Source organism: Charadrius vociferus, unplaced genomic scaffold, assembly GCF_000708025.1.
Source record: "Charadrius vociferus isolate BGI_N301 unplaced genomic scaffold, ASM70802v2 scaffold147, whole genome shotgun sequence".
In the NCBI taxonomy this organism is placed as follows: Eukaryota; Metazoa; Chordata; class Aves; order Charadriiformes; family Charadriidae; genus Charadrius; species Charadrius vociferus.
Window position 1 is genome coordinate 6,556,502 of NW_009649570.1, and position 61,904 is coordinate 6,618,405.

Below are 61,904 nucleotides of genomic sequence, written 5' to 3' on the forward strand. Positions count from 1 at the left end.
GGCAGGGCTCGGCGTGGCCGGGTTTCAGCCCGTGCTTAACGGGACGGGAGGGCCAGGGTCGGCGGTGCCCGCCGCCCGGTGGTGTGCCCCCGAGCGCGGCGTGTTGCCGGGGGGAGAGGTAGGAAGCGGGGTTGTGCCCAGGTTTACGCCCGTTCGGGTTCTGCTCCCTGGCTGGCCGCAGCACTTGCGGCGCGTCTCCGCGTCGAAGGGCTTGTTGCTTTTGTTGCTGCTCTGTTGCTTCCTGGCTTTCGGAAGAGGAACAGAGAAAGCCGAGCATGCCATGCGTGGGGAATTGTAGCCACTCCTGTAGCGCTTCGGCAAGTACTGCCAAAGGTTTCCGGATGAGAGGGAGTCAGCCGTGTAAGAGATATACTTAAGAGACTGCGGTACGAGCTTGAGGTGAATTTGGTGTTTGGGGGCTGTTGTGATCTTCTTCCTTTATATGCGCCTGGTGCCAGATGGTACGTGCTTTTTGATCCAAGCAGTGTCCGCAAGCTTGTGATTAGAAAGCTGTAGGCATTGCACATAGATGCTCTCTCGGTAGTTACTTTCAATGTGAACCCTGCAGAAGGATGTGTGAACTTGAGTGTGATGACAAGCTTGCACTACAACAAAGGTAAAAATGGCATACACTTTGTAGCAAACTGCTTTTTAATGTTTTTGTGTAATTAAAACATACTTACTGGGAATGCTGAAATTTAAGCAATATGTGGCATCTGGTTGAGGATAATAGAGGCTTACATATGTAAGTCCTCCTTCTTCTAGGGATAAAAGTTTACTCAAAAATGCATGAGTGAGGCTTTCTATTAATGTTCTCAAATCTGGAAAAATCTGTAACTTCTGAGATACCAAAGCTTACAGCTACGCTTTTTCGTGAAATTGTATGTGGTAATCTACACAGTAAAGTTAACTCATATGTAGAAGTGTATATGCAGAAAACTAGGACCAACGCAATTCCGTTTAACACTTCTACTTCTCCTGATGTTGCTCCCTCTTTCTAAAATAATGACTATAACCAGACTACCATGTTGGGGTTTTTTCTTTTTTTTTCTCCTATCCTGGCTCTTGAGGAGTGATGCTGCCATATTAGATAGTCATAACCAATTGGTACAGTAATTAAACTAATGTCTGTGTGACTCAATTTTTTTTTTTTTTTAACTTAGACAATACCCTTTCAAGATTACCATATGCCTGCTTGTCTGCAGTGTAAGACAGCAGTGCCACAAAGGCATTTAGGTTTTGAACTAGATTTTCTGCTTTCCAGATAAGAGTAGTGTCTTTTTTTTAAGGTTATATTCTGAGGTTTTGGATTGAGGAATGTGTGTGTTCTTCATTTGAGATTCTTGTTAATTAGTAATCTGATCACATCACAAAATCCTATCTTCTTCCTGTGAACTTTATAAAAACTCTTGCCTAAGATGCAATCTGCTGGCCCGGAGAATGAGGAACAGGATGGCTAGCCTTGAGATCCAGGTTCAAAAGCTGTTTATAAAGGCATGCGTCAGACCACTTAGGGTGGAAAAATTGCACCGTCTTCCAATCATTGTATAGAAGCCTGTTGAAACCATTCTAACTTCTTTACTGGGTCTAAGGATCAGCATATAGAAAGAAACAAGTAATTTGATCGCTCTACTGTGTTAAGATAACTTCACTATCTTTTTACAAGATGTGTGAAAACAGAAGAGTAGTGTCCATTTAATTGCTTCCATGTGTTTACATTTCTGAACAGTACTTGTATTGGCCCAAAATGCAAATTAAACCTGTTTAATATTGCTTAACATTTGTATCGTGTAGTCCAGTACTTGATAGAGACTAAGCTAACTTTAATCTCTTCTTCAACTAGATGAGAAAACTTAGTGGTGACTGAGAATATGGAAGTGGAACTTTATTTTTGGTAATGAGGCTACTGTTGTGAAGCCGTACGGGCCACTTCAGGGTATCAGTGAGAATCTACTGGAGAATAACTTGGGTTTTCCTGTTCTTGTTTTTAGTTGATGATGGCTTTTGTTCATTCCTACAGCTGCAGCTGTGTTTTTTTAGATTAAAATGAGCTTTGAGGTTAGACAAATGATAGCTTCTTCTGAACTTTTATATGAGTTCTGTAAGTTGTATACTTTAGACTCAACTTCATGTTTTTCAGATTTTCTTTTCTGGGAAGCAATTGAATAGTTTTGAACATAGTTTTCATCAACCTGCTTAACGCTTTGAGAGCACCAACTTGTGAATTTACAAATGTGACTTAATAGCTGCTTTTGGTTTTTTTGGGGTGTGGGTTTTTTTGTTGTTGTGTTTGGGTTTTGTTTTTTTTTCTAATTTTCTGAACTGAATTGCAACTAAATGTTGGAAATACTTAACTGAGTTTTCAGTTGATGATGGGATAATTACAAACTGAAAATTCCATGGCACAATTTCTAAATTTCTTTGCTTACATTGCTGCTTCCTTCTTAAATATGACCAAGAGCCTAGATCTTCCTACTACCCATTTTTCATCTTTTACTTTCCTTCCCTGCGGTCTCTAGCACTTATTTCACAGTCTTCAGCTTCTACTTGCATGTTAATGTGCTCTGTCCTTCCCATCACTGGTGTGGCTTCATTTTTCTATGCTGTGAGGTCTGTCCTGCAATCTTCAGTTTTGGTTCAGTTTTCACATATGCCTCTTTACCTGTTTGCAAACCACACCTGTTAGAAGAAGCTGTTTTGACTTACTAGTAGACTGTTGCAAAATGAGAAGTGTGTGTGCTCTGCCTCTATTGTTATTTTTAACTTGGTTTAGCTACGGAGTGAAGATCAAATAGGATCTTGTTATTTGTGTTCTTGTGTAAAACACATCTTCTCAGAAGAGTTCAACTGTTCAACTCCAAAAATGTTATAATGCACCAGGCTGTGTAACCAAGAAGGTCAAGACCAGGGCCATAGCAGTTGTTTACTGACCCTTTCAGGTGCCTTGAGGTAGTGAGAGCTTTCTCTACTGGATGTTGAACTTCCTGGTATATTCCAGTTGACTGTATTGGACATTTAAACTCACTCTAAAAATTAAGGAGAAAAATTGGTTAGTTTTATCTGGAACTACATTGGCCTTTAATTGTTTAGAATAGTATATTGAAGAGTAATATTAAACCCTTCTTGTGTGAAAGGAAATGATGAAAATTATTATGACATTATATTGGAAAGTCTTAAAGATTTCAGATGTGAGCCCCTCCTTGGGGTAGGGAGAAGGAATGAAACTCCATTACAGTCTTGAATTTCACTGTAGAATTTATTTATTTTAAGAATTTGGTGAATGACACAATAATAGCTGAAGACCTGTCAACATTAATTACCCAGGTTTTGCAGTAGTTATAAAAGATATTACTGTAGGATAAGAGAGTACAAAAGGCTTTGTGTACCTTACATGCCTGCTTTGCTTACCTAAGCTGTTTAGCAAGTGGTAGCTGTAACGAAAGTGAATTCATTTTTGCAGCATCGTACTTTAGGTTCCTTGTGGCCAACACTTCAGGGGAGTTTATCTGGATTAAAAATGTTTTCTTTCACAAGAATTAAGTAACTTGACCATCTTGGGCTTTCTGAGGTTTGGTTTTGTAAAACAACGTTAATTTATTCATTCTCCTACCAAGGGATCATTTTGAATTACTAGAAGCAAAAGTGTGAGTAGTTCTTTTATGTTTATGTGAAGAGAATAGCCAAGACTGTCTTCCAAAGGGAATAAACACAGTTGTGCTATATGCTTGTTCTTAACACTGCCTGAGTCTGTTGAATGCTTTCAATGAAATATAAAAAGTAGGTGTAGCCCCTGAGATCAGTTGAGTTTGTATGAGTTTTTCGGAAAAGATAACTATGCATGGAAGAGATCCCATGAATGTACTTTCTGAGGAAGAGGCTGACCAAAACAGAACGAAATCTCAGCTGTATGCCTAGATGCCAGAGAAGCTAGTTGAGTCTCACTCTTTTTCACTTTTTTTTTTAATATCCTTCCTGTATAAAAAAGCTTCAATTAGAACTCTGTCAGGGAATTTTGTGAGGTTAATGGTGTCCCATGCTTTTCCAGTGGCGTTCTGCTGCTTGCTAGTTTTGTGTTGGGTTTGTGGGGGTTTTTTGTTGTTTTTGTTTTTTTTCTCATGGTGTTTTTTAGATGTTTCCTTGGGTTTTTTATTTTCCTTTCTTAAAACTTTAATTTCAAATGCATAGAAAGATATCAACAGGACTGTAAGATCAATCTTCAAGTTACAGTTAAGCAGTAATTATTATTAAGAAGTAATTATTATTTTGCAGTTGTAACAACAGTTCTGACTTTTCTTGAAAAATGGAAAGATTAATTTTCAGAGTGTTTGGTCTCTTAGGACTTTCTTATGTGTAAGACCTTTCCTCTTTTTTTTTTTTCCCTCCTTCCTTTCCTTTATATAGAGCAATTTTCTCCCTTGAGGTAACCAATTCAAAGGTATGTGTTCTCACACTGTAATTTCCTTTTTCAGTTGTAATTGTAGTTTTAGGACTTGTATGTTAAGACACCCCCCTCCCCACCCCCAAGTCAGAGCTCTTTCTGACCTTTCAGTTAGTTATTGGTAAGCATCTATATTTGTTCCATTTTGTTCTTCAGTGAGATTATTAGCCTGCCTCAGCTTAAATCACCCTTGGAGGCGCCTGACTTCAGAATTGCAATAGATGTGTGTGTGATGCCAGTTTACCTGTGGCAACTTCTGTTGGTCAGTTGTATGGCAATGACTTGTAAAGACATGGTGACTTGCTTGTTATTTTTCCCATGTTATGGACTTTGTTGATTTGTCTTGTGTATGTTCTGTTTATGTTTTGTTCTAATATTTTGCTTTGCTGGAAGCCAGATTGCAGAGAGACTTTATTTCTAAATAGATATAGAGTAGTGGAAGATGGTTAGGAGGGTTGATATTTATTACAAATATTGTTTTAAAGAGATAATCAGGCCAATTAAAACAGATCTAATATTTAAGAAGCGACTATTTGATGAAACAGCTCCATTGTTTTTCATCAGCCACAGCTGTTGTAACTGTTATCTCTATGGAGGCAGATCTCTTGTTATGTAGGTCACATCAAGGAAAAATAGCAGCTGAACACTTGCTTCAAGTATTGTAGAGGGAAATGCAATGAAAACATTGTATATGTTCCCATTGAAATGTTTTGAGACAGCAAGAGGAGCTATGTAGTAGACTTTGGCAATCTGTATGAAGACGTGTTGTGACGATGGAAAAGTAAGTAAAACCGTATCCAAACATCCTTCCCCCATCTAAATAAAAGTAATTTGAAAACAGAATTCCTTGAAGGAATTTTTAAATCTGAGGAAAAGAGAGTGCTTACGGTCTTTGTGCCTTGAGATGTGCAGCTTCCCTTGAATTTAGTAGTAGTAAACAGGCTCTTCAGTATTCATTCTCTCTGTTTGCCCAGCACAATATTTTTTCCACTTTTTTTTTTTTGTGCAGGGGGAGAGAGGGTAATAGTTTCTGCTGCTTCAGTTTTGAAGCTGTCTGCTGCAGTGGCTGTGTAGATACTGGGACTGACTACATACACTTCCTGATTTCTATTTTTTTTCCCCATCCTTTCTTATTCCCCTTGGTAAAAAGAGAGAAGCTTCTTGAAGAGAAGGATGATAATTCAGAAGAAAAATATATAGGGAGAGTATGTCAGCTATTTCTGAATCAAATAACATGTTTGATGTAACTTTAGAAGCAAATGTAATTTTTAAGGAATGACACGTTGCATTAGCATCCCACATTCTCCCATTGTACAGACGAAAGGGATCGTTTTGAAATCTTCTGATACAAACATACACTTCAGTGTGCTGTATGGTGGTTGTAGTAGTCAGAATTTCTTTGATACAGAGGTCTTAAGTGCATGGTAACTCCAACATTGAGCTTTGCTGCTGCTCCCTGAGAGCAGATCTGCTGTGAGCTCAGTAGTAAGAATTTATCATTGTTGGTACTAGTAGAAATAATAAACCAGATAAGGATTCTGGACTGCTTTATGTGAGTGTTTCTGATTATAGTGCTAATAATTATTTCCTTATAGTTGAATTGAAGTATTTTCCACTCTTACAAGCAAAATTTGCATGAGGATATTTAGTATAGAATGTCACTAGACTTGCATTTGAAAGACTAGTGTTCTGTGAGACTAAGATGTTGTACGCACTACTGAAATCTATACCTAAAAGGTTTTAGTAATATTTATGTACCTTTAGTAGATTTAAACGGCTTAGAAATTGAATTATGGACTTCTGATTGCAGTGTTTCTATTGTCTGACTACTAGTCAGAAAATAATCAGGCACAACCTCTTTTGCCCTTAAATGAGTTTATACAGAATACAAATTGCTGTCATTTATTCTTTTAGTGCAGAATTCATCTTAAGGCACAGTCAGGAAGGACACATGACTGAGTTTTCCCAGTGCCCTTGTAAAGCTTCCATCTGATCTCTGTATCTTGTTTGCTGTGTTCTAGCCATTTGTTTTAGGCCTTATTTTACCATTGAGGTAAGATTAATACACAGTTATTTGGGGTATAATTCTGTGGGGGGTAGATAAATTGATAGTAAGCTTACATCATTGTGATCTTTGGATTTGCATTTTACATCTAAAATAGCTAGTAACAAATAATGCGTGAGCATATATTTATATCAGAACCCTGGGTCTTTCCTGCTTCTCGGTCTCTTTAATTTAATAAACCTCAGTTACTATTTCGAGGAACCTTTCTTCACAATGTTTATGCTTACAAGCTTGCAGCATGGTCTTTTACTGCCACTTTACTTTAAGATACTGTTGACAGATGGGATAGATGCAAGTTTTTGTTTTTAACCATATTCTTCCTTCTCATGTTACTTCCTGTGCTTGTTGTATTTAACCTTTTTCATCAAAGGTTCCTGTTAGTATCAAATTGTTCTGAAAAGTGGTATCAATGTGAACACTAAAAATGAGGTGTTGCAGAAGGTGTAGTGTCAGGCAAATATGAATGTAGTTACCAAGTACATGTAAAGGGCAGAGATGTCTTGATTATCCTGTAAAATGTAAATCATTACCTTATCAAAGTTGACTTCTGGATCTAAGGGTTAGGCATAACTCTTTATGAATCTGCCATATGTTGTATATTGGGTGGTTAATAAAACATGTCAGTTTATAGTGTCCCTTGAATTCAAGTAGATGAAGGGTAAAGGGCTAGTGGGATGATCTCTACACTAGGCATTAAATTGAAAAAGTCCAGCACAGGTTTTCTTTGTTAGGCTTTATGTATGAGGAAACCTAGCTATTTTCATTTCTTCCAAGCCTTCATATTTTAGAATCCAACGACTGTTGCACCTTTGAGGGAATAAATGGTGGTGTGTGAGTACTGATGCAACATTTGTGACATAAGGATGTTTTTAAGGAAACCATAAAAACACATGTGAGTGCTTATTAAAACTGAATAGAGCCTGGAAAAGCAAATTTAATTCCTATATTAAAAGTATTTTGTTGTATACTTAATAACCTAGTAGTTCTGATTTGATATGATTTGTTGTAGGCAATTAAAATAATTAAGCTCTGTCCTGCTTTCTTTCTAATCAAGTGTTGTTATTCTAGCTGACAAATCAAGACCACCATCATCAAGCCCTTCCAGTATTATTCGCCGGACTTCCTCATTGGATACGCTTGCTGCTCCATACCTTGCTGGACAGTGGCCTCGTGATAATCATGGGCAAGCTGCTCCATGTATGAGAGACAAAGCCACACAGGTAGGACAGATTTTTGTCTTTGGAGTATTAAAATGTGAAGATAGGATTTAAATGTAAGAAGCTTTTCCCTTGAAAACATTCACTTCAGCTTTCTTGCTTGCAAGTTTCTATTCACTTGCTAATTGCAGGAATCCTACCTTTGCTGTTACATATGTGGATTATTTGCGTTCTTCTCTCAGAAAAAGCTGTGAACTATAATACCTATTAAGAGTTCCACTTTCTTCTTGCCTCAGAAAAACACTAGTGTATTGCACATCTATTTTCTCATTGTTCTTACAGTGTGCAGTACACTAGATTGCACTGGTTTTAAGTACTATTTAGTTTAAATTTATTCAAGAGAACTTGCTGACTTCTTATGTCTGTCTTAAAACTGAATAAAAAAGCTTCTGTAGTACCTGCATAAAAGTTATTGTAGCCTTTTCTATGATAGGCTGTTCATCCTCCAATTGTAAAAGGCCTTTAATGTTTGCCTGGGATCTATGCATCAAGTATAGATTTATATGCATTGAAGAGCTGCCTCATTGAACAGTGAATGATATTCAAATTTAACTCAACTAGAAAGTATTTAAAAAGTGCATGATTTGCCAATAATGTAGTTGGAAGAGAAACTGACGGCATATGGGACATAGTTGAGTTTGAGCCTGCCTTAGGTTTGGTAGCAATAACAAAAATGTGACCACTAATGTTTCAGTGTGCTGTGTACTCAAATGTGTAGGGTGTTGAGGAGGTGATGTCTGCAGCATAAATTGTTACTGCATGGCCTTCTCAAGATCCACAATGTTTTGCAGAAAGGACAACAACTCAAAGAGCAGGTCACTAGAAAAGTAAGGTGTTTTGTAGGGGAATATCTCCCTATGGATAAAGTGGAAATAGAAACCAGTGAAGAAAGGAGAGCTAACAAAGAAGTTTACTATGCAGGAAAATGAGTTGGAAAAATGGTTAGAAGATGGGGAAGAAGAGATAAGCAAATCGGAGTAAGAGGAGGAGGAGGATGGAAGGCTTATGATATACCAGGAATTGCTGTTCATGCTTACCTGTTAAAAGGCATCATTAAAGGGCAGAACTAAACCAGTGTGGGTGACAGCTATTTATTTTCATATTTGATTTCTTAGGATAATACTTTTTTTTCCAAAATAATTGTATTTCTATACTACTGCCAAAGTAATAGCTATATTCAGCTGATCTCTTTCAGCTTAGTTTTGGTTTAATCTGAGTCATGGTTGGGCTTCTATAATCTCTGCATTTTCCAGCTAGATTAAATATTATCCTTTTTTGGCTTACATTTTTCTTTTGTCTTTTTCTTCCAATTCTGACACATTTAGCTGTTCTCTATGGTAGCTGAGCTTTCATGTATGATGGGAAACATTTGCAAAGATTAATAGGAAGAATATAAAGGGCAGAATGAGTATATTTAGTGGTGATGGATGTTAGTATACTGCTGAGGGAAATACAATGATCTGTTTGCACTTCCTAATTTAAAATTTATTAAACAGTAAAAAATTTTGGGATACAGACATACATCTGTATGTCCAAAGCTTGTGTTGATATGACACTGATGAGGCAATGTTGTGTTTAATCTTTCTAGTGTGCTTAAGAAGCAACCATTAGAGCTCAGGACAAGTTTAAAATGTGATTTACAGTAGTTAGTTTCCCAAGTTAGTACAGGCTCTCCATTTGTATTGTTTAGCATTTCTGAAGGTGTGGTGTTTGGATGAAGTTTCACTTACAAAATATTCTGGCTCCAGTGTGTAATCTCAGATTTCACAAAGCCTGGCATGAAATGGATGTGTTTGGACTTCAAAAGTTTAGTGAACAGGAATTGAATCTATTGAGATACAAAAGATGTTCAAGTTGAGTAAGCGGGCTATCTTGATTCTGCGGGTTTATGGTGTAGGGAGGAGAGTCATTCAGGAAGCAGATAGGGAAGAGACAGCAATTAGTGACACACTTCAGCTTGCAGGCCTTTGTAGAGATGTCCGTAGGTCATAGCTGAGAACTGTGTGAGAGATCCCAGGTCATGCAGAGACTGTGTATCAGACTCCTGCTTTGATTGTTTTGTTGAAACCTGTCTATAAAACGAGACTGAATTATGTACATGCAGAATGTTTGTTGGCTGATGAATAAGTGTTATTATTGAGGGTCTGGCTGGAATTCATTCATGCAGATACTGTTTTAAGTGCTGCTAAAACAGGTGTTTGTAATCTTGTGTCTTTCTTCCTTTGAATCAAACCTGTTTGGCTTTGCCTGGGGTTGTTTGAAATACAGCTATGTCAAAATACAAGTTAAAATGAGACAACTGCTTTGTATATTTTTAATTCTGAAAGAGTATTTCTTCTAAATGACAAAGTTTTTGCCTCTAAGACTTTTTTTTCCTTAAGTGTTCTCTATCTGTGATAAATTTAGCCTTAAACTCATTTCTCTTTGTAATTCTAGAACAGGCAGAAGGATGTTGTGAATGGTAACAACTAATAAGCAAGTGGTAGTACTTTAGGAATGTAGAGGAATAGAAATTCCTCTTTGTCTATTGGTTATTTGGTCTATGTTTCTTGAAAATAATTATAAACAAAATAAGTAGGAGACTTGCTAAAATAGTATTACATTTCTGTCTTGCTTTAAAGGTTTCCTATAATTTAATGTCTTATACCTACTCTTGCTCTAAAAAGATTTCTAACTATTTGTTTTGAGGATGAGCATCAAAGCAACCTTTAATCTTTTAAAATGAATCTGATATTAATTTATGAAATAAGTCCTGAATCTTAAGTCAAAGTCTTGAATATAAATTAAATGCAAAGACTGATTAGAGTGTTAATTAGATTCCTGTAGGCAAGTGAAATGGTTGTGCTGAGTTGCGAAGTTAGAGTTAGTGGCTGAAATTTACTGTTCCAGAAGCTAGAGGATAGGATGAGACTCCAGATTGACATTTGAGAATTGACTAGACAAAGGTTGGTACTCAGGAATGGGGGTTATCAATTATTCTATTTTATCATGAAGATAAGCGAGTGCTTTTCTGGGAAAATGGATGCTAATGGATTCTAATTTTTCTATGAAATAGGAATTTCAGAACAACCCTACTAACTTTATTATTCAGATTTGTCCCATTTAGTTTTTGATTTGGAATGATGAAGATGAAAAGCTACTGATAGTGGAAGTTTCATTTATATGAAACTTAGAGGTTGCAACTCCCATCAGCTTCAGTTACAGATGTATGTTCAGAGTTACACCTCCATTTTCCCTGCAAAATGGGGATTAATAACCACAACATTGATGGCCTTGTGAGTTTGTGTTCTGAGTACAGAGAGGTTAGGTACATAAGTTCAGCTTGTGGTGTGCAAACTGTTATTCTCAAATATAAGAGCAACTGTTGCACACTGTAGATGTGAAGGCTTTGAGGCAATCAAAGTTGCTGTCTGTAGGAGAAAGTGAGGTATCAATGACTCCTAAGGCTGAGTTAGCTAGATCACTGCTGTGTGCTAAGAACTGCACTATGGCAATAGTGAATTTAAAGGAATTTGCTGTCTCTTTTGGTGTGTAAGCTGCTTCCAGAAATCCTTCCTCCTGCTTCATTAGGTATATGTCTTGTGACTGCACGGAAATTCCTGATAGATGTTATTATCCCTTTTCTTAGAGCATTTAGAGTTCACTGCTTTTGAAGGCCATTCTGGATGTGGTTAGGTGGGAATACAAATTGTGCATAAAGCATGCAGTATTATCACAGGCTTGTCTGTGCATTTTGTTACCTTAAATAAATACAGTTTGTCTTAATAATACTTTGAATTTCTCAGAACTCTTTCACTGCAGTACATTTGGAGGTTTCTTTATTAAATGTTAATGACTTTGTTGGTTTAGTGAAACTAGTTTAGTATTGTCTGTGTTGCATTTTGCTTGGCCTGAGACAGCTATGAATCTGAAGCTCTTTGAGGTGTTAATAAATTAATTCTCTGCTTTGCAATAGCTCTAGTGGTGCGTATATGCCTTGCCTTCACTCTTCTTGTTTTTCTGAGCAAGAACATGATTTTGAAGCTGTACTGGTGCAGTCTTTCACAATGTTTACACCAAACTACCCTTGCTAATGCGTCAGAAATAGCAAGGTCAGCATCTGTGCAAGAAATAAAATATACCATCTCCCCCATATTCAGCACTGTCGTACTGGTTCTTCAGAAGCTTTATAGCAGCTTGTGGTACATCTGGCTGTTAATACTGCCTTATGGTCAATAATTTGGGAAGGAAACTAGCACGTTCCTATATTAGAGTAGGTCTTAAAGTTGTTGTTTGTTTGTGGGGTTTTTTTCCTTTTTTGTTTAGTTTGTTTTTGTCTTTAATTACATAGTTTCACTTTGCTTTTTCGTACTTTACTTGTCAGGAAGGCTTCTAGTCAGTGACTGCTTTTCAGTTGCAGTTCTGAATCTAGCAAATCTAACACTTTTCTCTCTTTTAATTTGTCTCAAAATACTCTGCCAGAAAGTAGGAATTATCTATCTTTAATTAGTCCTGTAATCTTCTTGCTGCAGACAGAAAGTGCCTGGGCTGAAGAATATTTAGAAAAGAAGAGAAGCTCACACAAACGTTCAGCATCATGGGGCAGCAACGATCAACTCAAGGAGGTCAGAAATGCTATTATTTGAGATACCTTATGATGACACTTTTTGCTGGTATGCAGTGTTACTGTGAGTGTTCAGCAAGGCATGAATATTTTACTGCTTTGTTTTATTGTACAGATCATGGGCTTGGGAAAAATAAGAAATAGCTATTCATTTGGTATTGATTTCATATAATAATGCAGGACTATTAAAATTTTTAATCTGAGTGTGTGGCAAAGAAAGTGTCAAATGCAGGTGACATTCTTCATCAAAGGAGGAAAACCAGCAGTGACCAAACTACTTTTAAACTTTATGTAATTCAAGTTCTTTCATTAAACCTCCAGAGATATCTTGTGGGCTTCAGCTGAACTGGTAGCTAACATGGTAGGTTTGCAAGAACTGGAGTCTTAATTTAGTGCGGGCAATAGTTATGAATGTTGCGGTAGTAAAGAACTTTAAGTGATGGAGTAAACTGATGAAACTATATATGTACCTGAATATATCTGGTGGAATCTAATGTGAATTCTTCCTTTATTAGATTGCAAAATTGCGTCAACAATTGCAGAGAAGCAAACACAGCAGTAGACATCATCGCGATAAAGAAAGACAGTCTCCATTTCATGGTAACCATGCAGCCATTAACCACAGTCAGGTAAGGCTGTGCTCTTTTTGGACATATTGGTTAGCTAATACTGTTTTAAACTCCTTTCAAGGTTGGAATTTGTCTTAAAGGGAACTTTAAAAATAAAAAAAACCCTGCTAAATATTTTGTAGCTATAGATGAATTCTATGAAATAGATCCGTTTCCTTCGACTTCCTCAAGTGTATGGGGTCCTGGATCTTTTTGTTACTTGGCTAGGTTAGCTTTGAACTCCCACTTTCAAAGAATTTCAGATAGTTAGATCCTTCCTTAAAGCAAGAGTCTTAAAGTGCATTCTACAGGCTCTACAGAAGGATGGCAGATAAATTTAATCTAAACCCGTAGATTATCTTTTTCGTTAAGCATTGCTGTAACAATTAGGAATTTGCATGTAGAATGTAGCATGGAGCAAACTGGTGGTAAAATGATATACGCTCAAATAAAATTGTTGGTTTTGCTGATCGCGTTTTGTGTCTTGACAATAGCATTTGACTAATCCTATGATGAACTGATTTAGAGACCTGACCTGACAAAAGGCTACTCAATGGGATTTTTATGTACTCTATTAAAAGTGTTTATACTCTTGATGGCTTCATTCAGCCTTTGTAAGACTTTTTTTTCTTTTTTTTTTTTTTTTTTCCCCCTCACTTATCATGCCTTGAGACATTAAGTAGTAATCACTTCAAAAATTGTGGTGGTTGGGCCACCACACTTTCTGTGTGCAGTTGCAGTTTTATCTCAAGACTGTTAATGAGGTCAGGTTCACAGAGAGGTAATATTTTTAGCTCAATTGAGAGCAGGTGGAAAAGAATTACAGGCTTTTAGACACACAGATCCTTTTTCAGGTCTGTTTTGCTTGAGTGACTTCCAGAAAATCAATAGGAAACTTTGGCCATTTTTTCAGAAGAAAGCTTCCCTCCCCCTCCCTGTTATCTCATGAATGTATATTTATGACAACACACAATTTCTTTAACAGTTACGAAAAGAACAAATCCCTCACGATTGCCTTGCGAGTCAATGTAGTTGAAAGAAACCATGGAACTGTCAGTGTTGTGAATTGAGAAAGTACTTCAGCAGTGAAGCTTCTCTGCAAATCTGATCATATTCCCAATTACTACTGAAATGCAGTTAGCATTGTTCTAACAAATATCATACTTTGCTACTAGTTAATGAAAACTGTTTCCTTTCTGTCGTTCCATCCTTCCAGAAATAATTTAGGCCAGGGAGGGAAGCTCTTGTGACAGCATGTGTCCTGCTCTACAGGTACTTACCCATTCTGATAAAGGATGAAATAAAAAATAGAAGGGAGAACCATACATTTTCTGACATAAGAATTTGGGAATTATTTCTTCAAACTCTTTAAATCTTGAAACAGAAACTGTTTCCTTCTCTTCTGTATAGCAGAAGAACAATTTGAACTTGAAGCAGGCTGTCTACTACAAATTCCTACATTTTGATCTGCTTTACTGAAGTGCAGATGCAGTGTAGCGTGTTGCTAGTCTTAGTGACTGCTGTAGCTCAAGTCAGAACAGTCCAAAATGATGAAAGAAGAAAGACAAATAAATGACCCGATCCCTTTCTAGGGTTTTTTGAGAAAGTTTATGAAAATTGGTGAGACGCATTGGGGGGGATTAAATAAATTGGAGGTCAAAATACTTGACGCAGGTATTTTGTCCAAATATGAGGAACTTGTTTGAAGATTTGTTCTGTACTTGTGGGCAATTGAGGCATTTTAAACAAAGAAGTGTACTGAGTAACTTCTGGTATAGGCCTTTCAGTACACTAGAGAATTATGTGCAGTCTTTAACAGGTGTGGCTTGGTATTCCTCAAAACTGTAAGTTTTTGAATGCTAAGCTATTGTCGCTTTAACATAGATAACATTAGTGGTTTTTAATTTTGAAAAAGAACAGTGATGCTACTACTCTGAAAAATACTGCCCCCAAAATTAGGTATATAAAATTTTTTTGCATCATAATTACTTTATTATGCTCGTGAAATTTTGCTTCTTGTATGGAGGTCTTTTGCATTCTGTCAAATTTTAGAGTACGTGAATAAAATATTGCACAACAGATAATTAGGTTTTGGGCTTGTGAAACGGACTATAAAACATAAACTGAGGCAAAGCAGCTTTTCCAGCATTGTGTTACAAAACAAATCATTGTTTTTCTTGGTAAATTTTGTGCCAGCTGTGTCGAGCTACTTGTGGAGGGGCAAAGTTACAGAAGGCTTCAAAAAGAGTAAGCGAAGGATTAGATTAATGGTATTTAAGAGGCTGCTTTCTATGTCAGAGTGAAAATCTGTAACTGTAGGCATCAAGGGCAAAGTTCCTGGGCTTTCTTATTCCTTTCTAGAGAACTGCTAAACTAGAATTTCTGGCAGCAGCTCAGTTCCTGCAGGATTTGTGGGAAGGGCTGTGTGGAAACACTTGCAGTTAGTGATTAGAATATTTAGAAATTTTTTTACGTTCCCAACTTGAAGGAAGCTTGCAGTTGTTGACTCTAGGGGGTCATACAAAGATTTCTGAGTTCAAGGAGTTGGATTCCTGACAAGACCGAGAAAATGTGTTGAGAAATTGCCTCAGTAGTCACTTCACAGAGACCAGGTAAACTCTGTTTAACATTTTGGAAATGGCTTACTCTTCTAGTTAAAACTAAAAGAAGCAATTCGGTGGATATATTTCCTCTTTTCTTTCCTACTAATGAGCAGTTAAGCTTTTCCACAATTCTTGGGTTTTACCAAAATTCTTACAGTGGTTCTTACCACTTATGATTGGCTTTGAAGAAAGAAATCCACACAGTCTCTGTGGAATAAGCTTGTTAGCTATTTCTGTCCCTCCACTCAGAATTAGGAAATATTTGGTGTGAGGAACTTGATCAAGTCCTTGCTGCTAACTACATTTTTTTCCAGAGCAATTGCATGTTGTTTGTTAGGTTGGGTTTTTTTTGTGATGCCAGAAATGTTCCATTCTGCTTCTCTTTACAGGAAGAGGGGTTTGCAGCTGGCTCAGGTGATCTCCAGATGCTTCTAGGAACGTTGGATTTTGAATTAATTCCATGTTACTAAATCTGTAAATAGGAGTCAAACCAATGGGATTTTCCTTTATTCTCAGTGTTAATATAATGGAGAAACTAGAATTGAGGCCAGAGCTGAAGTCAGAATAAATGGATTAGGTCTTTCAAAATAATCTTTTTTTCCTCAGTGCACTTGGCTGATGTTATGCCGCTACTTGATACTATGAACCATCAAGGCCCCACCTTTCACTTTCCTGGGAAGCATGTGTCCTTTATGTCTTACCAATCGGTTGATCCTTAGCAAACACTAATATAATTTGCAGTGGGGTTTTTTGTTTCACTCTTACCACCTTACATAGGTATAATATTTCATTTTTAGAGTGGAATTACTGTGATGCATTCAACCTTGAGGTGGTTTGATGTTAATATCCAAAAGCATCAAAAAACCTTGGGTTCTATTTAAAGTTTTGTTGCTTGTTGAAAAATTGGATGAGCTTAGAGCGTTTTTCTAAAATGCGTATGAACAACTTGGGTTTGTCATCACCCATATTTCATATCTCATGAGTTTATGCCATGCCTGTAACTTTCAGGACTCTAAATGTCCCGCACCAAAACTCCCTGGCAGTGTATTATTATGTGAGCACTGTAATAATTGTCCTGTGTTTGGCACCTCGCTTCATTTTGTGCCTTCCCAAATATGCAGATGAGTAGTCAAAGGTTGGTAGCCTATTCCTGTATGTTAGAGGCCAGCTCCATGCAAATCTCTGTGAAGGCAGTATTTCTGATATTGTTTCTTGTTTCGAGGCTGATTGTTCCACTCCAGCACTCTGGGTTAACAAGTCATCCTCAGTCATGTACAGAATACTGTTTCTCTTGGAAGTGAAACATGCTGTATTAAACCATAATGAACTCTGTTGGAGCAACTTGTGCTTTTCTTCCTTGAGCTCTTCAAATATTACTGATTCTAACAATTTCTGTGGTAGGCAATCGTATTTAAAAGATGGAGAATTCTCATGTTTTGCTAATGGCTGCTGAAATCGTAGACAAGCATACTTGTGTTCTGCTTTCTACTTCTTTAACAAGTTCAGTTTGTCCTAAGAACATGTATATTTAATAACTGTATGCATAAACAATCTTTATTAGTGCCTAAACTTGTGCTGATATACCTATATTATGACTGGATATTGACCTGTGTTTACTGGATTGTTGATCCAAGGCCTTGTTTGGAGCAGAATTAGCAGGGTTGCTTTCTCAGACTTCCTGGTACTTTTCTCCAGTGGTTTGTTTTCTCTTTTTTCATCTTCAGGCAAGACTTTTGAAAGTCTTTCCAAGTTTGGCCATTATGGGAATGTTTAGTTTTTGTTGACATAAACACAGTCACAAGCATTTCCTGAACAGAAGCTTTTGTAGTCCTTGTGCAAGCTGTGCTCCCTCTTTTTTTTTTTTTTTTTTATTTTAATAGCTATCCTAGTGCTTTGGTAAAGCAAAACCAATATAATTCGTAAGTTTTGCCACCTTGGAGATTTGTGATTGTGAGAATAAGTCTGCATTATGACATGCACTTAAAATTCTCTTGTTTACATTATTTTTTGTTAAGGTAATTTTTCTTCCAGACAAATTTTATGTGGTTTTTGAGAATTCTCATGCAAAGTTGCAATGCTTTGGTGTCTGTCTAAGCACAGTCTTGCTGTCTTGTTACTTAGAGAAAAAATACAAAAAACCACAAACGAACCACTTTGAAGACGGTGTGAGAATGCTACTGTCCGTCAATCAGTAGAGGAGATGTTCTCAATCACAGCACACTAGACCATAGAGCCTAGGAATTTTACACAGGAATTCTGCTGTGACTTTGTGTCACGCTGTTCTTTGAGTTGAGCTAAACATTTGCAGGAAGCCTTCCATTATCTCTAATAGTGCCCTGCATAATCACCAGGAGTCTATGTTGAAGTTTAGGGTGGGATCTCCTAATGTTCTGGTAGCATGATTTTTAATAGAGGGGAGGATGGCTAATGGAGAATATGGGAAATCTCGAAGTTGTGGTGTACTAAAAGGGGCTTCAGTAACATGTTTTCAGAGAATGGCGTTTTCATGCATACTTTGAAACACTGGATTTTTAAAATGTTGATCTTAATTCTGAAGCAACTATGTATTAATATTTGGGTTTGGGATTTTATTCTTTCTGTGGAAATCTTCCTAAATTGTTTTGTCAACCTTTTATTCTGGCTTAATATATTTACTATGTTTGTCTTCATTTCTAGCATAGTGCAATCTTGCATTTGTGGAATAATTTTCCTTCTGCATGTGTCATGTTACTGTAGGTGACAGCAGACTTCCATTAAAATAATTTTAATGAAATTACAAATGGTAAATCGAACAGTGAAGGAAGTGAAATTGTGTTACAGCTCACTTCAGAAAGAATGTGAATATATTTTAAAGGCTTCAAAATTACTTACATTTAAATGTTTACTGTTAAATTTTCACTTGTAAAGCAATATCAAGCTGGAGGCACACCACATCAAGGGAAAGTTCTGAGACTAGATTGTTGAAAGCTTTTCCTGCTAGAAATTAGATTTGAAACAAAATTCACGTTGTCTGTGTCTTCATTTAAGGTATCTGTTTTAACACAGTCGCTATCATTTAATATAAATCCTTGACACTGTGGTATAAATGTGTTCTGTTTAAAGGCTCACTTTTGAGTAGAAACAGTAACTGTGTTATGTAAGTAAATCTATATTGCTTTCTCACTGTCTCTGGTTCTGCAGGCTCCCATCCCAAAGAGTGTTCTTGTTCCTGTGATACCTATTACCAAATCAACAGGATCACGATTCCGAAACAGTGTAGAAGGACTGAATCAGGAGATTGAGATAATAATTAAGGAGACGGGAGACAAAGAAGAACAGCTTGTTGTATGTATCTGCCACCATGATTGCTTTCTAAAATTATTTTGCTTTTGGTTTGAGGTTTTTAAGTCCTAAGTGTTATTTTGCACAGTTTTTGAATTAACTATATCTGGAATTAATTTTGCTTTCTTTGGTAAAGGTGGTTGAAAAGTCTCTTGGAAAGCAAAAAGAAGGAAGGAGTTAAAGCTTAAATCTGAACCTTTTTCCTCTGTGCTTACTGTGATATAATTATTTTACAATAAAATAAGAAATACCAGTAAAACAGGGAAAAGACAAAAGGTCTGTTTTGAGAATTTTTGTAGTAAGTTTTTCTTTTCTGTGTCCATGCTGAACTGTCCCCATCCAAGTTGAAGCATAACTTGCCCATTTTAACTTTCATTTTATTTTTAGGTATTTTTAGAGGTAAATTTAGTAATAAATCAGAAATACAGGCCACGAAGATGATTAAGGGACTGGAACATCTTTCATATGAGGAGAGGCTGAGGGAGCTGGGACTGTTCAACCCTGAGAAGAGAAAGCTCAGGGGATCTTATCGATGTGTATAAATATCTGATGTGCAGGAATGAAGAGGAGGGAGCCGGACTCTTCAGTAGTGTCCAATGGCAGGGCAAGGGCCATAAACAAAAAAGCATTAAATTCAATCTGAACACAAGAAAAACGCCTTTATTTTTTTTACTTTTAGTGTGTGTGTGCTCAAAACTGGAGCAGGTTGCCCAGAGAGGTTGTGGAATCACTGTCTGTGGAGACAGTCAAAACCTGACTGGACACAGTCCTGGACAGGCTGCTCTAGCTGACTCTGCTTGAGCAGGGGTGTTGGACTAGATAATCTTGAGAGGTCCTTCCAACCTCAGCAATTCTGTGGTTTTGTGAAATTTTGCAAACTGTTGTCCTTAGTTTCTGAACCTGACTTTTTTTTAATTTCTGTTGGAGTCTTGTGTAATGGATAGAATTTTCTACTTCAAACAGTTTATGAAACTCAAAAAACCCTTCAGCATTACTGGATTTAAAGAAATTGCTAACCAGACAAGAGCAGCTGATACATTTTTATTTTTAATAGCCTCAAGATATTCCAGATGGGCACCGTGCACCACCTCCGTTGGTTCAGCGTAGTAGTAGTACTCGCAGCATTGATACCCAAACACCTGGTGGAGCAGACAGGGGTAGTAACAACAGCAGCCGCTCCCAGTCAGTATCTCCAACCTCATTTCTTACCATCTCTAACGAAGGCAGTGAGGGAAGTCCATGTTCTACAGATGATCTTCTTGCTGATTCCAGAGATAAAGGTACTGTGTAACTTTAAAAGTTCAACAATGCTAAACTTTAACTTGTTGCTATGTGGGTGAACATGAACTTAGAGAGGGGTTTTGTTTCATATATCCATGGAGAAATGGTAGAATGTTTCTTTCTTTTTAAGTGATCTGTTTGGGTTTTTTTCAAAATTGCTCCAAATACCATGTGTGCACACCTATCTAGTGCTCTGTAGTTGAAGCTGGATAGATGTGACTGAGGAATGTGCTTCCCAAACAAATTTTTTTGTTTTAAAATAATAGATTCTTCAAATACTGTAAGCATGTTGAAGAAGCAATAAAGTAGTAGTGTACAGCAATAGGTGGAACAGCGAAGCAGGTTAGTCCTGTTGCTCCTGGGAGGTATTTTGTATCATCTCAGACAAAACAGGCAACCTTCCAATTTAACTGTTTGGGTTTCTTTTAATTTTTTTTTTTTTTAACCAGAAACCTTCTGAGATATACTAGGTGAATTTTACAATTTAACATAAACCTGTGCTGGTTTTTAAGGAATATGGCTTCTGCCCACTTCGTTTGGCTAGATGGTGACAGCTCAGGACCATAGATTGAAGTCTGCAGTTACAGAATTGGAATGAACAAAGACTGCAGAGGAGCCTGAAAATGGTATAAGGAGAAATAGAAAGGAGGAAAGGGATTGAGATAAGAAAGCTTATTTGCAAATGAAGACTTGGAGGCAAATTAAAATCTTTCTTAATTTTACAGCATTGATAATGAAGTGGGTTTCAATCTGGGGGGCATTTAAAGATTGTTATTTTTTTTATAGTGTGACACATTTAAGTGATGAGATACTCTGTTTCTGCAGAGAATGGGAATAATTCTCCCTTGCCAAAATATGCTACCTCACCAAAACCCAACAACAGCTACATGTTCAAGCGTGAACCTCCAGAGGGCTGTGAAAAGGTGAAAGTCTTTGAGGAAAGCTTGTAAGTTCATCTTTACTGCATTTAACATTCAGAGGTACCCCTTGGTTTGTTGATTTTTGTCAGATCAAAATTATAAGTTCAGCTACTAAAACCATGCTAACAGCCTGATCTCTGTTGTTTTGTATGACTACATACTGGTATATACGTATGCATTTTTTTTGCTGAATTTTGTGTTAAAATCAAAACCTTGAGAGGCTTTTTTTTTAAACTAGCATAACTTGAGAGGATGTCTCTTACCTGGCAGGTCGTGGGGGAGGAACTCAAATAACCAGGTACAGAGAGATGTACTAAGAAGCTGTAATGCAGGTGCATCAGCTAATATGTCACAGCTTTACAGGCACATCCAGTAACCTAGACTCTGAAGACCATATTCTTTTCAGCTACATCTATGAAGTTGTGAAACTTCTAGTGAGAAAGGAGCAAATTTGGCCCTGAGTATTTAATGCTTTGGTTATTCTGAAGAAGCTGCCTTTTGTGATTTGGGAATATTCTGTGGGTTCTATGTTTTTATTATTATTTTCAGTGGAGTTTTTATACCCTTATGTCACTTGGATGCAAGAATCTTAACCTATAGTTAAAAATTTCATTTCATCAGGCAAGGAGTATCATTTGGTTATAATTCTCTTATGCCTATATTATCTCAGCAGTGCCATCTAGTATAAGTAGTAATTATAAACATTATAGCTGCCTTTATATATTTTCCATCTCTGATCTCTGCAAATGGATTTTGAGCGGTCTCTATCACCTCTCTATAGCAATGTGGAAAGGGTTACAGTAACTTAAGCTACCTGTTTCTATTTTAGAGTGTGTAAGCTATGTTGCCAACAGATTAGATATTCTTCACTTGCTCCAAGAACATATTCCATTGTGATTTGACTTGCATTTGCATTTCTTTTTGGATGTCCTTGCTACATAGCTGAAGGATTGTTCTGCTGTAGAGCGAAACAGGCTTCTAATGGAGCTTCTACCTAGATGTGTCAGTTCTTAAGACACTGCAGGCTCATGCAAAAATCTTTCTCACATCTGGTACTTGCATTCTACACGTACGTGGAATCCATGAGTGTAGCTATTTAAAACTCAACCTTTGTTTAACATGATTTCTATTTGAAGCTTACAGGATTTTCATTTGGGGGAAAAAAATTATAAATGGGGCTGAGTTCTCTGGACACTTGGGGAGTCAGCTATCAAGGAAACATACCCATTTCATTAACAGAATTACTTTTCAGAATGAGTATCTCCTACAAGAGTAGACTGAAAGATTGACTTGCTTGGTCTAGTAGGAGACGGGGCATATGGCTGTCTTATGAACACACGGAAGAGAGGGGAAGGTTATAGACTAAAGGACAATGCTGGCAAAAAAGAAAGCCGAGTATAAATTTCTAATGGTTATTTCCAGCTGGGAAGAGAGGCTTTGGAACAGATTCCCATAGTTTGGTCTTAAAGTTAGACTCGCTTAGTAGATTTACATTTGCAGAGTTAGAGATAGACACAGAAAGTGTTCCTATGCTATCCATAGTTTCCCTTTCAGCTCTGTCTTTTATAAACCATGCCTCTGAGTTGGTTGAATTATATGCTGAGGTGGCAAAACTGCAAATCGGGGTCTAAATGTGTGTTCCACACTTCCTTCCCAGGTTATAGGCACTTAATTGTGAACGACACTGGGAATACTACATTTTACTCTCTGCATTGTGTTTCTAAGTTAGATGGGCTCATTGTTTACAGACATTCAGGCCGTGCTCAGGTGAACATGCAAAGGAGGCAAAAGTCTAGAAAAGGGCATCCCCCTATGATCATGAACAGCTCTGAGATACGCAATATTAGGAACATTGCTATGCCAGCCTTCTTTCACAAGGCTTGCAGTATGAAGCGTATCTATGTGGGGGGCAGAACTTTTTGGGTTGTGAAAGGTTCTGGAGAATGTGATCGAGAATATTTATGCTAATTCATGGACAAGGTTTGTGATCTGCAACATGAAGTTAGTGTCTTCCTTTGGTTTGGAGACAGCCTGCCTTAAGAACATGCTGTTTAACTTGTAGTATGTGTAAGCAAGCAGTTTAAACCACCTTGCCGTTTGCCGTGTGGTGGGAGTGTCATGAAGGCATTATTGAGTAGCTGAAATACTTCAAGTTTAAACCTCAACTTGTCTCTGGTGATGTGTTCAGTAATACATACCTGCAATTGACAGAATTTGATTGTTTAATGTAATTTTAAAACTATTGTGTATATTTTATTTCTAGGCCAAAGCCATTGCATGAAATTCCAGCCTTCTACTGCCCTGACAAGAACAAAGTGAATTTCATTCCTAAGAGTGGCTCTGCTTTCTGTCTTGTCAGCATCCTCAAGCCACTTCTTCCCACACAGGATCTTACACTTAAGGGCACGACACACAGCCTGACTGTCTCCTCTGGCATGACGCCTGGTTTGTTGCAGCCCATTTCGATGGCTTCCTTGTCTACAAACACAGATCAAGACAGGATCTCTCGTGGAACAAGTACAGTAATACCACAGACCTCTATACTCCAGCAATCAGGACATATTGAGGAAGCTGAAGGATAGATTTCGATTGTCTTGACATTTTTCTGGGCAACTACTGGGGAAAAAATTGGAACCAGTGACTTTGTGATCACACTATTTGCATTGTTTTAACAATTTGTGGCACTGTCATAATTGAACTGTTTGTATAATTGACAGTTTGGTAGCACATTGAGAAGTTCAGGAGGATGCAGCAGCTGATACTCTGTTGCACTTTCTGCTTATGAAGACTCCGGTTCTGTTTCTCTCCTGCTTTTTTAAACACTGGTGAAAACAAAGACTGTCATAATCTTTTGCCATTTGAAGGACCAGTTGTTGTGATGCTATGTGTCCTTTGACCTTTTTTCCCATTAAAGCAAAAATCTCAAGACCAACCAGCTGATCCCATTTACCGTTGTAATCTGCAGGGGGGAGGGGTAATCAGATGGTTTTGCAAGATGTTTTTTGTATGAAAATGTGTATTTTGTAACAAAAATTTGCCTTTTCTGGTGCATAGCAGACGATGTTTAGAAGACACTTTCCTGGTAATGATATTTCCCTCCACCCCCCCCTTTTTTTTTTTTTAAGTGAAGAGTCTTTTTTACTTGGCTGTTTTACAGCTGCTGGGACCAAAGGATTGCTGAAGTATTTCAGCAGTCTCAAATTATGTGACCTTGCTAAACAGCCTCAGCCCTAAACAAAATAAGACAAATTAATACATTTGAAACTTTTAAAACAGAAGTGTATCCAAAAAGCAGTGTTAGTATATAGTGTACATTTTTTTGATATCGGAAGTTTGTGCTTCAGGTAAGTCACATTCGTAAAACTCCTTCCTTCACAGAATTCCCACCAGTGTTGGTTTGTTGGCTGGAAAAATGCATTTTGAAGCACTTGCCCCAGTATTGTTCTATTGTCCATAGGATTTTTGTGCAGGGGTGAGGAAAAAACATGTTATCCTCTTACTTGGTATTCTTTCTTCCAGAAAATGTCATTTGCCTATTACAGGCTTGTTTGGCTACTTATGGAGTTAGTCAGCCTGAATCATTAATCGCTCTTGGCACAAATTTGCTCTGATGTGACTCATCACTGTATTATAGACCCTGGCCACGTAATACTGAAATATCTGTGCATGATTTCTTCCATTTTGTCATAGTGGTGTTTTGCGTGTCCGTTGAAGGTGATGATTTGCCAGGCATGTTATCTGTTACAGAGAAGTTTACAGCATTTTCCCTTTTTGACTAGCAACACAGGCTGGCATGTAAAACAGAGGGTTTTTTGATACCTGGTCTGTCCTGATATGCAGCAGTTTATGGTTCCTTTGAAATTATAATAACAGGTGAAAATCGGGGGGAAAGGCAATTGCAAACGGAAACTGTTCAGGAACTTCAGTGAGGTTTCTCATGTGTTCCTGGAGTGCATTACTTGGGTTTGAGTGAATACAATATAGATACGCAAAAGACTGCAGTGACCTGAATACCAGTGTCTTACCAACTTATAAAACATATTGACCTTGTACCTCTTTTACTTTGAAATTACTGAATCTAACTCTGTAAGTGTCATCATGGACAGTCTCTGGGTCTGAATACTGGTCTGTTACACGTGAACAGTTCTCACTGGCTTGCATGTACATAGCTTCCATGGATCAGTTGCATACTCGGGGCCCCTCATAACTGCATCTATTTAAAGATGATAAGGCAAATATAACAATTTTGTTTACTTCCTAATATGCTAAATTTGGTTGCAAACATTTCACTTGGGAAGGAAAAAAAAACCAAACACCAAAACCCAAACAAACCCAAAACCTGCATACCTTTGCAGATAATAGTCATAGTTTTGATGCACATTTACTGTTTCTTTAAATCCTACATAAATAACTATGATAGCAATGTACTTTACTCAGCAAGTGAGTTTAAATCATGCTAACATGCGTAAGTCCTGTGTTCATACTATAATGAACCCCTTTTTAAACCATAATGCAAAAATTCAGCAAATGAAAAATGTACCAGGAAGTATTGAAATATTAGACCTGTTAAATTGGGGAAAAAAAAAAAAAGGCAGAATTTGATTTACTATCTTTCTTCCCACCAAAGTAGATAGGATGGTGCAGATGGGACTAAAGAACTCTGCTTTGAAGTAACAGCTCTGATTTACACTAAAAAAGTTGTTGAGGGGCAGAGTTTTAAAATAAGAGGCTTTGTGCATCAAATTTGTGTAGTTTGTCCAGTTGATAATTCTTTTCTAGGTTTTGTCATTATTAATTAGTTTCTTCTGAAACAGTGCAATTTGAAGTCTAAAATTTGCTGCTTTAGATAGGTTTGTTTAAACCTGGTATGACTGGATTCATGGAAGATCAGATCATTCAGGTGAAGGAGTGTTTGTAAGTCTGTTTTCTCTTTCTGTAACAGTAGCATGTAAAGAGCTTCTTCATCAATGCCAAACTGCCTAGTGCTTTATCAGGAGATCTTAACTGAATGGTTAAGAACCAAAGGGCTAAAGTTAACAAATAGCCTTTATTACAGCCTTGAGATTTAACTGACTTCACTGCATTCTGATGTTTTCATCACAGAGTGACTCTCCCAGATAGCAGTGGGCTGTCTTACCCTAGGACTTTGTTTTGCACCTGTTGTAGTAGTACTTGAGCATCTTTTTGGTAGTTTACATTGTATGTTGTTGGACAATGTGCTGTACAAATTAGTGAGCTGCTCTGATAAAAACCAAATGTAAATGTGTGAGGTATTTCCTTTTTATAAAAACAAACTGCATTCAGGACAACATTCAGTCTTTTTTATATGTAGGACAACTCTACTATTGCTGTGGCAGCTCTACTTTATTATGAATTTACACTAAAGACTCAGAGTTAAGAAAATAAGACAGCTCTTGTTCCAAGACCACCTTTTACATGTGTGCATACAAAAATTAGCCTTAAAATTCGTGTGTGCTGTCTTGTGCCATAGCAGAGCTGTTAGATAAAGTATTTAAATCAATTTCAAAATGGCTTTGAGAGTGCATGGAGCTTTTGAAAAATTCTTTTATGTATAGAGTGGGATGTCCAGTTTTTTGGGGGGTTGAACCATGCATTACTGAAGCACACCTGTACTGAAAGAGTTCAAGTTCTTTTGGCGTACTTTAAATCCTAACTATGCATAGACCTACTCAGTTCCTTGATTGCCTACTTCATAGCTTAAGAAAAATTAAAAGGTCTATTTTTATGCACAACTTGAAACACTTGATACTCTTGTTTTCTTGGTATTTTACACTTCTAGCCACACTTAAAGGCTGGTGGCAGTGTTCAGTCACTGACAGGTGATTTTGAGATATACTAAATGGTGTTCCTCCAGCTGTAAATTCTTTGTGAGTCATAACGAAGGAGGTCACTGTTGTAATGAAGGTTTGTGATGGCAGCTATGACTATTGGAATCCATTTCTAAAAAACTCAAGGCACAAGGGAAGAGGACTTCTTTGTTAAAGTTTGACCTGCTTCAGCTATTCTTTCCTTGCTTGGTGCCATAATCCTATAGCAACAAATTTAAGTACTTGGAAAAGTAACAGATAATGCTTGAGTACATATATCTGGGAAAGAAATTCTTGGTTGCACATACGTATCCCAAGTGAGGAAAAAAGGGAGTGAAAATTAAGTATTGCATACTGTGGAAGTAAATGATTGCTGTGTTTGATTTACGTAAAGCAATACCAGCTCTTTAAAAGTATGTTTACTCTCAGGGCTATTTTTTGGTTTGTTCAAAAATACAATTTACTGGAATTCAGAGTCTGAGATTGTTGGAAAACACTGAAGCTGAGCCTTTTGGGAAGAAAAAAAACAGTCGCATCCATTAACCTTTCTTCTGCCGCAGGCCTAACTTCATGTTGCTTATTAAGTTTAATAGAATTCAGTGATACAGCAATAATTCCTTGCTGAAGTATTATCTGTTTTCTCCCTGCCATCTCTGAAATGCTAACTGATGTCTTCACAGTAGCTCACTGCCAGTGATGTTCGTATTTCCTTGCGTAATGTTTCCTTGCCTGACAGCTTCTCTGTGAAACTGAAAGGGCGAAGGAGAATGCATAGAAGGTCATCAGAGACTTGCAGTTACAAAGACTGGTGCTGCAGGGTGACTTCGTAGGTATCTTGATTTCCATTTGACTCATCATGCACATGAACACATACAGTCTGCATAGGTCTGCTGCTTTTGTCTTTGTGGTTTGAGGCAGGACTAGTATTTGTAAGAGTTTATGTATATATATATTTTTTTTTTAAGGACAGACTTGCAGGGCTGTTCTTATCCAGAACTGATGCACACTTACATGTATCTCCAAAGGAAAGCCTGTGTGTTATTCTTACTTGTTCTCATGAAATGAATATAACGTGCAAAAAAGACTCTTGACATAAAAGCATCCAAACACTTGAGAGTGTCAGCACTGTGCTTTCTCCATCTAATTTCATAGTTTAAGTGTGTGCCCTTCATCAAATGTCATAGCCTAAAGATGGCATTATGGCTTAGACCAGGTTGGCATGTATTAAAACAAAAATGTTTGCTCTTAGAAAGGTAATAGAAGATGCATGTTTCCTCACCTAAGGAGGTGAAAAGCAGTGTGGGAGAATTGGTTTCACTGTGATCAAAGAGTTCTTATAAAATTGTTTTTCAAAACCTGGGTATGCAGGAAAACAAAATGACCACTTATTGCAAAATGTACCTGTACATTTTCTTGACATGAGTTTGTGAGCGTTCAGCAACAGTGAAAATCAGTTCTGCTCTTAGCATTTTGTTTATACAAAGAATGACCTAGATGCATTGTTTTGAAACTGTTACTTTGTGTGTCAAGTCAATTGGGAAGAGAATATTAACTATTCAAGTGTTTTGTGAAATTCCAGTCCTGTACCCCAGCTGAACTGCAACAGTCTCTTTCTGAATGCTCCAAATGTAAATGGAGTCTTGTTACTGCTTGCTTGATTTCATTGCATGTCATCAGTAAATACTTAGGGTATGGTCTTTGTTTAATAGTTCTTCATTGGGATTTGTATTTGACTACAGAGACTTCTGTAGTGTTCACAGGTCTATTTGAATTGCGGAAAAGGACTTGGCCTGATAACACTGAAAATTGACATTTCCTACACAATTTCCTTTTGAAACAACCCTCTTCGGAAAATTGAGTAAGCTAAAAAAAAAAAAAACAACCTTCCTGGACACCTTGTCCACCCTAATTGTCAATGTATTGATAGTTAAAGAAGAATATAGCTTGGCTTTATTCTAAATTATTTCATTTATTGAAATGTGCCATTTTTTGAGGGTAGCAGTCGAGGGGTGTCCAAAACTGCCATTAGATTTGCCTTTGTATGAAATTGGCTGATATGTTTTCCTCTGTTACACTGTGATAACTTGTGGAGGTGTTCTTGCATATGTTGTACTGATAGGTTACTTGTTGCATGTAAGGCAATTTTTGTAAGCAAGAGGAACTCCAGGGATGTTCTGCAAAAAGGACCTATTCTGAGGTGATGTACACTGGTGTAAAACTGGAGCAGCTCAACTAATTTCAGTGGAATTCTTGATTTACACTAGTCTCTTTGCTATGTGTAGTTATGCCAGTACTATTTTGCACAATGTTATTTTGAATCTTGAATTCTGACTTGTGAACTGTTTCTACTGAAAACAGTGAAAATTTTACAAACTGCAATAGTGGAATGTTTTTTGGATATTTTTTTTTTTTGCCTAAAATAAAAAGTCATCACTTCGAGCTATGGGCTAATCTTGGATTTATTTTCAGTAGCAAGGGGTTTTGTGTGCTCTGACAGCCTGAAAGTTTGCCTGAGGATTTACCCTGAGGGTAGTAGTATTTTTACTTCAAATAAAATACGCACTTTTAGCCCTTTCAGAGAAAATCGGGGTGGAAAGCTCTGTATGATCCATACCCTTACTCCTCCAGTGCATCCTCAGAATAGTCCTGAGAATCTGCCTTTCCCCATGTTCCCTGCAGTAGGTTTGGTCAGTTCCTGAGCACTTTACAATTCCACTATTAGGGGAAGATGCCACAAGTCCTGGATTTTGGGAACAGAAGGATTTAGCATGTGTTCTGGGAGTGCAGGTATGAGAATAGGACTGAGAAAAAAGACCTGGATTCCTGATGGTAGATTCATATTGTTATTCAGTAGAATGCAACTGCTGAAGCCTGCTTGGGAAGGTACTTAGGCTGTCTGTTGAAATAGTCTTGTATTCTATGTGTTTATGTTAGCTCAAAACAAACTGCTTCATGAGCAGAATTGGGGCCCAGGGCTCCTTTACACTAGAAATAGTGAGCTAGATAAATGATGTATTTGGGGGTTTCTTGCTAGCTCTTTAAGTAATTTGTCTAAAAGACATGGAGCAACTCCCCTTCTGGAAAATCATTGTCGGCTATATTTCATTCCAGAATGAAGAGGCAGGTAGATTTCCCTGAATCTTGAGGAACTGAAGGATTTCCAGCGTGTACACCTCAAAGCAGGGCTGTCTTGTGCTTTTCTATTGGTGGAAAAGGTTGGGCCCATACATGAGACAGCAGCATCAAGTTCCCAAAAGTCTGCATTTCACAGCAGGGTCCATGGGTAATTTTGCACCTAACACGAAACTACGTGGTTAAAACAAAGAGGAATTCACAGCTGTTGAAGTTTGGAGCACATTACAAGAGCCTTTTCTGTATTTGATGCTTTCTCACATTTTATTCTTTCACCTGTTCAGTTGTCTGCAGATGTTTGCCTGTCTCCAGGTGAACAAGGACGTGATTCTTTATTAATAGGCTGTGACCCCATTCTCCATTAAACTATTTCTTCACCACTAATTACAAATCTAGTATTTATGGTTTCATGCATATAAGGATGATTTTACTGTAGAAGTTTAAATTCTTTTTTCACCTTGTATTACATACAGGTAAACTACAAGACACGTTAAGAAGCCAATGAAGATAATCTTTGAAGACAAAGAGAACTGAAAGAGTAACTCTGGTGAGCATAACAGTCTTCCAATTCTGGGTTCACTGTTTTCATTGTAAGCAGTTATGTTCTTGGGTTAAATAGTGGCTCATTTGTTTCTTCAAATGGTGAGAGAGAGAACCAGGCAGGACACCAGCTCGGAGAATTTCTCAGGTATCTCACGTTTTTCTTTCAGTTAGGTCTGACTGCATAGCAAATTGGTATAGAAGTTTTAAGCCAAGGCTGCTCGTTTTATCTTCTCCCCTTGTTGTCCTCTTGTCTCCTCTTGGCTCTCTGCGTAGCATTTGGAATCTGTACAAGATGGTCATCCCACCCAGACTTTCCAATGCTACTGTCTTAAAATATCCCTCCTGTGTACAGCGTTTACAGAAGCGCTGCTCAGCTGCCAGGCACATACTGGTCAAGTGCTGTGTAGGGCAGACTTGAAGTTAGAATAGGGTGGAGGAAATAATTCAGGTGATGTTCTCCCACACTTGAAATAGGCTGGATTCATCACCACTGCATGTATCCTTTTTCCAAGTCTTACCCCTGCCAAACAAGCATTGTTTGTTTTCATCCTACACTGTCTGTTTACAGAATCCTGTTTCACATACCTGAAGCCACAGTCCTGTAACTGATGCTTGTATTGACATAGGAAAATGTCTGTGATGAATAGCACTTTCACATTGTGGGGACATTGCTTGTAGGAAAGAAAAAAAACAGTTTTAGATTAAAAACTAATTACTGCAAGCAAAGTAGAACATTGTTCCTTAATTCCTACACTTCTGAGCATGGGTATGTGACTGCTCTGGTTAAGAAACCATGTGTTACACAGTACGTTGTGGATGCCTTTTCTAACTATAGATGTGTAGCTGACCAGTGTAAACACTGTTTCACTGTAAACACTAATTTCACTGTTGATGGAAATGGCTATTAGGGAGGTTTCCCTGTTTCCTAGCAGCGGGTGTTCCACTACAAGTTTGTGAACAGTGAGCACTGCCAGAATTCATCTTGCTGTGTGTGTCAGGCAGGCAGGAGGTGAGGATCTGTTCTGTTTGCACTTCATCTTTCTGAGCCTCTGAAGTGAATTACAAGTTAGCGCAGAACTTGACCTACAACATTTTATATTGGACAAATTAACAAAAAGGTTACATCCTGGCCTAGCCCAGATCTTTTGTGTGGCTTTTGCAAGTTCAAGATTTTAATAGTGTCTCGAAATATTCTTCTGTGTATAGAATTCATAGAAGCACTGCTCAGCTGGAAGACATGTTCAGGTGCTGTGTAGGGTAGATGAAGAACTACAGCAGAACTTGATTTACAGTTTGCAGGTAAAATTACCTGTAATTGCTGCAGTGAATACAGTTAGCATCAGCTGGGAAACTACAAACTAGGCCGAGCAGTCAGATAATTATGAGTTACTTCTCTCATGAGATGAATTTTTTGTTTCCATTTTCTGTTTAAATAAAGCAGTTTGGTTTAAAAAAAATAATCCCAACAAACAAAAAACAAAACAAACCACAAAAACCTAAAAAAACTAGACCATTCTCACCCTTTTGTAAGCTGTGGATATTTAATCCGTTGTTAAGAGTTTGCTAGCAGCATGTTCCTGCAGTATGTATGGAACAATTCCCTCTCCCCACACAGAAAATGAACTTCCATATTGTCTTTTGATGCAAGTTGTAAGCTACGTCTTCAGCCCATAAGTTGACCTTCAGGTTTCTGGGAGCTGTTTGCCGATTTCCAACAAATTTCAAACAGAACTGCAAGAGGATGTACTTGCCCGAGAGTAGGATGGATAGCAGCATTCTCTTGCAGCTGTGTAACAGCTGCCATCCCAAATGACCAATACCCATCCACACTGTAAGCCAAATACATGGAGAACGACAGGTCACTTAGTTCAGAGTTCTCTGGACAGCTAATGTGGCAGTTCAAAGATTAGTTTCACAAATGTGTCTTCAGTTGTAGTGCCCATTTAAAGCTGTATCGCCTACCTGCCTGTTCTTTTCTTCCACAGTACCTTCATTTGTGCCATACTTCTCAGAGCCACAACTGTAGTTAGAATAGCCTTTAAAACCTACTGCTGTGCAGTCAGAACTGACAGGATCTGAAATTCAAGAGCAGCTAGAGTCTGCATAAACTAAAAGAAATGTTCAAACTGTGTCTTGCAGTGTAATTCTCCGTGGCCTAAGGCTTACTGGAACCCACAGAGGGTTGAATTTATTTTTTGTGCTGCACGAAATTAATTACAAGCTAAGGCAGGGCTTGATCAACGTCATCTTGTACTAGAAAAATTGATAAAAGGGCTACATCCTGGCCTAATCTGTATATTTATTTTGTTTCTTTGATAATATCAAGATTTTAACCAGCAGATTCCCAAGTGTCCTCAAGTGTAGAAACAGTCCAGAATCTGTGCTCAATCTCACCTTTGTTGCCAAAAGAGAGGTCCTGTGAAATTGTAGATAGCCAGCAGAACAGTTCTAAAGCTTTCAAAGTGCAGTTAGAAATGAAAAGTCACGGCTTCCTCAGGGCTGGGAAATGATACCATCATCCAATCCACGTCTATGTCCCAAATACGGTTTTGCTGTCTCACAGGTGTGAGTCCTAGGCATGTGATTTCCTTGAAGATAAAACAATTAAAAAGAGTCCATTGTATGCCCTGGAGTATTTTCCTGGAACTAGTATTTGCCTGGTAACCCCAGGGATTTTATTTTTAGAAGACCATGGGATAAAAAGTAATTAGCTAGATCTAGTTCCCCTCCCCCACCTTTTTTTCTTCTGTGATGCATCAGAAAACAAATCTTTTCTGCATTGAACTGTAACAGCTTAATAGGCTTTCAAACAGCTCCAAATCGTCCCAATCCTAAGGTGTTAGAGACTGATTTTCTCTTAAAACTCATAGTGGGATCCTTTAATGCTCTTCTCGTTGGAACTTACATGTCCACCATCATACCTGATGATGATGTATGTTTGGAGCAGGATTTCAAGCATTCTTTAAAATGGTAAAAATAAATTAGTCTGTTATGAAGACCACTGTAACAAAATACCATAAATATTTGCCCGTTAGATAACTCTATAAAGATTAAGCAGTTCATCTGCTGAATATCCAGCGGCATCTGGATTCGAAAGGAGATCCAGATCTGCAAAAAGACTGAACCACGTTGATACAACTTCAGTCATATTCTGAACAGCTAGAAAAAAGGTAAGATGAAGTAATGTTTTTGTTAAATCTAAGAAGACCTTTTAAAATAATAAAATATTTACATTAACCTCAGGATATTTCTGTAGGCAAACAAATAATAATTGAAGTATTTTCTTGTCTCTCAACAAACCAGAAATGCTGGCCCAACTTGAATTGGTTGGTACATGCAATAAGGTGGGAGATTCAGTTGCTTCACAAGTTGAATGCAACTTTGTTACAAATGATCTGGAATTAAGGACTTACTGAAGTAGAAACCGTTGGTGTTTCTTACCAAAAAATATTTCATAATCCAATATAGAACACAGTCTGCTTAAATCTTCTCTCTGTCCCTCAGCATGAGTTCCGTAACGTGAGACTGAGTACAGCCGGGATCAAATACTGTGTGATAAGAGTGTTTGTTACTTATTTCTCTTTTCTTCCTGGCACATTTTCTGGCACTAGTGGAACTTAGAGTATGCAAAGGATAGAACAAATTCTCTCCCTGTGCCAAGAGTGTAGTACTGCTGTCTAACTTTGTAGTGTCTAGTGCTTTCACTTTGAAGTGCAAAATGTGGTTGACGTCTGAAAGAGAAAAATGGATTTGTGGTAACTTCTCAAGTATAGTGGGAGCCTAAAAGGACAGTAGGACTAGAGGTCACATGTTGGTTTATTTTTCCACTGGAGATTCAGATGTTGTTATCACTTTTGCTGATTAACTTTTTGAGAAGTCATGAGCTTTTGAGAAGTAATGAATTGGAGATCAACTACAAGCTTAAAATGCTGTAAAATATGAGCTATGAGATCTAGTACATACTTATACTTTTCTGATTTTTGTGTAGTGCTGGACACTACATATTTCACACTTAAAAACATCGTCTACAAGACCTACAATTATTGGCAGAATTAGAGATAGTTATTTTTATTTTTTCTTTTGGCTGAAGCACTGATACAGATTTAAGGAACACTACATCTATATTTGTTGCATGCAAGACAATCTCAACCAAATTTTAAAATTATTTTTTTTTAGTGGATTTACTGGAGAGGCTACAATAATTCCCTTTAACCTCTTCAATCCAAGCCTATTTCTGAATCTTACTTTCTTTTACACCAGCAGTCTAGAAAAAGCAACCTGGATGAGTATATTAAAATGCATGTTTGAAGAATTTGCATTTAAACTACAAAATTCTGAACCCAACAATTTTTTGAAAAATGTTTGAAAAGATGCAGTCCTGTTCCTGGCAAAGAGGCCAGTCCACACCTAGTTTTTTTCCTGTTAGTGTTAGTCAGTAGTGGGATCAAAGATGCTGAGGGTGGGGGGATGTCCGTGCCTCTGTCCCATGTGATGCTTGTGTCTCAGGTTATATGGTGACTGAGTGGCTTCCCCATCTGCAGCAACTGAATTTACCCCTAAATATTTGACCTTCCTCTCAGCATACGCTTATGGTCTGAATAGTGCAAGTCTTGCTGTGCCGTGCCATGACCACTTGGTAATGGAGATTTGTCCCACTACAGCAATTTTAGACCAAATCATTTTGCTTGCTGTTGTTTTCAGTGGAAGTCAGACTCAGTCCTTACTACAGAAAATAGTCATGGACCTGTGATATTTTGCACATACTTAATCCTGACATTTTCAGCACTGTGAAGATAGGAAGCCGGAAGAACTGGCTATGCTTTCTGATTGTGTAAGTGACTCCTGAAATGGCTGCCTACCTTGAAGATTTAAAAATGTATTTTCACTTTGCTGGATGATCTCTCCAATACTGATAGAATTAGAACTTACTAAGGGATCCAGATTCTTGGAGTATTATTAACATGTATTGAATATTGATTACTTGTCCTATTCTTTCAGTTTTCTAGTTGCTAATACATAACAGAATTTTACTTCTCTTCCTTTAGTTCGCTAGTTGTCTTCTCTCCTGCAAAACTTAACAATGCATAAAGTAGGACAGTGGGATGTAATGTCTTTATGTGTAAACTTACTCAGATAACTGTAATATAACCTACTTTCAGGAAGAAAAATTAATTTCTATAAGTAATGAAGTTTTCATTTGACTGTTACTGGATTTCAGATGGCATTTCTTAAATGAGTGCATGTTCTCATTTGGAAGTCCAGGGTCTTTAGAAATTTTTTCATGCTTTGGAGTAACTAATTCTGCAAGCGGCGTAGAACTAGCTTGTTGGCCACTACACAGAGGACAGAGCAAAGTTTTTGCTCTTTGTAGCTGTATTGGGATGTTTTAAGCCATAGTTGGTTTGATTCATCCTAACATTGGGTGTGACTGTAAGGCATTAGCCAGCTGTTCCTCTCTTTTGCAGATTATCATGCATGTGCCTCCAACTTGGAAGCATGTGAAAATGTATGCTAGAATCTCAGGTTGTGCAACTCATGGTCTGGCAGGTTGAAACACTCCTCCTTCCTCCTCTTCCAGCACTTTGTGTGGAAAATGTTAATGATGTTAGCGTGTTTCAGTAGACAACAGTTGGGTTTCTCAAACTGCCTGGGCTAGAGGTGAAGAATAATGATTTCTATGATACTTCTTGTTGAAGTCTACCTTAACCCTAGGGTGTTTATTAAGGCTGATCTCATGGAAAAGCTGCTCCATCTACCCTGTCTTCTGAAGAATAGTAATAACAAATGTCAAAAAATAATTCTGAGCATAGATTTTTTTTTTTAAGGCTTTTTTTGTTTCTCGAATTTTCTGACCTTTTTATGGTCTTGAAAGTTGAGAATCATTGGGCTTGCTTATCTGCACATTGTTTCTTCCTTGAACCTTCTCTCTTCTGAACTTCTGGAATAACTCCAGAAATAAAAATAGGCCCAAGCTGAAAAAACACTGCCAGAAGAGCTGAAAATTAAAGCCAGCAGGCCAGAAAAAATTCCCAAACAAATGTGTATGCATGGGGTGGGTCAGTCCCATCATTATTTCTTAAAAAATAATTCTATAAAAGTTACATGACAAAGTATTTGCAGTATTGTTTAAAGGTTACATCATTCTTGCAAAAATTGGGCGTTATATTTCAGAAAGTTCCTTTAAAAAGGATAACGAGAGATTTGACTTTGAGTCTCCATTGTTTGTAATATCCTCTTTCAGCATAAAAACATTTTCCGTTCCCATCAGTTTTGTCGTTTTTTTATTTGGCAAACTTGAATATTTTTCCTGAACTTTAAGTAGAATGAAAAGTCATTATTTTTGTTGGCTTGCAGATGTTGTAGTTTCCCCTCCAGTAAGACTGGCAGATTTATTTTTGGAGATGTGGTACTAATATATATTACCCAGTTATTTAGTGAAAGCGGATTAGATGAGCCTACAGAAAAGGTTTAGTTTAGGGCTTGCTTGCAAGATTTGAGTGAGCTATATGTGACAGAGAATATAGTTCTTTGTATCTGTGAATATGCAGTGTTTTATTCCATGGTTACACAGCTATCTGCTTAGTGCTCTTGGCTGTCTCCATCTCCCTCTAATCCAGCTCCAAAGGGACTACTTCTGACATTCCAAACTGCTGAGCAGCTTTCCGACAGCTGCCATTGAAATCGGAATAAAAACAAAACTGTTTTCTTTGCCTTCCTCCCAAGTGTGGATCAGGTGAAAAGAGCCAATTTCTTGTGTGTGCCAACTCTATCCTCCAGCTCGATCCCTGGTGTTGGGCTGGTGATCTCTGATGTGTGGCTCTCCCCTTAAGAAGGCAAGCCAAAACTGAGAGTTGGAGTTGCACTTTGAGAGAGAAGGAACAATAAATCATGGGCTGTGCAGTTCTAAGGCCTGGAGACGTGAGCCTCCGCTTATAGAGCGTGCTGCTTGACATTTCTAGTGAGGTGGTCCAACATCTACAGGAATCATTCTTTACCACATCAGCATGGTGCTGGACCTTACCCTGTAGTATTCAGGCCTATAGAAGAGCTATCTTAGGTGCCTTTCAAGTGTTTAATTAACTCTATCCCAGCTTGAAACCAAGATTATAGCTTAAGTTCTAACTTTCCTGTTCCTGGTAACTAAGTTAACCAGGTAAAAGATTAAGCACCCTATAAAATTTGTGTTTTCTTAAAAAAAAAAAAAAAGAAAGAAAATACATTATAATAAAGCTGCTGCTCCTTTGCCTTTATGAGTATTTCCATCCATTTGGTCTGCATTATAATACATACAACCATCTGGGCGCACCTTCTGCAAAGGTCTTGCTTCACCATAGCTTCTGTGTTGATGAATCAACACTGCTCAGTGTACTTCTGGCATGCCTTTGTCTGTTAAGGTGACTATGTTAATTGCTGAGATATGTCAAGTTTCTTGAAAGAAAATTGCTATACATTCATGTGTCCTACCTATTCCACTTTCTGTTGAGACAGAAGTTTCTTTAATGAGATTAACCTGAACAGAATAAGAATGAAATGATCAAAGTGCAGGTTTTGTTGAAATCTTAGCGATCTACCTGCTGTACAGCAAGGAGAGTTTACATCTATCGCCCTCGTGCTGATTTTGTATTTGGCCAACTCCAGCTACTTCAGTGGAAATACCTCTGACTTTGTAGTAATGTCAGGGAAAGGAGATTACTGCCATGAAGGTCTGTAACTGGTTTTTGGGGTTTTCAGTAGATATAATTTGTTTGTTTTTCAGTAGATGCAAATTAGTGAATATGTCATCATTTACTCGTGTGATGTAATACTACCTGGAATGCTGAAATTTAAAACTGTTGTAATGTGAAAGAAGATGATACTTATCTATTATAACTAAGGTAAAAAAGAAGAAAAATGAAAGATTGCAAGTTGAAGGAAAAGACTAGAAATTAGCAAATAGTCTTTTTTTAGAGTTTTGGGTTTTTTTTACAAATTCTGGGAAGCAGCTATTTCCTTCCTAGTAAAACATGTACAGAATGTTTATGATTCTTCTGGACTCCAGCTTATTTTTTGTACTTACTTATTGATATTTCTGGAAATGTCATCTTTCTTCTCTCTGCATTCTTCAGTGGGGTTGTTTAAGGGAGACTTCTGTAACAGCTAGGAAAAAAATGTTTCTTAAGAAAGAACACATTGACCTATTGTTCCATCTCTCCAATTTATTGATTTGAACAGTGCAAACTATGTAATGATAATGTTCTCTCAAGTATCTGCTTGTAAAAATAGTTTCAATAATGTGTTTAAAAACTGTTACGGAAATTCTGGTTATACTTCATAAGATGGGAACTGTTTATATTTCCTCAGGAAGATGATGATATGCCAAAATTTTGGTCACACTTAACAAGAAGATTCCATTTCTAAGTTATAATGCTGTATAGCCATTTACTAATTTTGTCAGATTTTTTTTAATTCTATAAAAATACTCTTTTATAAGTAGAATTTTAATATATAGTATGGCCAAAGAAATTTAAAAGTGGAAAAAGTGAGGGAGGAGGAGGATAAACATTTCATACTTCAGTATAGATTGGCAAATGAGCACGGGGAATAACCTTGAATGTGCTGAACACATTTCAGCTCTTTAATTCTAGATCAAATGATCATTCTCCTGTTCTGAAACTTGGCATCTGTAAGAAAGCCATTGTCTTAGTATGGAAGACGTTTACCTCCTGTGCAACAGAATGGTATGGATGGAAGTGGGTTGTTCAAGGACTTCGGACGTGAGCTGAGCTATTTTGCAGAAACGCAGAAAGGTTACTAAGGGAGGCAAAGAAGTCATTGAACAAATTTAAAGCTGGCTGCTATTTGCATTGTTTAACTGTCTGGTTCTACGGTATGTGGAACTCAAACAATCGGCTTCCTGTTTGATTCACTTTGTAAAAAAAAAAAAAAAAAGTATACGAGATATCTCAAGCTTGAAAAACACGATCCAGTATTATGGCCATGTCTTCATAAAGCTTCGTGTATGCTCAAATTGGAAAACTCACTACTGAGCATGCAATTCTTATGTCCAGATACTTGTGCATGAGATTTTTGGCTAGAAGGATAACTGGAAGATTCAAGGGTGAATGAGTGTGGAATCTTTTACTTGCTTGGAGGAAGACATGTAATTAGGCCACAGCCTTTCCTTGTGGTGCTTTGCAGAATTCTTCAGATTTTATTTTTCAAGTTGAAAAGAAATTCTTAAATACTTGGCTACATTTCCTGTCTTTCATTGAAAAAGATGAGTAAACTGTGCAAGACTGGTGTTCAGGAGTGGTCATTCCAGAAGACAGACAAAGGCAGCAGGTCCATACCCACCATGGTAAATTGCATACTCAGTCATGGGAGACTGGAGAATGCCGGTGGGCAGGAGTGATTTGGTGCTAGGGTAGGTACCTGATAGAGTGCCAGGGAATGAGACAACAGGTTACAGTGATGGGCTTTAAGCCGATTCGCTTTCTGACAGGTGCCCCTTCAGCTTCTCAAACTCAGACTCGGTAACCCCTACTTCCATCTGTATCTAAACCCATGAAAACTGGAAGATGCAACAGCAAACGGAGATCAGTCTTTGACTGTTGTAGAGTATGCTACCTGCAACAGTTTCTGATTAGAGAACCAACAAATTCAAACAGATTTAGAAATCTGTAGGACTGGGACACATTCTACTGTTAGGTGTTTTTTTACGTGCTTATATAATACGGTGATTGTGTCTATCACAGGGAAACTGATCATCTATTGGAGAGAAGTGTAGAAATACTGAATAGTAATTATAACCACTTCCTAAAGGTGAAAACATACTGAAGATATGCAGGTAATCTTGTACAGTAACCTAGCAGTAGACATGCCATTTTGACTTCCATTCATTTTCTTTTACAGATTTTTAACTCTGCACGCTTTCCACATAACTACAGTGTCATCCTGGAGGAGAGTGTTTCAGCCAGAAAAGAGAGTGAAATTTTCCTTCACCCTTTTGTTTGCTCAGAAAAACCACTTAAAAGAGCAACTGCTGGGGAGACAGAAGATGGAGAGACTTTTGGAAGGCAAGTATCTACATGAGTAGGAAAGTTGTTGCGCGGTTCTTCTTATGGTGGCTTGCTTGTGGTGATAAGCACATTCTTCTCTTTTAATAACAAATGTAGGGAACAATAGGTTTTTGTTCTCCAGGTGTGGAGGAGATTGGTTTTGTTTTGTTTGCTGAGCCCACTCATGAGATACAATAGATATCAGTAGCTAAAAAATGTACAAAGGTGACATGTTTTTGCCTCCTCTTAAATCATGGTGAACTTGTTGGCAACCAGTACTTTGTCTAGCGTAGACGGTACTTGTATGGATGAGTGAATGTTTACTTTTTGGAATTCCCCATTTTGCTTTCAATTGTCAGAATACAGCTCCTGGGATTCATCTTTCATCCACAGTGATGCTCCTCTGTATTCCATGCAGGCTTGCTCCAGAGGGTATCAGATATTGTAGTTTTATGGCTGAATGTTGGTAGTTCCTGTCAAGGAGAGAGGGGCCAATATGAAGGTAAAAGTGGAAAAATTAAAAATTAATTGCCAACTCTCAGTAGAGAAGTGGGTGTAAAATGCGTAAGAGCCCAAGTGAGCAGAATGTTTTGGGGAAACATGGGAGAAGTGGACTGACTAGAACTACAGCATAGTTAAAATTCAAACTTTAGCCTTCGTGTTTATCAGCATTCACACACAGACTGCCCCTCACTGCTGTCTTACCACGTGGCAAGAACAGTAATAAATGCTGAGCTAAAAGTTGGTACATAAAGTTGATTTTCTTCCATTCTATGCCCTGAAGTGTAAAAGTACCAGAGAGGCATGTTCCTCATAAATGCAACCTTCTATTTGCAGCAGTAACAGGAACCTGTTGGCATGCTCATGCTCCCAAACACTGCAAATGCTCATCTTGGGTGATGCCCGTTTCCTCTCTACTTTCTATGTCGAGAAGCAGAGCAAACCTCTGGGATCATGAGGGGTAAGTGCACGCAGTATTTATTGGAATTCCCAGCATTCTGAATATAAATAGAATTAAAATGTCATACAGTAATAATGACTCTTATGCTCTTGCCAACTCTCAGTAGAGAAGTGGGTGAAGAATCTGGTTTTGATAGCAAGGTGAGTGTATAGCTACCCAGCAGTAGCATTGAACTCGCCTTCAATCTTTTTGCTGAAGATGTCCAGTAATAGCTTGAGTGTGTAACAACAGCTATTGCTTGTTGTTGCCCGGGCACTTTAGCAGTAAGATCCCTCCTACAGAATTGCATAGGGCTTTGCCAAGTGTCAGTGTATCAGGCTGAAATTTTGGATTTGGTATATCTCTCTGGATGGGCTCATAATAATTAACATTCTGTCTGAGGTGGTTGCGTAGCCCAATCTGAATGGGAGAAAGATGTGTGGGAAAGAAACAGAGCAGGCGCACAGCTTGAACTGTCTTGAATGATGGGGAAGAGAGGTGTGTAGAGCTCCCTTTAAACACCAGATCATCAGTGCCTGCTAACCTGTACTTTACTTGCATCAGAGTTCAGGAAAGTGGTTTCCTCTTAAGGTATAAAATGGCTTTTAGTTTTGACATGTTCCTCCAAATACCTCTGCAGCATATACATGCACGTTCTCAGAATCATACCTTCAATTGAATTAACAGCAGTGCATTAACTGAATGAATGGGGACTATTTAAAAAAAAAAAAAGTTGAAAACCTTTGCTGGGCAGAAGGAAGGAGAATCCTTCCCTTGACATCTGTCCTTTTCTCAGCTTCACTTGCATTCTGCTCTGCCTGAAACATTAATAAGAGCCCTATCTTATTTCCTTCCTCAGATACAGCTATAAAAAGAAGTAGTCGAAAAATAAAATGTGTGGCAATTCCCATTTATTGACTATTTTTATCGTTAGTGCTCTGGGGGTGGCAGAACATTGTTCAAACTGGTAAGATGCATAAAAAGACCTTCAGGTTTTGACAACATTTGCAGTTAGATGTGGTGTACGTGGGGTTGGGGGAGGAATGAATTAAAAAACGAGTCACTAATGTCCGTGTCAGACTTCATGTGGAACAATGGTGAAATGATGGGCGTTGAGAAGTAAAAATGGCTAAGGGATATATAGGCATGCTACAAAGGAAGATGAATGTGCATATTTTACCGTATTATTACATCTGGTATTTTTTGCTGGTTTTCTACTTAAATGTCTTTAATTAAACTCTGGGGGTTAAGAAGGCATTCATAGCAGTGTAATGTTTCCAGGAATTTTAAAAAGGGAATTTTTTCTGTTCTTTTTCTTGAGACTTATGGAAGCTTAGAAACAACTATAATATCTGTGATTTATATATTAATAATTCCCTAAATAATGAAAAAATGCAAAAAGTTGAAAATAAATATGAGGGATTGTGTGTGTACATGTTTTTCTATTTACATTCATGAACATTTTGAAAGAATTCTGAATGTTTAATACTTTTGAAATGCTCATTATGAACGGCAGACGGCGTTTTGAAAGGCTATGCAGTTGTGATGTAATTCTAAAATATTAATTTCCAAACCATTTTCCATTAACATATCTGTAAAATACTGATTTTTACTATCCCACAGTGTTTTTGTTTGGGTTTTTTTTAAGGATCAAGAGATAAAGGTGCAACGGAGGAGGAACTTCTTTTCCATAAACTTTCCACCTCAGTAGTCGTGTTACACTGTGTGATTTATAATGAATAGCACACTTGCAATTAGATACTATTATGCCAGCATTTAAATTTGTAATTAGAAAGACATAAAATCCTTCTTAATCCATAAAAATAATTTTATAGTATGAGGTGCCATTAAAGTTTTCAAGGATTATAAAGTTCTTCCTTCGTTACAATTATAGCTTCAGTAATAGGCCCTGCAAAGTCTAGTTAGGTTGAGTATTTAGCAAAGGACTTTTTGTTTTCTTCTATTTGTGAAAACACAGCATTAATGTATTTTTTCATTAAATCTGAAACCTAATCTCTCAGTGGTCAATCTGAAGCAGTGATTGCCTGAGGAGACCGTAAATATTTTAATGTATCCTGATGTTATAGACTATATAAATATATATTAAAATATATATAGAGAGAGACAATATATCCCTAATATTACAGATTCAGTATTTATTGAAATAATAAGAATGCTAAAAGAAGGACAAAAGGAAGAGCAGCTTCAAACTAGAATAAACTTGTTGCATGTGGTACCATAAGGTCCCTATCTGTATTGTTCAGTATTCTGCTACTCAGTAGTAGATATCTGTGCAGGCCCTCTGAGTGGAACAAAAAAAACCCTTCAGAAAGAAATGTTGATTAATTATTTTTGTGGACAGAATAAGTTAAGCTGTAACATTAAAATACATAATAATATAAATAATATTAATTTAAAATTTTAAAATTTAGTATATAACAGCATGCTTTTATCTCAGAGCAATCAAGCATCTCAGCAACAAAAGGAAAAGAAACTTCTAGTCATGTTGAACAAAATTCCTTTTAGACATCATATTTAGAGGGGTATTTCTATTGAGAAGGTCTTGTCTCAGTACAGTGTTTCACTGGGCAGCAGTGCAATGTCGGCAGAATCACATTCAAAGACTAAACCAGATTTCAACTCGATGTAGGCTGATGGCATTTCTGTTTGAAACAAGAGCCCAACTTGACTACTGACAAGTGCTGAGTGTATACTTGCAGACAATTCATGAAATATAATCAAGACAAAAGTCATACCCACGAAAAAGAGTGGTGGTTTAAGCTACTTGTGCCTTTCATCAAAAGTATTTAGGACCACAGACACAGAGGGAGGATTAGCTTCTGGAGAATGGGTGGTGGCTTAAGCTACGGGGGTGCAGACATCTGACTGTGCTTGGAGACCGTGGGTGATGGCTCTTCAGAGCGCTGCTGATCATATGGCAGAGATGTTAGTAACCGGGGCTGCTGCTTGTCACTTGAGCATCGGCTGCGCTTCCTTTCCACGTACCCCCTGTTCTTCAGATGGTCTGTAAATCTTCTGAAGGTGGGTGAAAAACTAATAGCAGAGACATTGCACAATAAATGTAAATGACAAAAAGATGTGTCAAAGGCACATACTGCCTGCTGTAATGGCCTTAGTGTCATAATGTGTGTGGGAAGAGAAATACAGTGGCAGTGCATTAGGCGCCTGGAGTGTCTGCTATATTGGGACATGTTAGCCTAAAGGTCAAAACCTGATGTATTTAAAAGAAGGAAGATTTTTACCTCCTTGATTTTCATTCTCCTGTGAGGAATAAGAAACTAGATACTTTCCTTGCAAAATGTGGAGTGGGTGGCAAAATACGGAGAGTAAATGGCAAGAAGATACTACTGCAGAGAAATAAAAAAAGCTTATATTTCTTTCTAACTTCTTACAGTAGCAGCCCTACAAACTGCTGTGTCATAAATTATAAAAAGTAATTAGAGAAGGCCAGTGGGAAAGCAATACTCAAGCCAGCTAAGCAAAATGATTAGCTTCAAATGTGTCTGCCAAGATATGAGACATACAATTCAGACATCCCAAAACTGAAAATATTTTTCAGTTGCTGCACTATACTGCAGCAAGCTGAGAAGAGATTAGAAATAGAGATTTCTTTCATTAAAAGACTTCTCTGGTACGTAGTCTAATATTGGTGTTCTCGAAAATGATCTGGTCAGATAAAATTTTGTATCCTGTAATCCCATGTTTACATCCTAGCAAGCAATACTATAGATGCTGCAGAGATTCAGAATGGTGCATGGTGGGACGGTGCACAGGTTATAAACTGCTCTCCTTGCAAAATTGATGGCTTCTTTTTAACATGACACTCTGGACTTATACATTTAAATCGCAGCAGACTAGAGACTGGTAAAACTGAAATAGGGAAACTGTAATCTCTTCACCTTCTCATCTGTGGTGCGTTCATGCTGGATTCTGTGGTGCTAGTATTTCAGGCAGCATTTTTCATACTAAACATCTGTTGTTTTGATTCCTCTGTTGAAATAGATTGGATTAGAAGGGGAGAAGAACCATCATCTCCTCCCCCTCACCATTCCGCTCCAAAGCTTAGTTACTATGAAAACCAATCTTATTTATTTCCTTCCAGAAAAGGCTTCGTTGACATGCAATATTTGATTTTTTGGAAACTGGTTCTGACTCAATTTTCAGCTACATCAAGATACAAGATCTAATTATTGTAAATTGCATTCAGATAGGCTGCATCTAAGCTCCTCTGTAAATCTCTATTAAGTCCATTGATTTTGATAGGCTTCACTGTCTTAACTGACATGCTCTGGAATTACAGCAGTGTAACTGAAACCAGAGTCTGCTTAAATCTGTGCAAGGAAAATGATCAAGAAAAATTTTGTTTAGTATTTTAACTGCAGGAGAGAACTACTGGCCATAGTGCAGTTTTCTGAAAAGCAACAGAGACTATCCATGGAAGGTCTGTATACGGTCTTAAACCTAAAGGCAAAACCTTATTATTATTTAATTCATTATTCTTTTAAATGCTGTGGATATCTTAAAAGGACCACTTCCATCGTGATGCAAGATGGAAGAAAGATCATTTGTGTAATAGCAAGAGCTATACTTGATCCCAAGTATTAAAAACCCACTGCCAGCAAATTCCAGAACCTCATCCTATGCACAAATGAAGTCCACCAAAATAGTGGACTAGCAATCCAAGATCTGATGAAAGATAAGATCTCCCGTCTGAAAATGAGAGTGGAGGAGTCAAAGATCACTGTGATCTTACAAGCACACAGATTCTGGTCCCTGATGCAACTTGATAAAATTATGCCAGATTTTGACTTTTTTAATTTAATTTTTTTTTTTTTTTTTTTTTTTTAATTTAAAGATCAAAAGATGTTCCCAAATTTGTATGAACCTTCCAAGATTCAGGCTAAAGTTGATGCAAAATCTGAGAGGGAAAGGATGGGAAATAGATGGAAATTTGTGCTTTTTAAATCAGAAAACAAATCACTGTATTTACTTTAGCAGGGGAGATCAGAAAGCAGATGTTTGTTGTGAATCCAAAGCGCATCGTAGCATGAAGAACTCTTCCCACTAATGCAGAGCCATGCCACACCTTCCAGACTTTTGTTCAAAGTAATGTTTTCAGCTGATGCCTGCATCCACTTTTTGATCAACAATGTGCCTTCAAGCTTAGAACCACACAAATGAGGGATTTATGTCACCCAGTAGCCTTCAGTGTTGCAAGTATTTTAAAAAAGGATCCTTCTGATCCCCAAATAAGCCCTATGTGACAGAAAGAATTATCGATCTGGCTGGCAGACTCTTTAGTAACACTTTGGTTAATGCAGTAAACTCAAAACTGCTGAACGGTTCCACCAAATGTTAAGTGTATGCAGGGATGTGTGCACAGACCTGGTAATGACACCATTTAGAGTGGAGAATAATTTAAGAAAGTCCTCCTCTTTGATATTGAATAGATTCAGAAAACAATAATGGAATTTCAACACTAAATACTACTTTTTGGGTGTCTCAAATGATACGAATGACAGGCTGCCCTGTTGAAAGTAACTAGCATTTGTTAGTGGCAGAAAATTGCCTTTTCCATGTATTCATATTCTACATCCAAATTCACACTGACAGTGCTTATGATCCTTAGGTTTATCTATAATTTGGCATCCAGCTCTGCATCAGATGTTACCACACATTCATCTTCATTCTTTGGTGAGCTTGTTTCCATTTCCAGTATTTCTTCGACCACTGGCCAGTCTTTTGACCTGTCTTGTGTGCAGAAATCCATGAGAGAGCTCTGTGTGTCCGTGTGTGTAACAAACTTGAATGTTTTTCAACAACTGGGATAGAGATAACGAAGAACAATTAAGTCAGTGAGCATTTCCTGAATGCTCTTCCAAGTGATCTCAACTGTCTTTCACACGCAGTTTACAGCAGCTGTGGTCTGACTGAAGATCAGACCTTCCCTAATCTAAATTTATAGACAATAGAAAGTGTGATGAGGGGGACCCTTTTGGATAAGCCATCTAGATTATTGGGATGTTTTGCTGTAATAAAAATTGGCATGTCTTATTTTATCCACGCAGCTTTTTGTGAATTCTGCTGTGCATTCAGAGATGGTTTCAACCATTTGAAGACATTTCTTTGCTTAAATTATAAGCTCGAAGTCTCAATAGCAATCACAGAGCATTTATTTTGATGTTTTTTTAGTTTTACAGACATTTAAACTCATACTGATCCCCTGTTGGTCACAGGCTACTAGTTGCCCAATGGAATGAACTGCAAAGGGATGCGAAGTTGACATTTTGAAGTTTTGAATACGAATATTCTAACGGATACAGAAATTTACATTTTTGTGGTTTGAGTTACGTTTTCAGCATTCCATACAGTAAATGTCTTGATTTGGACAGCTTGGTAGACTCCTCCAGACTGAGCAGCTGTCTCTTCTAAACCAGATTCAACAGCCTAAAAGCCACTCATTTAATGCAATTTGCAGGACAATTTAAATTGGCTTTTCATAACAATTAATTTTAACCCAAATTTTGCTCCTAATTTGAGATCTGTGCCAATGTCTTACATCAAACGTAATTTGTGATTCTAACTCGACGGGGCTTTTTTGGCATATGAATAGTAACATAAGCTACTATAACTTGTTGCTGTCTAAGTAGTCTCTGCGCTTTGTTATATCTGTGTGCTTCTCTCACCTGAGTTACCCAAGGAGGAGTCAACTGCAGGGGAAGCTGAAGCTTTAGCTGGCGTTTGTGCTAAACTAGTGAAGTGGTTTGGCATTTCTTCAGCTGTTTAACTATCATACAGAGGTGCAATGGGGATAGCGTGATGGGACAACCTGCCACAATTATTCAGTCTCAAAGCATATTTAATAAAAACTTACAGGTAAACAATAATTAATCCTACTAAATGTGAATAAGTTTTAAACAAATGACCAAACAACCAAACAAAAAGATGCAATAAAAGAAATAATAGTGTTAAATGAAGCAGAGTGATAATCCAAAAGCTGTATTCACCCCTGGACTGAGGCACATGAGGGCCTGCTCAGCAGCCCCATTCTAACAGAGAGTAGAAATTAAATCCAAGTCAAATGTGTTGATGTCCTAGTTTGCAATTAAGTATTTAATCTGACAAAACCTTTCTCCTTTCCCACAGCAGGAGAAAGAAGCACGTGCTGAAATTTCAGTGAGGTCAAACAACAGATCTGCCTGAATCTGACCCACCACTTTTTTTTTTTAAAGAAACATGTTTTTAATCACACAATCGTGGAAATAACTCTGTAGCCTCCATTAATTCACTGTGATGAGAAAAAACATTAAAAATTGTGAAATTCTTAAGCTTATATGCACATTTAAGTAACAAGTTGATAATTAATAGGACTTAGATACTCTCAGCAGTGTAAGAAAAGTGTGTATTTTTCCTGTGGGAACTAGCTGCATATGTCTATCTAGTGCTTTCTGTTGCATAAATGTAATGGAAAATGCAGGAGAAAAAGTCATATCTCAAGAGTTTTCATTAAAGTATATTCCTTTTCTACATAAGTTTTTCTTTCCAAGCTCTGTGAAATGTTTTTGTTTAAATTGTAGAAATCATTTTAAGCATATATAGTTAGATCTCCTTAACGTACACGTGCTGAAATCTAGGGAAGTACGTTGAGTTTATACTGGAAATTTATCAGCCTACGCAAAACTCATTTAAATTTCATATTAGTTTTCCTTTAAGGAAAAACCTCACCACCAGGCTATGTGCTGTATGTTGAAAAGGATAGGCAGAGCAGCACCGGCTGGAGATCTGCATCCTTGCCCCAAACTCATCAAAAGTCTAGCTAAAGAAACACAGGGTCCACTGTCAGCCTGTCCTCTCCTCCCGTACGGTGCGCTCTGCAGCAGCTCGCACTCAGAGAAGAGGGGCCGGCAGCAAAGTGTTTGACTGGGAAGGAGGTGTCTGAGGTGAGTTTGGGGGTTTCAAAGCTGTGGCCGGGATACGGGTTGAGGCTGCCGTCCACAGTGCTGCGGGTGAGCTGATGTGCCTTCCCTGGCAGAGGGTCTGCGTGCTTTATCGAAAAGCTGATGACCTTCTGGGTGGTACCACAGAGAATGGCATTATCCACACATGCTGGTGTAGGTTGTGTCCAGTGTTTCACTGGAACATTTACAGTTTCCTTCCCCTTCCCCTTGTTTTTAATTCAATCTCCTAGTTGAGAGAAGGCTGAGAAATTAAAGATTTAAAAAAAATTAACGGACATGCCAACAAGAGAGAAAAAACAGTGCTCTGCCAGGGCTGGCTGTAGGGAAGCGACGGCAATCATCCAGCAGCAAAGACGAAAGTCTCAAAGCAAGAAGAAAGCTGAAAGAACCAGCTGGGGAAAAGCAAACATACGAAGAGAAAATGCAAGTGTTGACACTAAACCAGGCACCAAGCAGGTGAACCCTTGTTCAATTAACATTTAATGTGTGTCTTAATGCATGGTGTCCTTTGAACTGTATTTAGAGGCAGCGTATGTGTGCTAGTAAAGTTAACAGCTTGTGCCAGGTGTCAGTGCAGAATGAAAAGGTGAAATAGAACAATTAATTGCACAACCTCTCAAAACCAAGCCCACCCCTATGCCTATTGATACAAAAAATGAGTAAATCTTGTAGTAGTTAACTATTGTCTTTATTCCCCTCACTTGTAGTATCACTTTGTTTAAGGAAAACTAGCTGTTAGTAGTTCAGTTCTACAGAACAGTTCTTTATTGTTCTATATTATGCTATCAGGGCACTACAAATATGTAGTTTGGTTGGGTTTTTTTTGAGAAAAAAGGTATTTTTCTGAGTAGAAACACTGTCATCACCTTGGTTCTGGAAAAATAAGTTAGTTTTTGACTCAGTTCTTTTGCAATATTAAACTCGTCTCATGCTGGCCATCCTAATTTTACATCATTATTTTAAATGAAAGAAGTGCATGTTTGGAGCAAAACAAATACCCTTCTTAAAATATTTTAATTAAGATTACAGATTATCCAAAGAACTGTCAGTCAGCCAAATCTAAAACCTATTTTTCTATGTTCCGAGATACTTCATATCAGTGGTAATACAGATGCGTTCAAAAAATATGTTGTACTTATGCTGGCATCACTTCATAACATTAATATGGTTTACTTAGTTGCTTCTTTCTGTGTCTGATGCAGTACTTTTCCTAATCAGAGAACCCAAGGTGAGAGGAGAGTGTAAAAACCCTCCTGCTTTTCAAGTGCAGTCTACCAAAACCTGCCTTTCCAGTTACACTCTGTGTATTTACTCCAGATGACAAATGTAGTAGATCTAATGGACACAGTATTTGAAACGGAAACAATTAATGCCAGCTGGGATTTCTTAGGTCTAAATAATATTAATATGTCTAAGTGAAGCTGACAGTCTGAGTGATGACGTTTTTAAAAAGCATTTTTTAAAATCTTTCTGGAAAGACAACAAAACGGTATGATGGTTATTTGTCTTGCATTCCTGAGTCATAAGACATATGCATAAAAGAGAACCCACTTGTTTTTATCAACTGCTTAATTGGCTGGAGGTGCTCCGCAGCCATCTGACTGTAAAATACCACAGTAATTCACAAAGCTATGCTCAAGCATAATTTATCTGAAAGAAAAACTGAAAAGAGAGTAATAAAACGGATGTTTCTTATAATACACAAAATAGCTCAAGACTTCAGATTAAATGGTCACTGGGAGTCTTGAAGGGAAATTAAGCAAACTAGATTCCAAATTTCCTTCACCCTTGCCTTCCACTAAAAATTCCAAAGTTCTCCAAACTTTACTTGACCTCTAAGTCAGGTACACTGGATTAAGGATTACCGAAAGAGGCTATTACTGTCTTCTGTTTTCATACTAAAAAATTATTAGATTTTTAAGAAACTTTTATATTAGGCCAGCGATTGATAGATAGACTGATATATCCACAAATGTTCACGTGACATTATAAAAATTTGTCATAGTGGGGAGGAAGGAATGCTACATGTTCCAACACATATCAAATTCCTGCTCAAAAATGCTTTGTGTTTTTGGTAGGTTTATAAAACAAAGTAAGATATTCAGTAGCTCCTGAACACGCACCATATTTGCAAGTTCCAGTTTGTGGAGTAAATAGGCAATGTTTTAAAGGAATAGTTTAGTAAGGAAAAAAAAAATCATTGCTATAGTAACGTATAAATAGTGCATACCACTTTAGAAAGGAGGAAGCACATATTATCCATGTGCACATTCTTAGTATGATGATGGCAACTAATTCCTTGTACGCAGCATTTGTAAATAAAAGTTAGTCTAATACCTGTGGTACATTACTTGCAGAGCCAAGGGATCAAAGATCTTTCCCCTGTACCCTTGCTGTTTCCTCCATAGTTTTGCTAAACTGCTTACTTAGAATTTGTCCATGTTGTAAACCCAGAGGTCAGAGTTTTCTCTCTTTAAAAGAAAAATTATTAACCTTGCACTTTAAGCATTTGATTTGATTGTGCTGTACAGGTCTTACGTTTACTGAAAGGTAAGACATTAGTGAGGATATTCAAGTTTGATTTCCACATTGTTAAACTACATGCTGGTTTAACATCCCATATATGGCATCTAACAAACTGAAGTAATAGCTTTTTAATTTAAATGCTGGATTAAAAGCAAGACCACCAGCAAAGAAAATGAGCATGTTTGGATAATACTTATCCTCTGTCAACCTAACAGCTATTGCAACTTCTTGTATCCATTCTTTCTAGGAATAAATTAATTTTTCTTCTGCCTTCTCCGTGTCATCCTCCACTTATTTCTATACAACCACTGCTTTTTAGGAGCAAGATACCACATTAGTTGTACTGCAACATAGCATATACTGCGGCACAAGGTAGGCATATTCTTCTATATTAATTTACAACCCTAACTTACGAGCAACAAAAAAATGGAACACTTTATCTGCCAGTAAATGTCAGGTTCCTTTATATCACACCATTTACACTACAAACATACTAAATCTTCATCCTTGAAAGAAGACTATGTTCACTGACTACAGACCTAATCTTAAGAACTGCCAACAGTCATACTGAAAGGAGAGTTGAAGTCTGATTTTTTTTTTTTTTTTTTTTATTTGAAGTAAGGCACTAAACCAATGAACTGTAGATAAAAGCTTTATTTTTTTTTTTCAAGGGAAAGCAGGTTAACTGAAAAAATAATTTAGTCCAGTGAGTAATTTTTCTCTAAGTATCAGGAACAGCTTACTCCTTATTACTCCTTATTAAAAGGGCTATACAAATAGCCATTTAAAAGATGTTAATTCAAAGCCATCAAAAAGGGAGGAAATGCCCTTTGCTTTGTTTCACACTAATCACATTCATAAATGCTTGTTACCATTTTTCTGTGACAAATATGGATATAGGTTATCAATAAAAAAACCCAGGAACAATGGCTCTCTGAGCAACAAAAAACTCCTTTCTTCAGATGTTGGTTGTGTAGGGATGCTAACAGAGAGCGACTGCTGCAAAAATCTGTTGTTTTTTTTTCTTTTAAATCTTCTGGCTATTGACATTCATGCTCCAACATCAGAAGCTGTAGCTGGGTATCTGTAGCAATACAGTTTGTTGTCTGCACCTCCACTCAATAGCAACTGATGAGAGGAAAAGAAAACCGATTAATATCAGAACTAAGTGAAATACCTACAGAAAAGTTGAGGACTCTGATTTTTCTTTCCTTTGAAGACATAAACAGAAATAATGAACTGTTGAGGCATGACTAAAACCCAGAATCAAAGTGCACAAGCAGCCTTGTCTTGTACCCTCCTCCTAAAATTAGAAGCAAAGTTTTTGTAGGAAAATTTATAAAGCTTTTCTGGCCTTTCAGTGAGAACGGAAGCCACACTGAGAATCTTCAACACTCACAATACATTTTTTTCCCCATTTGATACATGTGTGTACCACTACAGTAGTGGAACAGCTTGCTGTAGAGGATTATATAGTTACCCCCTTCTACATTTACTGCCATGCCCCAGCTGTCAGTTCATGCTGCTGCTTTAGTCTCCATGGCAGCAAATCGTACCTTGGAACGTGTATTTTCTCGGTGAGGTGCAGTGCTGTTCTCATGTCTCTCCTTGTTTGGAATATCAGTGTAACACCCACTTAATGCTACAGAGCTTGAAATCCCATCCTACTCCTTCGCACCGTAGCATGGGGAAGTGCTGCAGTGCGTATGACAATAACACCTTCTCTTTTACCCAGTATCAACCACAGCACAACTAAAACTTCCTGTTCTATTCTATCTTTAACCAATAAAGGAAAAAACAAGTCCACGACTGCTTTTAGCCCTCTTCCTAACCACCATGCATATAAATTGAGTAACTTGCTCTTCAGATTCTTACCCCTGCTTCTGTCCAGTCCACACACAAAACCTTGTCTTCGTGAGCAGCCAAGTCATACAGAGGAGCTTTGCAACTGGTAAAACACAGGTATTTACAGTCACACGTTTGAAGTTACATGAGCAATCACAGAGAACAAAATTGGTCCCTGGAAGAAATACTATCATGATGCTATCAGACAGATCTCATCTAGCAGTTATAAACACTTCCAGAGAGTACCACAGATATCTGTCATCTCTGATGTTTTCGCTGCTTTTTCCACAGCTGATTACATCAGTTTTAATCTCTCTCTCCTACATCCCCAAAGAGAAAAGCAGCAAAAAATTTCACCTGTTTGCAAAATACCCTGAGACTGAAATTTAATCAATCTGCTTTTTAGGAACAGTTTATTATATAGTTGCCTTCTTCCATATGTGGATGCTGCTTGACTGTGTGTGTTTTCCAGAAAAGCCACTTAGGTCTTCTGAATGCAAACCATTTCATTGCTTGGAAATTTGTAATGAAAGGTCTGAAAAAAGTATCAAGTGAAACTTCACGCCATTAGGCTCCTTCCTTAGAAAAAGAATGTATTTTTTTCCTTAAAATACAGAAGCAGTTAAGCAGACCTTCCACTGTTCCTAACCCCAGTAGCAATGTTACGGTCGCTGCCTTCTGCATTTCAGTCAATGCTGCTATTAATGCCAGGTAAGTCTGATGTTGGAAGGCCATAGAGCTCTCTCAGATGTTAAACCACAGGCCCTCTGGGTAGACTACAAGTATTTTTCTCCCTTTTGTTATATGCTCGACCCCTAAAACCTAGAAGATTTTCACAAACACTGCAGGAGTTTCCAATGAATGTCTCAGATTGCTTTTGCCTTTTCATTAGGTGAACTGACCCTGTAAGCTTACATGCCTTTGAACACATGTTTATTTTTACCTCCTTGTGTCCCAGAGCTTCACAATGTTGTCCAGAGAACCAGAGATCAGCTGATGCTCATGGGTAGGTGACCACTTCACAGATGTCACCCAGCCTGTGTGAGATGTCAGAGACAGGAGAACCAAGGAGCCATCTGAACAGAAAAAGATTAAAAAAAAAAAAAAGAAAAAAGGTATCAGTAGATGCCAGCTGAAACCAGCACTTTTAAGATGCATACAAAATCTAGGGAGAAAAGCAGTCAGCAACATATTTGTGTTCAAGGTAAGTGCTTCTACCACCAGTAATTATAACTTCAAAAAGCAAAATTAATTTTAAAGAAATCAAGTGAAAATGCAAGTCACGCAAGTTCTGGAGGGGGGGAAATAAAATCCCAAACAACAACAACAAAAAATTCAAAATGTATTTTCTTGTCACTAAACTCTCTCTTCAAACATTTTTGAAACAAACAAAAAAATTGTTGTTTTTTTTTATTAACATAAAAGAAGACAATACTGTTAAACTCTGGATTAGATTTATAGAAGCTAAACAAGTAAACATGTCTATGAAATAAATCTGGCAGGCTCAGTCATAAGTTATACGCAATCCTGTCAGACATGGCACCGCTGTATCATAACAAAGTGACTGCTATTTCACTGTAATGATGGTCCAACGAACCTAGGTGTGAATCTTCAAAAAACCAAGAAGTTCAGGAGTGCAACTGCACAGTTGAACATTCATTACTAAGTTTAAAAAAAAAAAAAAGGGAAAAACCTAAGCTGAGTTAGTTTTCAAAATTATTAGGTGAGAAATCAAAACAAGTCTTGCACCAGGTTATAGAAAATAGGCATAATCTTTGTATTGATAAAAGCCCCCAGTGGCTCATTTCAAGCAGAGGGACCAGAAAACAGTTTGTGAGATGCCTCCCAACAGGGAGAAACTCTGTTTTGAAAAAACAACCCTGCAAACGTGTATATTTTAGGTCACCTTTGCTGCGAGGATCCCATAGTCTGATATGTCTGTCAGTGCTCCCGGATGCGAGGCGTCGACACAGTGGTGAGTAGGAGACAGAATTAAACACTTTGTTTCCTGTCTGTCAGAAAAGAAAATAGTAACTTAGAGACAAGCCACTGTTTTTGCACAACCTTTTTATTTGAGCTGGACTTGAGCTGAACCTACAGACAAAGTATAGTGATCTCACCAAAGTTGACTTGACATCTCCAGTCTCAGCGTCCCAGAGCTTAATGGTGTGGTCCCATGAGGCACTGCAGATTTCTTCAGCATCTGACCACAGCACAGAGGAGACGGCTTCTGTATGACCAGACAGGGTTGCCAAGGGAGTCTAGAATTTAAAGGTGGAAGGAGATTAGATTGAATATTGTCAACAAATCTATTCTTTCAACAAATAAAAATACCTGCCTGATCAGCCTCAGGCCTATCACCAGGTATTTTCACATAGTCACTTTTAACAAAGAGAAATTATTTTCTGCTACCGCACTTTTGAAACAAAATCCTGGACAAACCTGGAGCTCGTCTTACCCTTGTTAGTCCCAACTGTTCAGTCTTCTGCTTCTTCCGTGGTCTGTTAGCTGCTTCTTCCATTTCATCCTCTTCATCTGTAGGTACTGTGACAGACGACAGTCAGACTTGACCTAGAGATTTCTGAATTGCATCTCCATACAAGCAATTCAGCAAATCTCCATATTTACAATACCTAACCTGTCTATGATGCATGAATATTTTTACCTTACACTTATCAGTATTATCTCCATTTTGAGTGTAAAGAAGATTGATACAAATTAAGTGATCTTCTCCAGAACATGCAAATTTAAAATGAAGTCCCAAGGAATTTTTAAGACCATCCTCACTCAAGGAAAATCTCAACAGTAATTCAAGTGCGTGATAAAACACAGTCATTCTTTTAGATACAATACCTATACATATAGTCCCAATCTGAAAGAATATGAGTTGTAGCAGGGAAAGAAAGCCTTCAGGCCAAATGAAATTAGTCTACATTTCTAGAAAAGACCTGGTCATCTTACTGTCCTCTGTATTATGGTGTTAATAACAGAACAGGAATAGAACCTACAAACTTCTGATTTGTTAGAGATCTATATGCAAACCTGCATATTTATATAAATCCATTAAAAATAAACGAAAGAGATAAAGTACTATATTCTGAATAAAATAAACATAAGCAGGCAATTGATAACCATACCTGAAATTAAGTATGGTCTTTGTTACCAACCAAAACAGTAACTTAAGACAGTGATGGATAGTTGTGATTTTGCAAGGGAAAAAAAAAAAGTTCTGTCTTGCTTTTAATATTACAGATTCAATTTTTTAAAGAAAAAAGTATTCAGATATCCATATTTCAGGTTGTCGTTAAGTACAGTTTGTTTGAAAACAGTGAAGAATCCCATCTTACACTTATCTTACCTGCAGACCAGATCTTTAACATCTTATCCCAAGACCCACTGCAGAACTGTATGAACAGAAACATTTCATTATAAGTTGATCCAGACAGACATTGTAAGCCATACTAAGTACACTTCCTGCTTGAAAAATTAACCAATGACTTATAACACGTGAAGGACAGTGCTAGGCTCCTCAAAAAACAAAACCAACAAAAAATATTTTGGTACAAATCAAATTATTCTTTTTCCTTTCTTTGCAGGAAAAAATATCTATATCATCTCTCTTTATTTCCTTCAGCACTTAAAGGTTTTATTTTAATCTGTCTGATATTAAGGCAAGCTGGGAAGGATTGACTCCACTGTTCAGGTGTGAGTGCTTTTAATTGTTGAATTCCTGGATAAAGGGAAAGGACTACTTTTTTTACACCTTTATTAGTATCACTCCGGAGTTTTTTTCCCCACCAAAACTACTGTGAAAATTCAGGTCAAATTTGAAAATAGTTTATTATAACACAAAATTCACAAGCGTTAAAAGCAAAATTTACTTACAAATAAACATTCAACTTCACTTAAGACAAAAGCAGCGGTAAGATGGCTATCTAAAGCCACCTTCAGCTTTTTGTGCTATTAGAGGTTAACTGCACCGCTTTGTTTGAAAGGATGGCCTAGTGTTGATGTGTAGCACTCCTAATCCTCAATAACCGCTATTTATAACAACATTGGAAATTTATCAGTGTGTCAGTCACAATAACATGATGACTAGTAACTACGCAGGGAGAAAAAGATGATTTTTGAGATACAGGCTGCTAACATCCCAAAGGACAAAGATTTCTTTCCAGGAGTCACTCACTTTAGTTCTCGTGCAATCAACAGCTATGGAGTCTACACTGCCAGCGTGTCCCCTGCAGCAGTGAAGGGCTTTCACTTTGTTTTTCTCCACATTCCACTCCCACAGCAGGATACTTTGGTCCATAGAAGCACTGAGTAACAGGCACGACAAACTATCTGAGGAAGAAAAAAAGGCACGCTCGCACCTAACTCAGCTTTCCAAAGTCATTATAGTAATTATTCTAGGCAAAGAAGAAATAGCAGATAGAAACCCATATGTATCTTAGTTTACATCATCTTACCCTACAAGTACAATGAATATAAAAATACACACCAATATTTGCCAATGAAGACCGCAAGGTGGATAGTCAACGTACATATTAAACTAACTATATTCATTACTGTTAAAGGACTGTTTTACTCGCATCATTATTTCATTTCTAACACCACTAACAGACATGGAAATAACTGTAGCATTTAGATTATTAAATATTCATGATTGAGGAATGCTGACATTTCTCCCCCAATAAATCAAACTATTACTACTCCCCTAATATAAATACTGACCTTGCTTCACCCACGCCACATCCTTTACTACTTCTGTATGCCCAGCTATTGTCATAATGGATTTTCCTTCCAAAGACCAGATTCGAGCTGTCTGATCGTAGCAGCCAGTTAATATCCTACAACGTACAGAATTTCAAACGTTCTTGTCTTTAAAACCAACAATGTTTTTATGATAAAAAAGCTTCAACCAGAAACTCAGAAAAATATTAGCATAGGAACTGGTTAGCTGAAACAAATTTCAAAGTATAGCTACTTTGTGTTTAAAAAAATAAAAATAAAATTGAGTTTGGAAAAGTAAAAAATCTTTTTGTTAAAGCTTTATTCTGTATTAAAGCCTACAACTATAAGGCTAGGAGAACAGGACAAAAAGAAAAGTAATGACAGTACTGCATATTCTGGTAGGTGATACTTAAGATTGCTTACATCATTTAAAATAAAAGATCATTTGTTGTTCATGGTATGTTACTAGAGGATCTCAAAGCATTTTCGAACCATTACTTAATATAGGAACATTGCCGAGTTGGAAAATTTATGTGAAAATACAGTAGAAAAGGACAAATATAGTTGAGTTTTTTTAAAGAAAAGCTCTACATAAAGGTACACTATTATGTTTGTTGGTAATGAATATCGCATTTGAAGTCAATGGTTTAAGTTAAAAAAGAGATAAGGAAACCTTAATGTCCTTTAAGAGAAAGGATATTTAACAGCATTTGTATTATCCATTTGTATTAACAGCATCTTGTGTTCAGTGACTGCAGCTGTTTTCTACTTGTGTTGAAGTCACTGTCAGCATAGAATAGAGGCGTTAAAACGGAACTGCTTACAAAAGCAAGTAGCTGACTGACTTGACAGTTTAAAAAAAATAAACCGAAAACAGAGCAAAGAGAAAAAAAAAGGATTATTAAAGAGACAGAATACCACTCCATTTGACAGCACAGCGTCCTCTGCACACAACAGAAATAAGCAAGACAAAACTATAACTGGCTTAGTGCGATACCATTCTTCAGTGGCTTGAACAGAACTGATCCAGTCATCGTGGAAGATGCATTCCTCTGGCTGAGGGGCCATGTATTTCTCCACATACTCTATTTCCACCACTTCTTCCTGAGCTCACAGACAAAATGCTTATTTAGTGAGGTTTTATTTTTTTAAATCAGTAACAGTAGTATTTAACTATAGCGTGGTGCAAATATACAAGTTTATTGGGCAAAGATTTTGGTATCTAAGTCCTAAGCCACATTAGTGGAACTAAAGTCTTTAGAAAAAAAGTGTCCATATTTTTATCAAATTACTATTAATAGCAAACTGGAAGCTAAAGCAAACGATTTCACTCTTCTCAGGTTCTTCTTCTTCTGTATTTACTCATTTAAAACTGGTGTCTAAAATACTGCATAGCATTTTCTAGAGGCAATACTAACCTCCCCCGTTATTCCCCAATGTAACTAACAGAGTAGAAGACAAAACATATTAGTGACAAACTAAAGACAAGAATTCCTCCTCTGAACGGTATACAGACAAGAGATTGGATAATGATATTCCTTGCACCGCTCAGTCCCATACTCTCTAACCACTTTGTAGTTCAGAATGGATTTACAGGGATATTCTCCTGGCAAAGTCAGAAAAGAAATAAAAGCGAGCAAGGAAATCTACGTAGTCAGGATGACAGTGTAACACCTTAATCAGATTGAAGTAAACTGGCCAAGTCTGTTCTACTGTCCAAGATGGGGAGAAATTGAGTATGACTTACCGTGGAGATATTTTCCATTTCCATGTGCGTGACCAGCGGCATACGCAAGAACTGGCCATTGATAAGGAAGTCAAATTCCACATATTTGTGATCCGCTGAAACAAATTAGGAAAAGTCCATGTCAGCTGTCACGATTTGATACCATTAAGAACAGCATCATTCTGTGGCTGGTTCAGGAGAGCAGAGGAGCAAGAGGATAAAAAAGACAAAACAAACAAACAGAAACCCCCCCAACAAAACAGTCCATTTCTTCTCCCAGTTTTAAGTTGGCAGCCTATGAATTCCATAGGATTATGTGAGTTAAGAGGGAAGGAAAATTTGGCATCGGGGTTCAAAGAGTTAAGTTTGCCGCACTTAATGCATTCTTTACTAAATCGTTTTCTCAGTAGCTACATCTTATCTAGGGCAACCAAGATGATTGAGGGATTGGAGCATCTCCCTTATGAGGAAAGGCTGAGAGAGCTGGGACTCTTTAGCCTGGAGAAGAGAAGGCTGAGGGGAGACCTTATTATTGCTTACAAATATCTAAAGGGTGGGTTGAAGGAGGATGGAGCCAGACTCTTCTCAGTGGTTCCCAGTGACAGGACGAGGGGCAATGGGTGCAAGTTGGAACACAGGAAGTTCCGTTCCAACACATGAAAAAACTTTACAGTTCGGGTGACAGAGCACTGGAATAGGCTGCCCAGGGAGGTTGTGGGGTCTCCTTCTCTGGAGATTTTCAAAACCCGCCTGGATGCAGTCCTGAGTAATGTGCTCTGGGCAATCCTGCTTTAGCAGGGGAGCTGGACTAGATGATCTCTAGAGGTCCCTTCCAACTCTGAAATTCTGTGATTCTGTGATTCTAATCAAAGCCCAGTGGTGCTTCACCACTGTTTTGAACGGAATTCACCACTGCTAGCCCACATCTTTATCATCACCTGCTACAGCCCTGTGTTTGAGGCTGCAACAGGAAAATCCTAAGAATTTTTGGCTTGCGTTTCTCCCTCTGTAATGGCATAGTTGACAACGGCGCCGTATTTTGACAAGAGCATTGCGCTGTGCACTAATTTTCGTATTCAAGGTTGTTTGCGATTTCATAGGGTTGAAAGCAACTTACAGAAGTCTCATTAGGTTAGCACACAATTAGTCTAGTTTCTTAAAGAAAATGGATTTTTTTCAGTAACATTGCACAGGTCTCTTCCCCCAAAAATCTTTTGAGTCATTCAGGCCCATTTCAGCTAGCACTGAGAAGACGGTTGAGCTCTTCTCAAAGGCTCTCCTAAAACTCAAACCTTCGGTTTCATTAGATCTTTTGCCAGGTTTTGGGGAACTCTTCCATTCCCATCAGCCGGGGCAGCTCCGTCCACGGCGCTGGACGCCCGCTAATCCAGCCTTCGCAGCATCCCTCCTGGGGCTGCCCACCAGCGCCGGGACCCACCGAGTTCCCCAGCGAGTTCCAAGAGTGCCTCACTCGGGATAACCAGACCCAAACCAGAGGGTCGGGGCGGGCTCGGGCCGAAGCCCGAGGGGTCCGTGGCCACCGAGGGTGCCGCTTCTGGCT

The 61,904-nt window shown here is 37.7% G+C and overlaps 2 protein-coding genes across 2 annotated transcripts; one reads left to right on the forward strand and one right to left on the reverse strand.

Moving 5' to 3' along the window:
- Positions 1-7,579: 7,579 nt before the first annotated feature.
- Positions 7,580-23,867, forward strand: FAM117B (family with sequence similarity 117, member B). The gene is made up of 7 exons (XM_009890190.1): positions 7,580-7,723; positions 12,232-12,324; positions 12,839-12,952; positions 18,715-18,858; positions 19,910-20,135; positions 20,962-21,082; positions 23,320-23,867. The coding sequence occupies exons 1-7, from the start codon at positions 7,703-7,705 to the stop codon at positions 23,636-23,638; spliced, it is 1,038 nt and encodes a 345-aa protein (XP_009888492.1). The 5' UTR covers positions 7,580-7,702; the 3' UTR covers positions 23,639-23,867.
- Positions 23,868-52,680: 28,813 nt separating this feature from the next.
- Positions 52,681-60,454, reverse strand: WDR12 (WD repeat domain 12). Its single transcript, XM_009890191.1, has 11 exons — positions 60,365-60,454; positions 59,615-59,721; positions 58,618-58,733; positions 58,073-58,227; positions 57,245-57,290; positions 56,345-56,430; positions 56,007-56,147; positions 55,793-55,898; positions 54,830-54,962; positions 53,917-53,989; positions 52,681-53,169 (listed from the first exon to the last, which is right to left on the reverse strand). The coding sequence occupies exons 1-11, from the start codon at positions 60,404-60,406 to the stop codon at positions 53,092-53,094; spliced, it is 1,083 nt and encodes a 360-aa protein (XP_009888493.1). The 5' UTR covers positions 60,407-60,454; the 3' UTR covers positions 52,681-53,091.
- Between the last annotated feature and the right edge of the window lie 1,450 nt (positions 60,455-61,904).

Excerpts from the sequence above, each read along its gene's own strand:
- FAM117B (XM_009890190.1), top strand. The coding sequence starts at position 7,703 with ATGAGAGACAAAGCCACACAG. Across the intron at positions 12,325-12,838 it reads GCAACGATCAACTCAAGGAG|ATTGCAAAATTGCGTCAACA; the intron begins GTCAGAAATGCT and ends TTCCTTTATTAG. Across the intron at positions 21,083-23,319 it reads AAAGTCTTTGAGGAAAGCTT|GCCAAAGCCATTGCATGAAA; the intron begins GTAAGTTCATCT and ends TTTTATTTCTAG.
- WDR12 (XM_009890191.1), bottom strand. The coding sequence starts at position 60,406 with ATGCCGCTGGTCACGCACATGGAAATGGAAAATATCTCCACG. Across the intron at positions 59,722-60,364 it reads AAATGGAAAATATCTCCACG|GAAGAAGTGGTGGAAATAGA; the intron begins GTAAGTCATACT and ends CTGTGAGCTCAG. Across the intron at positions 58,228-58,617 it reads TGTGGCGTGGGTGAAGCAAG|ATAGTTTGTCGTGCCTGTTA; the intron begins GTCAGTATTTAT and ends TTTCTTCCTCAG.